The sequence below is a fragment of the Tamandua tetradactyla genome, chromosome 16, assembly GCF_023851605.1.
Source record: "Tamandua tetradactyla isolate mTamTet1 chromosome 16, mTamTet1.pri, whole genome shotgun sequence".
NCBI classification, from domain to species: domain Eukaryota; kingdom Metazoa; phylum Chordata; class Mammalia; order Pilosa; family Myrmecophagidae; genus Tamandua; species Tamandua tetradactyla.
In genome coordinates this window covers 24,380,713-24,452,801 of record NC_135342.1, presented here as the reverse complement: position 1 = coordinate 24,452,801, position 72,089 = coordinate 24,380,713, and the positions used below count along the sequence as shown (strand labels likewise).

At 40.7% G+C, this 72,089-nt stretch overlaps 1 protein-coding gene across 1 annotated transcript; it reads left to right on the top strand.

The window, feature by feature from the left end:
* Positions 1-43,773: 43,773 nt before the first annotated feature.
* SELENOV (selenoprotein V) lies at positions 43,774-71,154 on the top strand. Its single transcript, XM_077130472.1, has 6 exons — positions 43,774-44,759; positions 67,660-67,684; positions 67,792-67,845; positions 67,949-68,023; positions 68,132-68,230; positions 71,036-71,154. Exons 1-5 carry the CDS (start codon positions 43,774-43,776, stop codon positions 68,207-68,209), a joined length of 1,218 nt encoding a protein of 405 aa, XP_076986587.1. The 3' UTR covers positions 68,210-68,230; positions 71,036-71,154.
* The last annotated feature ends 935 nt before the right edge of the window (positions 71,155-72,089 follow it).

The window sequence follows — 72,089 nt, the reverse complement described above, 5'->3', positions numbered from 1 at the left end:
GCTGAGGTTAATAGCCCTCTTTGTTGGTAAATTGCCCCATGTACGTGGGCAGTAGCAAAGGCATAACGGCTATCTGTATAGATAGTCGCTCGTTTTTCTTTTGCTAATTCTAGAGCTTTTGTGAGGGCAATTAGTTCAGCTTTTTGGGCAGATGTTCCCTCCGGGAGGCTAGAAGACCAAATAACTTTTGTCCCACTGACTACCGCTGCTCCCGCTCGCCTCTTACCGTGTTGGAGAAAGCTGCTTCCATCCGAAAACCAGGTTACCTCCGAGTTAGGTAATGGTTGGTCTTTTAAGTCTCTGCGGATTCCGGTCTCTTCAGCTAATATCTCTTGGCAAGTGTGCAGCACAGGTCCCGCGGTCTCGTCCGGGAGCAGGGTAGCCGGGTTTAAAGCTGATGGGGCCCCAAAAGTCACCCTGTCTTTGTCTAGGAGGATGCTCTGATAGTGGGTAATTCTGGCATTTGACATCCATCTATCTGGAGGCTGGCGGATTATGCTCTCCAGGGCGTGAGGGGCTATTATGGTCAGCTTCTGTCCTAGAGTGAGTTTGTCTGCGTCTTTTGCCAGGAGGGCAGCTGCCGCGATGACCTTGAGACAGCGTGGCCATCCGCTGGCAACTGAGTCTAATCGCTTGGACAGATAGGCCACCGGTCTCCTCCAGGGGCCTAAAGCCTGTGTTAGGACCCCTCTAGCCACGCCTCTCCTTTCTTCTATGTAGAGCGTGAAAGGTTTATTCACGTCTGGGAGGGTTAAAGCTGGAGCTGACAGGAGCGCTTTCTTAATGCTGTCGAAGGCTTCCTGCTGTTCTATTCCCCACTGGAAATCAGCGCTCCCTTTGAGCAAGGGGAATAATGGGGCAGCAAGGGCTGCAAACCCTGGGATCCACAACCGGCAGAATCCCGCTGTCCCTAAGAACTCTCGTAGCTGCTTTCGGGTCGTGGGCGGGGGTATCTGTGTTACAGTTTTCTTTCTAGCCTCAGTGAGCCATCGCTTTCCATTCTTAAGAGTATATCCCAGGAAGATTACTTCCCTTTTACAGATTTGGGCCTTTTTGGCCGAGGCTCGGTACCCCAGTGTGGCTAGCTCACTTAACAGTTTTCGGGTTCCATACTCACAGTCCTCCTTAGTGTCTGCTGCCAACAGTAAGTCGTCCACATATTGTAGCAAGGTGACTCTGGGATGCTGAATTCTGAAGGAACTTAAGTCTTTATGAAGAGCTTCGTCAAAAATGGTGGGGGAGTTTTTGAACCCCTGGGGCAAGCGTGTCCAAGTCAGTTGGTTCGAGGATCCCGTCTCTGGATCGATCCACTCGAAAGCGAACAAGGGTTGACTGTCCTTATGCAAGGGCAGGCAGAAGAAAGCATCTTTTAGATCAAGCACAGTATACCAAGTCTTTTCAGGATGGAGAGTGCTGAGCAGGTTATAGGGATTTGGCACCGTAGGATGTATATCCTGCACTCTGCTATTTACTTCCCGTAAGTCTTGCACTGGTCTATAGTCTCTAGTCCCTGGCTTTTTGACCGGCAATAAGGGAGTGTTCCAGGCTGATTGACAGGGCTTAAGTACTCCCAAGCCAAGGAATTTCTCTATATGGGGCTTGATTCCTTCCCGGGCTTCCTTGCTTAAGTAGTATTGTTTTACCCGAATTGGAGAGGCGGTGGGCTTTAGGGTCACTACTACTGGGGGCTGATTGACTGCCAACCCTAACCCGGCAACTTCTGCCCAGGAATTAGGGAATTCTTCAAGCCAGGCCTGAGGAATTGAACTGTGGAGCTGTTCTGGTTTTATGTACAGCTGATATTCTTCTTCGACTGGCAAGGTGAGGGCAGTTATTACAGGTTGGCTTACTAGCGGGTTTAAAAATTCCACCTTTGGCCCCTTAGGATTGAAGGTGATTCTCGCCCTTAGTTTAGTTAACAAGTCTCTTCCCATAAGCGGGGCAGGGCACTCAGGGATAACTAGGAAGGAGTGTTGAACCTTCCCCTTCCCCAGGTCCATGGTTCTTTTGGTAGTCCAGGCGCGGTAGCGACTGCCATTTGCTCCCCGCACTAAGGACCTTTTTGTAGAGAGTGGGCCTATAGGTTCTTGGAGGGCCGACACTACTGCTCCTGTGTCGACTTCAAAATTAATTGGTACCCCCTCCACATTAAATTTTACCCTGAGCTCGGGGAGGGGTGCCGAGCCCTGACTCCCCTAGTCCTCACTTTCTAGAGCCAATGTGGCCGGTTGTTGCCAATTTGGGGGCCTAGTACCCCTCCGTTTTTTCGGACAGTTTTTGGCCCAGTGCCCAGTTTCTTTGCAGTAGGCGCACTGGTCTGGACTAAGAGGGGTACAATAACGCCGACCAGAGGGATTTTCTCCAGCTCGTCCTCTACCTTCAGTGTTTCTTTCAACTACTGTGGCCAGGATCTTTGTTAATTCTTTTGTTCTCCTTTTCTCTCTTACCAACTCTTTTTCCTCTCTCTCTCTCTCTCTCCTTTGTTCTTTTTCCTCCTCTGTTTCTCTCTTATAAAACACTTTTTCAGCTTCTTTGACTAAATCTCGCAAGGCTAGGTCCTGCAACCCCTCTAAGCGCTGCAGCTTGCGTCTAATATCTGGAGCTGATTGGCCGATAAAGGCCATGGCCACTGAGGCTCTTTGATCCTCCGATTGAGGATCAAAGGGAGTATACCTACGGTATGCTTCCATTAGTTTTTCTAAAAAGACTGAGGGCGATTCGTCCGCTCCCTGAATAATCTCTCTTACCTTGGCCAAATTGGTGGGCCGGCGTGCGGCTGCTCGGAGACCCGCTACTAGAGTCTGGCGATAGATGGACAGATGCTCCCTACCTTCAGAGGTGTTCGGGTCCCAATTAGGGCGGCACAGCGGGAACCGATCGTCGATGACATGCTGGAGTTGGGTGGGTCTCCCGTCTTGTCCAGGAACTTGCTTCCTGGCTTCCAGTAGGATCCGATCTCGCTCCTCCGTGGTGAAGAGAGTCCCCAGGAGTTGTTGACAATCATCCCAAGTGGGCTGGTGAGAGAACATAAGGGACTCCACCAATCCAGTCAGCCTAGTGGGAGCCTCGGAAAAAGGAGGGTTATTATTTTTCCAATTATATAAGTCAGAGGAGGAAAAGGGCCAGTATTGTAGAGCGGGCATTTCTCCCCCGTGTCCGTCATCCACTGGAGGCCCGTACGGTCTGAGGGGGAGAGTGACCGCCACATCAGATGGGCTTAGTGCTCGTCTGCTTCGTGTACTATGTGCCGGTCCTGGTTCATCTGGGATCGTCTGTTGGTGAACCTGCGGAGAGGGAATGGAAGAGGGCGGAGAGAGAGTACTAGAGGAGGGAGAAGGTGAGCTAAGAGAGGGGGGGTCCTGTACCGGAGCTGAAGGGTAGGGAGGAGGGGAAGAAGGACCTGCATCGAAGAGGATTAGATCCGATTGGGATTCCGGTAGGACTGCAGGAGACAAAGAAGGATAGAGTTTCGGAGCTTGAGAAGGACCCGGCACCTTGATTGGGAGTACAGAGGGAGAGTCATGTTGACCAAGAGGAGTAAGAAACGGCTTTACCCATGGAGGTGGGTTTTCACACAGGTCCTGCCAAACCATGATGTAGGGCTGCTGGTCCGGGTGGCCATACGGGTCAGGGCGGAAGATGACTGACTTGATGGCCCGAATCAAGGGTAGATGAAAAGTTCCTTCACGAGGCCATTCCACGTTAAAGGAGGGCCACTCGGCCGAGCAGAAGGTCTGCCATTTGCCTTTCTTTACAATAAGAGATAGATTCTGACCTCTTTCCCTGACCTCCGACCAGTGTCTTAAGGTCAGAGAAAGTGGAGTCGACATTCCCTGACCCATCTTTGGTAAAACAAAAACAATTCCTAACACACAAATACAGACAGACACACACAGAGCCGGCACACCACGTTTACACAGTTTCAGAGACACAGCTCAGACTGGCCCGATGACTGTGATCGAGTCTCCCCCCGTCAGAAGGGAAACAGAATCAGAGTCGGCCCTGTAGGAAGCCTCCAGGCGTCCCCGGAGGTCCCCCAATCCCGAGGCGTCCCTCGGGAGAGTGACCTGCAACCCCTGGACACGTCTGTCGGTTGCGGTCGGGGAGTGCTCACGCGACTCCCCGACAGTCACTGCCAGTCTGACAGACTAAGCGATCGCACCTCAGACAAAAAGGCCTTACTTACCCCGAGAGAAAGAGCTGTTGGAGCCTTCCCCTACGAAGAGCCGATCTCGGTGGGACCTCCAAATGTAAGAATTTGAGAGTTTTGCCGCGCAAAGGAGGACTCCAAGAGACGTTCTCTCATGCAACACGCAAGGGGTTTATTTACCACACATGCATGGGGCTCACTGAACACGCAGGAACAGAGAGCCCCGAACCTGGGTTTTGGGAAGCCTTTTGAGGGCCAGGATAAGGGTGTGGGGTTTGAGGGTTGAACATTAGTTACAGGTTCTGCTTTATGCAGGAAGTAGATAACGAACATTTTGCAAGAAGCAGATAACAAACATTTTTCGCGCATGAGTCATGGGAGCTGCTTCTTGCAAGAAGCAGCTGTCTCGTGCAAAACTCCCTTACTCAACCTTCTCAGTTGCATTCTTAGATAAACTTTCTCCGGCAGTTACAACCTTGCATAACCAAGGCAGCAGAAAACCTTGCATAACAAAGGCAGCAGATAACCGCCCCTGGGAAGTCCCGGGTTGTTTTAGCCTGATGGGGCCCATAACTCTTTTCTTTATAAAATCCTTCTTTACATAAGAAAAGTTAGCTACTGTTAAGTTTTATAAAATCCTTCTTTACAGTATATTCATCACAATGAGCATTTTAAAAAATATTTGTGTCACTCCAGAAAGAGAAATTAAAAAGAAAAATGAAAACTCCTACATACCATACCCCTTACCCCTCCCTTTCATTGACCAGTAGTATTTCCATCTACCCAATTTATCCCGCCTATTATTTATTTATTTATTTTAATGCTGTATGGCAGGATCACATTTCATTCTTTTTCCGTGTGAGTGGCCTGTTTTTGCAACACCATTTGTTTAATTTTGTTTGTTTTTGTTGGTTTCTTTGTTTGTTTGCTTGGGAAGTGCATGGGCCAGGAATTGAAACCAGGTCTCCTGCATGGCAGGCGAGAATTCTGCCACTGAACTATCCTCGCACTCCCCATATTATTTATTTTTTTATCCATATTTTTTACTCATCTGTCCATATATTCTACTTGTCTGTTGACAAGGTAGATAAAAGCAGCATCACACACAGGGTTTTCACAATCACAAAGTTCACATTGTAAAAGTTATATCATTATACAATCATATTTAAGAAACATGGCTACTGGAACACAGCTCTACAGTTTCAGGTACTTCCCTCTAGCCACTCCAATACACCTTAAACTAAACTTATCTAGATAAGGCATAGGAATAACCTCCAGGATAATCTCTAGACTTTGTTTGAAATCTCTCAGCCCCTGATACTTTACTTCTTCTCATTTCTCTCTTCCCACTTTTGGTCAAGAAGGTTTTCTCAACCCCTGCCAGCATTGTTTTTAATTTGGGATTTTCACCAAACGTCCCGTATGTTTTCTTGGATGTGACATGAGTGGTTGACATAAAAGCAGCCCTCCTCTTGTAATAAGAGCAAGTTCCCCCTTGTGCTGCAGTGAGTGCATCCACGGCTTGTCTTTTTGGAGCTCCACCATGCTCGGGATTCTACCTGGGTCCAGAGGAGACTTAGAGTTCACGCAGAAGATTCTATGCTGCATGTGAGCTCTAAGGAGGGGTCATGGGGAATTGGTGGCTGATACCACGTCCTCCTACACTGAGTCCAGTGGCCTTGAGTGTGGTGCCCAATGAAAGAGATTAGGAGAGGAAATGCACGTTTTGGTTGAGAGAGCACTAAAGGAGGGGAGAGGAACTGGGTTAGAGTCTGGTAAATAGGGTAGTTCTGCACTAGCATAGGCAAAAGAGCAAAAGCCAGTGCAATTGCTGGGTAAAGTTTGGGAGATATTATTTCTGCAGAGAAAGAATAATCCTTCCTCAGCTTTGAGGGTGATATCAAAGTATAAAGTAACTAGATTCCCACAGATGGAATACAGCCAGCTGGTTGCCCTAAACCAATTTGGGTTACTCCTCAGGTGTTTTGCCTTTATCTGCATCAGGGACATGAAGGTGTATTTTGGAAAGACTTATTCAAATGACAGTTATGGGTGAAAGAAGAGGTGATGGTACCTCTGAATGTTCATGAAAAAGAATGTTAGGGGGCTTTTTATTTTTCCAGGTCATATTCACGAAGGGGCCTGTCACTTTGGGCTGTATTTTATAGCACTGTTCCTGTTTAGTAGTTTTTAGGAAAAACTTTGGAGTTTGGCTTGTTTTTGGCAGAATTAGGTTTCATTCTGATAGTTAATTAAGGATTGGTTTAAGAAAATAGCTGCCACTTCATTTAACTTAGCAGTGAGAAAATAGTTGGGTTGTTGCAGGAAGTAGGGCTTCCTGTTTGGGGGTTTTGGGACTTACGACTGTTACAACCAGGTCCCAAGTTCATCCATTTGGGTTGATGTAATTTATGGATTTGCACAATTTAGGTGGTATTTCTCCTAAGTATGGCCCCTCGATGGAGTTTGACTTGATGTAAAAAAGGGATTAAGACCAAATCTTCTGCTTGCTGTAGGGGAGATGGTCCAAGATGGCAGCTTAGTGAGGTGTGGAATTTAGTTCATCTTCCAGAGCAGATAGTAAGTAGCCAGGAACAGTACAGAACAACTGCTGAGGCCACATCTGTGACCGGACACACAGTGTACACCAGTCTGGACAAGCTGGACCAGCTGTGATCCCCCCAAACCGGTGCTCTCCCCAACAGGCTGGCTCACAGAGGGGAAAGGAAAGAGATTTTATTAGCAGTAGGGCCTGAATGCAACCAAGCTCTAATTGTGGAATTAATTAACAAATTCTGACTACTAAAGATAGACCCCCAGCTCAGCTGAACCTCAAGTAAAAGCTGAGGTTGCTGGTTTTTGCCCCAGCACAGAGCTAATGGATAAAGAAAGAAAGAAAGAAAGAAAAAACCCAGAGGGTTTTTTGGATTGGGCAGCATAAAATACTTGAAAGGGTCTGGTCCTGAAGGAAAGGAGGGGGCACATAGGACCTGGAGATACGTAGAGCCACATATCAACTTCAGCTCTTGATTGACAAACCTGAGGAATGGGGGTCCTGCTCTGAAAAGGTTTTTTTTTTTTTTTTTTTTGTCCTGGCTGTGTTTCTACAACTTGACTGCTCTTTGGATACAGCTGCAGGGCTTCTCAGGCTCCGACTGCCCCAGGCAAAGGTGAAGTTAAGCTTGTCTGAGAGCTGATCTGGAGGCTGTGCCTTCCCCAGGAGAAGGGTGGGGCCCGGCTCAGATGGAATTCCTCCCTCAAGGAATTCAGACCCGAGGGTCTGGAAAACTGAAGAGATTAAAAGCCAGCCACAACCTCTCCTCTGTCTCCACCACGGCCCCAACAGGGAGAGTCTGCTGAAGTTACAGGCACCACATCACTTCATGCTGGTGGGACCCAAAGGGAGACAAGTGCCACATACTGGGCAGGATAAGAAAAACAGAGAGTATAGAAGCTTCATAGGAAAATTTTCCAACCTGCTGGGTATCACCCTCAGGGAAAACTGATACAGGTGGTTCTTCCCTCCTGAGATGAGGCTAGTCTGGTCTAGGAAAATCTGGTTGGGGTCTATAATACCTAAGTAGACTACTAAGAAGGAAAAAAAAGGGCACCATACAGGCAGGACAAGAAACAAGAAAAGAAGAACTGAAAAATTCTAATCTGTTAAACAAAATCAATGCTAGAGGTCTTAGAATAAACTGAGCTGAATGTCAAAGACCAGCTAGACAACAAAGTCATCCATCAAGCAAATCCTAGGTAAAAGAGTGAAAGCAATCTCCAGAATAAACTAATTAAGGAAATTAAATGTCTAGACTCCAGCAAAAAACCAAACAAATCATGCCATGAAAATTGAAGATATGGCCCAGTCAAAGGAACAAACCAACAATTCAAATGAGATACAGGAGTTGAAACAATTAATTCAGAATATTTGAACAGACATGGAAAATCTATAAAAAATCAAATCGGTGATTTGAGGGAGGATATAAAGAAGGCATGGGATGAATAAAAAGAAGAAATTGAAAGTCTGAAAAAATAAATCACAGAACTTTTGGGAATAAAAGGCACAGTAGAAGAGATAAAAAAAAAAACAATGGAAACCTACAATGTTAGATTTCAAGAGGCAGAAGACAAGATTAGAGAACTGGAGAATGGGACATCTGAAATCTGACAAGAAGAAGAAAATATGGGGAAAAGAATGAAAAAATATGAGCAGGAACTTAAGGAATTGAATGACAACATGAAGCACATAAATATACATGTTGTGGGTGTCCCAGAAGGAGAAGAGAAGGGAAAAGGAGGAGAAAAGCTAATGGAGGAAATTATCACTGAAAATTTCCCAACTCTTATGAAAGACTTAAAATTACAGACCCAAGAAGTGCAGCATACCCCAAAGAGAATAGATCCAAATAGACATACTCTGAGACACTTACTAGTCAGAATGTCAGATGTCAAAGAGAAAGAGAGAATTTTGAAAGCAGTGAGAGAAAAGCAATCCATCACATACAAGAGAAGCCCAATAAGACTATGCATAGATTTCTCAGCAGAAACCATGGAGGCGAAAAGACAGTTGCATGATATATTTAAGAAACTAAAAGAGAAAAACTGCCAACCAAGAATTCTGTATCCAGCAAAATTGTCCTTCAAAAGTGAGGGGGAAATTAAAATATTTTAAGACAAAAAATTACTGACAGAATTTGTGACCAAGAGACTGGCTCTGTAAGAAATACTAAAAGGAGCACTGGAAACAGACAAGACAAGATGAGAGAGAGATTTGAAGAGGAGTATAGAAATGAAGACTATCAGTAGAGGTAAAAAGAAGAAAAATTAGATATGACATATAAAATCCAAGTGGCAAAATGGTAGAAGAAAGTACTGCCCTTACAGTAATAACACTAAATATTAATGAATTAAGCTCCCCAATCAAAAGATATAGACTGGCAGAATGGATTTAAAAACTAGGCCCATCTATATGCTGTCTACAGGAAATGTATTTTAGACCCAGTGATAAATATAGGTTGAAAATGAAAGGTTGAGAAAAGATATTTCATGCAAGCAACAATCAGAAAAATGCAGTAGCTATACTAATATCCAACAAATTAAACTTCAAATGTAAAACAATTAAAAGAGACAAAGAAGGACACTATGTATTAATAAAAGGAGCAATTCAACAAGAAGACACAACAATCATAAATATTTATGCATGAAGTCAGAGTGCTCCAAAATACATGAGGCAAACACTGAAAAGAGAAATAGATACATCTACCATTATAGTTGGAGACTTAAATTCTGCACTCTCATCAATGGACATAACATCTAGACAGAGGATCAATAAAGAGACAGAGGGCAGGCCATAGTGGCTCAGCAGGCAGAGTTCTTGTCTGCGTGCTAGAGACTCGGGTTCAATTCCCGGTGCCTGCCCATGTAAATTAAAAAAATAAATAAAGACACAGAGAATTTGAATAATACCATAAATGAACTAGACTTAACAGACATTTATAGACCATTACACCCTACAACAGCAGGATACACCTTTTTCTCATGTGCTCATGGATCATTCTCAAGGATAGACCATATGCTGGGTAACAAAGCAAGTCTCAATAAATTTAAAACGATTGAAATCATACAGAACACTTTCTCAGATCATAAAGGAATGAAGTTGGAAATCAGTAATAGGGAGAGGCCTAGAAATTTCACAAATATATGGAGGCTCAAAAACACACTCTTAAACAACCAATGGGTCGAGGAAGAAATTACAAGAGAAATCAGCAAATATCTCAAAGTAAATGAAAATGAAAATGCAACATATCAAAATTTATGGGATGCCATAAGGGCAGTGCTAAGAGGGAAATTTATTGCCTATATCAAAAAGGAAGAAAGAGTAAAAATCGAGGAATTAGCTGTTCACTTAGAAGAACTAGAGAAAGAACAGCAAACTAACTCCAAAGCAAATAAAAGGAAAGAAATAACAAAGATTAGAACAGAAATAAATGAAATTGAGAACATGAAAACAGTCAAAATCAACAAAACCAGAAGTTGGTTCTATGAGATAAATAAAATTGATGGACACTTAGCAAGGTTGACAAAAAGAAGAAGAGATAGGATGCAAATAAATAAGATCAGAAATGGAAGAGGAGACATGACCCCTGATCCTGCAGGAATAAAGGAGGTAATGAGAGGATACTATGAACAACTTTATGTTAATAAACTAAACACATTAGATGAAATGGACAACTTTCTAGAAAAGCATGAACAACCAACATTGACTCAAGAAGAAATAGACTACCTAAACAAACCAATCACCAGTAAAGAAATTGAATCAGTCATTAAGAAGTTCCCCAAACAGGAAAAATCCAGGACCAGATGGCTTCACATGTGAATTCTGCCAAACATTCAAGAAAGAATCCTTATCAAACTCTTCAAAAGAATTGAAGAGGAGGGAAGGCTACCTAACTCATTCTATGAAGCCAACATCATCCTCATACCAAAGCCAGACAAAGATACTACAAGAAAAGAAAATTACAGACCAATCTCTCTAATGAATATAGATGCAAAAATCCTCAACATAGTTCTTGCAAATCGAATCCAGCACTACGTTAAAAGAATTATGCACCATGACCAAATAGATTCATTCCAGATATGCAAGGATGGTTTGACATAAGAAAATCAATTAATGTAATACACCATATCAACAAATCAAAGCAGAAAAATCACATAATCATCTCAATTGATGCAGAAAAGGCATTTGACAAAAATTCAACACCCTTTCTTGATGAAAAAACTTCAAGGGATAGGAATAGAAGGGAACTTCCTTAACATAATAAAGGGAATATATGAAAACCCCACAGCTAACATCATCCTCAATGGGGAAAAACTGAAAACTTTCCCCCTAAGAGGAGGAACAAGACAAGGATGTCCACTATTACCATTGTTATTCAACATTGTGTTGGAAGTTCTAGCCAGAGCAATTAGACAAGACAAAGAAATACAAGGTATCAAAATTGGAAAGGAAGAAGTAAAACTCTCACTATTTGCAGATGATATGATACTATATGTCGAAAACCCCCCAAAATCCACAACAAAACTATTAGAGATAATAAATGAGCACAGCAAAGTGGCAGGTTACAAGATCGACACTCAAAAATCTGCATTGTTCCTATACACTACTAGTGATCATTCTGAGAGGGAAATCAAGAAAAGAATTCAATTTAAAATTGCAACCAAAAGAATAAAATACTTAGGAATAAATTTAACTAAGGATACAAAAGTCCTGTGTAAAGAAAACCACAAGAAATTGCTGAAAGAAGTCACTGAAGACCTAAATAAATGGAAGGGCATACCACATTCATGGATTGAAAGACTAAATATAGTTAAAATGTCAATTCTACCTAAATTGATTTATAGATTCAATGCAATGCCAATTAAAATCCCCAAAATTTACTTTTCAGAAATAGAAAAACCAATAACCAAATTTATCTGGAAGGGCTGGTTGCCCCGAATAGCTAAAAAAAATCCTGAGAAAGGAAAATGAAGTCAGAGGTCTCACACTACCTGACTTTAAGGTGTATTACAAAGCTGCAGTGGTCAAAATAGCGTGGTACTGGCATAAAGATAAATATACTGACCAGTGGAATTGAATAGAGTGCTTGTCATGGTCAGGTTCACGTGTCAACTTGGCCAAGTGGTGGTACCTGTTTGTCTGGTCGGGCAAGTGCTGGCCTGTCTGTTGCGATGAGGACATTTCATAGAATTAACTCATGATCATGGTCAGCTGCATCCACAGCTGATTCCATTTGTAATCAGCCAAAGGGGAGTGTCTTCTGCAGTGAGTGATGCTTAATCTGATCACTGGAAGCCTTTTAAGGAGGATTCAGAGGAGACAGGTTCTTCCTGTTTTGGCTGGCAAGACTTTCCTGTGGAGTTCATCCAGACCCTCCACCAGAATCATTGGCTTCACAGCCTGCCCTGCGGATTTTGGACTCTGCATTCCTGTGGTCACATGAGACACTTTTATAAATTTTATATTTGCGAGTGTTCCCTGTTGATTCTGTTTCTCTGGAGAACCCTAACTAATACAGTGTTCAAATATAGACTCTCTCATCTATGGACAATTGATCTTTGCTAAGGCAGTCAAGCCAACGCATCTGGGACAGAGCAGTCTCTTCAATAAATTGTGCTCGGAGAACCAGATATCCACATGCAAAAGAATTAAAGAGGATCCATATTTCACACCATATACAAAAAATTAACTCAAAATGGATCAAAGATCTAAACATTAGATCTAAAGCCATAAAACTTTTAGAAGAAAACGTAGGGAAATAGCTTATAAATCTTATAATAGGAGGAGGTATCCTTTATGGAAATTGTATTAGTTAGGCTTCTCTAGAGAAACAGAATCAAAAGGAAACACTCGCAAATATAAAATTTATAAAAGTGTCTCATGTAACTGAGGGAACCGCAGAGTCTAAAATCCGCAGGGCAGGCTGTGAAGCCAATGATTCCTATGAGGGTCTGAATGAACTCAACAGGAGAGTCTTGCTGGCCAAACCAGGAAGAGAGCCCGTCTCTTCTGAATCCTCCTTAAAAGGCTTCCAGTGATTAGATTAAGCATCACTCATTGCAGAAGACACTCCCCTTGGCTGATTACAAATTGTTCTAGTTTGCTAGCTGCCAGAATGCAACACACCAGAGATGGATTGGCTTTTAATAAAAGGGGATTTATTTTGTTAGTTCTTCAGAGGAAAGGCAGCTAACTTTCCACTGAGGTTCTTTCTTATGTGGGAAGGCACAAGATGGTCTCTGCTGGCTTTCTCTCTAGGCCTCTGGGTTTCAACAGCTTAACCCAGGGTGTATCTCCAAGGGTCTAGGTTGAGCTGCAGGTGCTGAGAAGAGGTATGCTGAGCTGCTTGGGCTGTGCTATGTTGTGCTCTCTCATTTAAGAACCAGCCAATTAAATCAAACATCATTCATTGCAGCAGGCACGTCTCCTAGCCAACTGAAGATGTAATTAGCAACAGATGAGGTTCACATACCATTGGCTCATGTCCACAGCAACAAAACTAGGTGCCTTCACATGGCCAAGTTGACAACTGAATCTAACTGCCACACAAATGGAATCAGCTGTGGATGCAGCTGACATGATCATGATTTAATTCTATGAAATGTCCTCATCACAACAGACAGGCCAGCACTTGCCCAACCAGACAAACAAGTACCACCACTTGGCCAAGTTGACACGTGAACCTGACCATGACAGAAAGCATGAGCATTGAAGAAAGAAATAGATAAATGATAACTCCTCAAAATTAAAAACTTTTGTGCATGAAAGAACCTTGTTAAGAAAGTAAAAAGACGGCCTAAACAATGGAAGACAATATTTGGAAATGATATATCCAGATAAGGGTCTAGTATCCAGAATATATGAAGAGATTGTTCAACTCAACAGCAAAAAGACAAACAACCCAATGGCAAAAATGGGCAAATGACATGAACAGACACTTCTCAGAAGAGAAAATACAAATGGCTAAAAGGCACATGAAAAGATGCTCAACTCCCTGGCTATTAGGGAAATGTAAATCAAAACGACAATGAGATATCATCTCACACCCACTGGAATGGCTATTATCAATAAAACAGAAAACAAGAAGTTCTGGAGAGGATATGGAGAAAGAGGCAAACATCTATGTTGGTGGAAATGTAAAGTGGTACAATTGCAGTGAAAGGCAGTTTGGTGGTTCCTCAGGAAGCTAAGTATAGAATTGCCATATGATCTGGTAATACCATTGCTTGGTATCTCTTCAGAGGACATGAGGGCAAGGGCACAAAAGGACATTTGCATGCCAATGTTTATAGCAGCATTATTTACGATTGCCAAGAGATGGAAACAGTTCAAATGTTCATCAACAGAGGAGTGGCTAAACAAGTTGTAGTATATCCATATAATGGAACATTATGCAGCTATAAGACAGAATAAAGTCATGAAGAATGTAACAACATGGATAGACATTGAGGACATTATGCTGAGTGAGATTAGCCGGAAACAAAAGGACAAATACTGTGTGGTCTCACTAATATGAACTAACATTAATGAACAAAATTGGAGCATTTCAGTTAAAAGCAGAGGCCATCAGGAGATGGAAATTGGGTAAATATTGGGTAATTGGAGCTGAAGGGATACAGACTGTACTACAGGACTGATTGTAAAAATTCAGAAATGGATAGCACAATACCACCTAACTGTAATACAATAGTGTTAGAACACCGAATGAAGCTGAATGTAAGAATGATAGAGGGAGATGGCATGAGGGCACAAATGAAACCAGAAGGAAAGATAGATGATAAAGACTGAGATGGTATAATCTAGAAATGCCTAGAGTATATAATGATAGTGACTAAACGTACAAATTAAAAAATGCTTTTGCATGAGGAAAAACAAAATAATGTCAATACTGCAGGGTGTTGAAAATAGATGATAATTAATATTTTAAAACTTTAACTTATGTGTGAGGCTTAAGCAAAAAATGTTTATTCGTTACAAAATTTATATTTTCACTAGTGCATTTCCTGCATAACTTCTGTGGACAGCTTAATGGAACACCATAATACATGGGACCTTGAGTAGGATATGAGATTTTGTAGGTTTGTCCAGAGTGATGCCCCGATAAATCCCAGAGTGATTTGAACAGTGAATAAAAAAGTATTTGCAAAGAGTATAGCCAAGATAGTGGCTTAGCAATGTGTGCGTTTTAGATCGTCCTCCAGAACAACTACTAAATAACCAGAAACAGTACAGAACAGCTCCTGGGGCCACGTTAGTGACCAGACACACAGGATACTCCAGTCTGGACCTGCTGGACTGGCTGAGAGCACCCCAGAACCATGAGTTCCCCAAGCCACAGCAGCCAGTGCCCCTCCCCCACAGGCTGCTTCCCAGAGGGGAAAGTAAAGAGACTTTACCAGCAGCGGGGGTTGAGCGTAACCAAAAGCCAATTGTGGCATTAATTAACAAATTCTGACAATAAAAATAGACCTCAAACTCAGGTGAACCTGGTCAAAGCGGAGGTCACTGATTTCTGCCCCAGCACCAAGGGGGCAGGGCTGATGGAAAAAAAATAAAAGAAACAGAGGTTTTTGTCACTGTGTTTCTACAAAGGCTTGACTGCCTTTGGATACAGCAGCAGAACTCAGGCTGCAAATGCCCCAGGCATAGGCAGAAACAAGCTTATTTGAGAGCTTGTCTGGAGGCTCTGCCTTCCCCAGGGGAGGGGTGAAGCCCAACTCAGGTGGAATGCCTCTCTCAAGGAATTCAGACACCAGGGCTTGGTAATTTGAAGCTATTAAAACCAGCCTACAACCTCTCCTCTGTCTCCACCACGCCCCTGGCAGGGAGAGTCTGCCAAAGTTAAAAGTACCATATCATCTTATGCTGGTGGGACCTGCAGGCAGACAAGCACCAGATACTGTGCAGTACAAGAAAAACAGAACCCAGAGACTTCACAGAAAAGTCTTTCAACCTGCTGGGTCTCATCCTCAGGGGAAAACTGATGCAGGACTCCTTCTGACAGGAGGCCAGTTTGGTCTGGGAAAACCCGGCTGGGGTCTATAATACCTAAGTAGACTCTCCTAAGGGTGGGGGGAAAAAGGCACCATAAAGGCAGGGCAAGAAACAAGAAAACAAGAATGGAAAATTCTCCTCTGTTAAACAAAACCTAAGCTAGAGGTCCAGATAAAGCTGAACTGAATGTCAAAGAACAGACAGACAACATATTCATCCAGCAAGAAAACCTTAGGTAAAAGAAGTGAAAACAATCTCCAGAATAAACTAATTAAGGTAATTAAATGCCTAGACGCCAGCAAAAAATAATGAATCATATTAGTAAAACTGAAGATATAGCCCAGTCAAAGGAACAAACCAACAATTCATATGAGATACAGGAGTTGAAACAATTAATTCAGAATATATGAACACACATGGAAAACCTCATCAAAAATCAAATCAATGAACTGAGGGAGGATATACAGAAGGCAAGGAATGAACAAAAAGAAGAAATCAAAAGTCTTAAAAAAATCACAGAACTTATGGGAATGAAAGGCATAGTAGAAGAGATGAAAAAACAAAACAAAACAATGGAAACCTACAATGTTAGATTTTGGGAGGCAGAAGGTAGGATTAGTGAACTGGAGTACAGAACATCTGAAATCTGACAAGCAAAAGAAAATATAGGGGAAAAAATGGAAAAATATGATCAGGGACCCAGAGAATTGAATCACAATATGAAGCTCACGAATATATGTGTTGTGAGTGTCCCAGAAGGAGAAGAGAAGGGAAAAGGAGGAGAAAAACTAATGGAGGAAATTATCACTGAAAATTTCCCAACTCTTATGAAAGACTTAAAATTACAGATCCAAGAAGTGCAGCATATCCTAAAGAGAAAGCTCCAAATAGATGTACTCCAAGACACTTACTAATCAGAATGTCAGAGGTCAAAGAGAAAGAGAGAATCTTGAAAGCAGCAAGAGAAAAGCAATCCATCACATACAAGGGAAGCCCAATAAGACTATGTGTAGATTTCTCAGCAGAAACCATGGAGGCGAGAAGACAGTGGGATGATATATTTAAATTACTAAAAGAGAAAAACTGCCAGCAAAATTGTCCTTCAAAATGAGGGAGAAATAAAAACATTTTCAGACAAAAAATTACTGAGAGAATTTGTGACCAAGAGACCAGCTCTGCAAGAAATACTAAAGGAGCACTAGAGACAGATATGAAAAGACAGAAAAGAGAGGTGTGGAGAAGAGTGTAGAAATGAAGACTATGAGTAAAGGTAAAAAGAAGGAAAATTAGATATGACATACAAAATCTGAAAGGCAAAATGGTAGAAGAAAGTACTTCCCATACAGTAATAACACTAAATGTTAATGGATTAAACTCCCCAATCAAAAGACATAGACTGACAGAATGGATTAAAAAACAGTATCCATCTATATGCTGTGTACAGGAAACACGTCTTTGACCCAATGATAAACATAGGTGGAAAGTGAAAGGTTGGGAAAAGATATTCCATGCAAATAACAATCAGAAAAGAGCAAGAGTAGCAATATTAATATCCAACAAATTAGACTTCAAAATATAAAACAGTTAAAAGAGACAAAGAAGGAAACTATGTATTAATAAAAGGAACAATTCAACAAGAAGACATAACAATCATAAATATTTATGCACCAAGCCAGAATGCTCCAAAATACATGTGGCAGAAACTGAAAACACTGAAAAGAGAAATAGACACATCTTCCAAAATAGTTGGAGACTTCAATTCCCCACTCTCATCAATAGACAGACCATCTAGACAGAGGATCAATAAAGAAACAGAGAATTTGAATAATACAATAAATGAGCTAGCCTTAACAGACATTTATAGAACATCACACCCCACAACAGCAGGAGACACCTTTTTCTCAAATGCTCATGGATCATTCTCAAGGATAGACCATATGCTGGGTCACAAAGCAAGTCTCAATAAATTTAAAAAGATAGAAATCATACAAAACACTTTCTCAGATCATAAAGGAATGAAGTTGGAAATCAATAATAGACAGAGTGCTAGAAAATTCACAAATATGTGGAGGTTCAACAACACACTCTTAAACAACCAGTGGGTCAAGGAAGAAATTACAAGAGAAATAAGTAAATATCTCGAGGCAAATGAAAATGAAAACACAACATATCAAAACTTATGGGACTCAGCAAAGGCAGTGCTTAGAGGGAAATTTATTGCCCTAAATGCCTATATCAAAAAAGAAGAAAAGGCAAAGATCCAGGAATTAACTGTCCACTTGGAAGAAGTAGAGAAAGAACAGGAAACTAACCCCAAAGCAAACAAAAGGGAAGAAATAATGAAGATTAGAGCAGAAATAAATGAAATGAGAACATGAAAATAATTGAGAAAATCAACAAAACCAGAAGCTGGTTTTATGAGAAAATCAATTAGATTAATGGACCCTTAGCAAGATTGACAAAAAGAAGAAGAGAGATGATGCAAATAAATAAGATCAGAAATGGAAAAGGAGACATAACCACTGACCCCAAAGAAATAAAGGAAATAATGATAGGATACTATAAACAACTTTATGCTAATAAATACAACAATGTAGATGAAATGGACAACTTTCTAGAAAGGCATGAACAAAAAACATTGACTCAAGAAGAAATAGACAACCTCAACAAACCAACCACAAGTAAAGAAATTGAATTAGTCATTAAGAAGCACCCCAAAAAGAAAAGTCCAGGACCAGATGGCTTCACATGTGAATTCTACCAAACATTCAAGAAAGAATTAGTACCAATCTTGCTCAAACTCTTCAAAAAAATTGAAGAGGAAGGAAAGCTACCTTACTCATTGTACGAAGCCAACATCACCCTCATACCAAAGCCAGACAAAGATATCACGAAAAAAAGAAAACTACAGACCAATCTCTCTAATGAATATAGATACAAAAATTCTGAACAAAATTCTAGCAAATCGAATCCAGCAATATATTAAAAGAATTATACATCATGACCAAGTAGGATTCCTCTTAGGTATGCAAGGATGGTTAAACATAATAAAATCAATTAATGTAATACACCATATTAACAAATCAAAACAGAAAAACCACATGATCATCTCGATTGATGCAGAAAAGGCATTTGACAAAATTCAACATCCTTTCCTGTTGAAAACACTTCAAAGGATAAGAATAGAATGGAACTTCCTTAAAATGATAAAGGGCTGGGTTCCATTTCTGGACTATGAACCCCCCCCCAAAATAAATAGTTTAAAGAAGTAAAAACCTAAAATTGTGAAACTGTAACCCATACCAAACTTTGAAATCTGTTCTACACCTAATTGTTGTGCTGTGCTTTAAAATTTATTGCTTTTTTGTATATATGTTATTTTTCACAAATAAAGTCGATTGTGATGATAAAAAAAATGATAAAGGGAATATATGAAAAACCCACAGCTAATATCATCCTCAGTGGGGAAAAACTGAAAACTTTCTTCCTAAGATCAGGAACAAGACAAGGATGTCCACTATCACTACTGTTATTCAACATTGTGTTGGAAGTTCTAGCCAGAGCAATTAGACAGGAAAAAGAAATACAAGGCATGAAAATTGGAAATGAAGTAGTAAAACTCTCACTGTTTGCAGATGATATAATACTATATGTCGAAAACCCTGAAAAATCCTCAGCAAAACTACTAGAGCTAATAAATGAGTACAGCAAAGTGGCAGGTTACAAAATCAACACTCAAAAATCTGTAGTGTTTCTATACACTAGTATTGGCCATGTTTCTTGAAGATGATTGTATAATGATATAGCTTTCACAGTGTGATTGTTTGATTGTGAAAACCTTGTGTCTGATGCTCCTTTGATCTACTTCGTCAACAGACGAGTAGAACATATGGAATAAAAATAAATAATGGGGGAACAGATGTTAAAATAAATTTAGTTTGAAATACTAGTGATCAATGAAAGGGAGGAGTAAGGGGTTTGGTATGTATAAATTTTTTCTGTTTTCATTTTATTTCTTTTTCTGAATAGATGCAAATGTTCTAAGAAATTATCATGATGATGAATATGCAACTATGTGATGATATTGTGAATTACTGATTATATATGTAGAACGTAATGATCAAAATAAGAATGTTTGCATTTGATTGGTGGGTTTTTTTGGTATTTAAAAAAAAAATTTTTTTTTTTAAGTATTTGCAAAGTCCCCTTGGAGGAATGGCGAGAAAGTGGGAAAATTCAACTTCCCCAAGTGGAGAATTCTTGATATTCTCACAAGCAGTGGGGACAACCAAAGCAATAGGCTGAGCCCCCAATCTTGGGGTTTGTTCATATGAAACTTAGCCCCTCAAAGAATAGGCTATGCTTACTTAAAGTTAGGCCCAAAAGTCACCCACAAGAGAACCTCTTTTGTTGCTCAGATATGGCCTCTCTCTCTCTCTCTCAGCCAGTATGACAAGCAAACTCACTGTCCTCCCCCTCTCTACGTGGTTCATGAATGCCAGCGGTGTGGACCTTCCTGGCAACGTGGGACACAAATCCTAGAAACTTCTTGACCAAAAGGGGGAAGAGCAAAATGAGACAAAATAAGATGTCAATGGCTGAGAGATTCCAAACAGAGTTGAGAGATTATCCTGGAGTTTATTCTTATGCATTAAATAGATATCACCTTTTTAGTTAAGGCATAACAGAGAGGCTGGAGGGAACTGCCTGAAAATGTAGGGCTGTGTTCCAGTAGCCATGTTTCTTGAAGATGATTGTATGATGATATAGCTCTCGCAATGTGAGTGCATGTTCTAGTTTGCCAGCTGCCAGAATGCAACACACCAGAGACGGATTGGCTTTTAATGAAAGGGGATTTATTTTGTTAGTTCTTCAGAGGAAAGGCAGCTAACTTTCCACTGAGGTTCCTTCTTACGTGGAAGGATGGTCTCTGCTGGCCTTCTCTCCAGGCCCCTGGGTTCCAACAACTTTCCCTGGGATGACTTCTTTCTGCATCTCCAAAGGCCTGGGCTGAGCCACGAGTGCTGAGATGAGGAATGCCGAGCTGCTAGGCTGTGCTATGTTGCGCTCTCTCATTTAAGCACCAGCCAATTAAGTCAAAGGTCACTCATTGCAGCAGACACGCCTCCTAGCCGACTGCAGATGTAATTAGCAACAGATGAGGTTCACGTACAATTGGCTTATGTCCGCAGCAACAAGACTAGGTATGCTCACCTGGCCAAGTTGACAACTGAATCTAATGAACACACTGCATGATTGTGAAAACCTTGTGTCTGATGCTCCTTTTATCTGTTATCAACAGATGAGTAAAGCATATAGATTAAAAATAAATAAATAATTGAGGGAACAAATATTAAAATGAATTTAGTAGATTGAAATGCTAGTGATCAATGAGAGGGAGGGATAAGGGGTATGTTATGTATGAATTTTTTTCTGTTTTCTTTTTATTTCTGTTTCTGAATTGATGCAAATGTTCTAAGAAATGGTCATGATGATGAATATACAAGTATGTGATGATATTGTTAGTTATTGATTATATAACAAGAATGGAATGATCATGTGGTAAGAATGTTTGTGTTTGCATGTGGTTATGTTTCATAAATTAAAAAAAAATTTTAAAAATTCAGAAATGGATAGCACAATACTACCTAATAGTAGCACTATAATATTAGTACACTGAATGAAGCTGAATGTGAGAATGATAGAGGGAGGAAGGCTGGGGGCACAAATGAAACCAGAAGGAAAGATAAATAATAAAGACTGAGATGGTATAATTTAAGAATGCCTAGAGTGCACAATGATAGTGACTAAGTGTACATATTAAAAAATGTTTTTGCATGAGGAAAACCAAAGGAATGTCAATATTGCAGGGTGTTGAAAATAGATGGTAATTAATATTTTAAAACTTTAACTTACATGTGAGACTAAAGCAAAAAATATTTATTTGGTACAAAATTTATATTTTGACTAGTGCGTTTCCTAATATCACTTATATGGAACACAATAAGTACATGGATCCTTGAATAGGGCATGAGATTTTGTATGTTTGTGCCAGAATAATGCCCCAATAAATCCCAGAGTGATTTGAACAGTGAATAAAAAAGTATTTGCAAAGTTCCCTTGGAGGAACGACGAGAAAGGGAGAAAATTCAACTTCCTTATTTGGAGAATTCCTGATATTTTTGTAAGCAGTGGGGACAACCAAGTCAATAGACTGAGCCCTCAACCTTGGGATTTGTTCATATGAAACTTATCCCTGCAAAAGATAGACTAAGCCTACTTAAAATTAAGCCTAAGAATTACCCCCAGAGAACCTCTTTTGTTGCTCAGATGTGGCCTATCACTCTCGCAGTTAACATGGCAAGCAAACTCACCACCCTCCCCCTCTCTACATGGGACATGATTCACAGGGGTATAAACCTTCCTGGCAACGTGGGACAGAAATCCTAGAATGAGCTGGGACTCAGCATCACAGGACTGAGAAAACCTTCTCGACTAAAAGGGGGAAGAGAGAAATGAGACAAAATAAACTGTCAGTGGCTGAGAGATTTCAAACAGAGTTAAAAAGATATCCTGGAGGTTATTCTTATACATTATATAGATACCCCCTTTTTAGTTTAAGGTGTATTAGAGAGGCTAGAGGGAAATGCCTGAAACTGTAGAGCTGTGTTCCAGTAGCCATGTTTCTTGATGATGATTGTATAATGATATAACTTTCATAATGTGACTGTGTGATTGTGAAAACCTTGTGTCTGACGCCCCTTTTATCAATGGTATGGACAGATGAGTAAAACATATGGTTTAAAAATAAATAAATAATAAGAGGAACAAATGTTAAAATTAAAAAATATATATATTAGATAGATGGAAGAACTAGTGGTCGATGAGAGGGAAGGGTAAGGGATATGGTATCTATGAGTTGTTTTTTTTTTCCTCTTTTTATTTCTTTTTTTCTGGAGTGACATGAATGTTCTAAAAAATGATCATGGTGATGAATATACAACTATGTGATGACATTGTGAGCCATAATTGTACAGCATGTACAGAATGTATGTTAAAAATGTATGTGAGAATTTTATTCTGTTGTCTTTTTATTTCTTTTTCTGAATTAATGCAAATGTTCTAAGAAATGATCATGATGATGAATATGCAACTGCGTGATGATATTGTGAATTACTGATTATATATGTAGAACAGAATGATCATATGTTAAGAATGTTTTTGTTTGTTTGTTATATTTAAAAAAATTTTAAATTAATAAAAAATAAAAAAAATTAAAGCAAGCAAGGAAGAAAAGTCTATAAACAAAGATATCAGAGTTACTTGATTCTAAATATCAAACAGTATCTTAATACTATTTGATTAACTATCAAAAAATCACAATATGATACCATTTCACACCCACTAGAATGGCTACTACAAAAAAAATGGAATATAACAGGTGTTTGTGAAGCTGTGGAAAAATTTGTACACTTGTTTAATATTGGTGGGAATGTAAAATGGTGAAGGTGTTGTAGAAAACAGTTTGGTAATTCCTCAGAAAGTTGAGCATAGAATTAGCACATGATCTGATGTGCTGGTTTGAAAGGATGTATGTCCCCTAGAAAAGCCATGTTTTAATCTAAATCCCATTTTATAAAGGCAGAATAATCCCTATTCAATACTGTATGTTAGAAACTGTAATCAGATGATCTCCCTGGAGATGTAACCCAATCAAGAGTGGTTGTTAAACTGGATTGAGGGAAATGTGTCTCCACCCATTTGGGTGGGTGTTGATTAGTATCTGGAGTCCTATAAAAGAGGGAACATTTTGGAGAATGAAAGAGATTCAGAGAGAGTAGAGAATGCTGCAACACCATGAAGCAGAGAGTCCATGAGCCAGCGACCTTTGGAGATGAAGAAGGAAAACACCTCCCAAGGAGCTTCATGAAACCAGAAGCCAGGAGAAAAAGCTAGCAGATGACGCTGTGTTTGCCATGTGCCCTTCCAGCTGAGAGAGAAGCTCTGACTGTGTTCGCCATGTGCCTTCTCACTTGAGAGAGAAACCCTGAACTTCATCGGCCTTCTTGAACCAAGGTATCTTTCCCTAGATGCCTTTGATTGGACATTTCTATAGACTTGTTTTAATTGGGACATTTTCTCGGCCTTAGAACTGTAAACTAGCAACTTATTAAATTCTCGTTTTAAAAAGCCATTCTGTTTCTGGTATATTGCATTCCAGCAGCTAGCAAATTAGAACACCTGGCAATGCCACTTCTTGGAATATACCCAATAGAATTTAAAGCAGGAACTTGAACAGATATTTGCACATCGATGTTCATCGTGGTATTATTCACAATTGTCAAAAGATGGAAGCAACCCAAGTATTCATCAACAGGTGAATAGATAAATAAAATGTGCTATATATAGACACTGTGATATTATTTGGCTGTAAAAAGGAATGAAGTTCTGATACATGCGAACTCATGAATGAACCTTGAAGACATCATGTTGAGTGAAATAAGCCAAAAACAAAAGGACAAATATTGTATATAACTGATATGAAATAGTTGGAATAAGCAAATTCATAGGGTCAAAAACTGGAATACAGTTTACCAGGGACCAGAGTGGGGGTAAGGAATGGGAAGTTAATTCCTAATTAGTACAGAGTTTCTGTTTGGAGTGATGAAAAAGTATATGTAATGGATGGTGGTGATGGTAGGATAATATTGTGGAAATAATTAACACCACTGGATTATATATTTGAATGCAGTTAAAAGAGGGAATTTTTCATTGTATATGTTATTAGAAAAAAATTTTTTAAATAGGACGGTATAAAACAAACAGTGCACCCTAATGTAAAATATTGACTATTGTTAATAGTAGGATTATAATAATACTGCTTCATCAAGTGTAAAAAATACACCACATAATGCAAAGTGTTACTAATAAGGAAAACTGCATGTGAGGGGAGTACATGGGAATTCTGTATTTTCTGCATGAATTTTCTGTAAACCTATAACTTCTCCTATTAAAAAATTAAAAAAAAATAGAATGTACGTGCTTGTACGTTGTTTTATCAATAAAATTTTTTTTAAAAAGACCAAATCTCCTGTTTTTCTTTAGGAGAGGATAAATCTGTTCTGGGACAGGAGATGTTGGTCCCCTAAGTCCTGTATAAGTTTTTGTGTGGCTCCTAGGAAAGTGAGGTGCTTGGTTAGATTATGGATTTCTGGATCCAATACTAAATCCCGGGTTAAAAGTGGTTTCCTCTACATCATTTCAAAGGGGCTTAGCTGAAGGTTCTCCAGGTCTAAACTGTCTTGAGGAATGCCAGAGGAGATTTGGTACCATGGTGTGTGGGTCTCTCTTTCTCTCTCTCCCCCTTTTTTTTTTAAATAAAGAACTAATTAGTATATTTGTAATAAAAAAAAAGGTACATGTCAAGGGCTCTGCTCAGGCATCTGGGAAGGCGGCCCCCAGCCTGCACGTGGTCTCTTAGCAGAATAATCATCCTGTGCAGAGCCATTCTTACATTATATGCCAAAAATGATGCACAATTACTGACAAAATACACCAACCATTTTTCAACACTTGATTCGGTATTGGGGTCTCTTGACATAACTTTGCGTAGGGTTGTTTCAGGGTTTGGTTGGCTCTTATACCTTCCCAGAAGATTGTGATCTCCAGGCACAATGGAGATAAAATTTTATGCTACGAGTCATTGCCGCCCTTGAGTTATGTGGCTAATAAAGGCTGGCTCATTGTCACTTTGTATGGAAACAGACAATCCAAATCTAGGAATAAATTTTTTAAGAAGTATCTTAGAGACAACGTTAGCTGTTTCTGTCTGAGTAGGAAAGACTTCTCTCCACCCTGTGAAGGTTTCTGCAAAGACTAGTAGGTATTTGAAACCTTGGCAAGGTGACATATGGGTGAAGTCAACTTGCTAGTCTTCTCCTAGGTATGCTCCTTGCCTGTGACCTGGGGGTGACAGGGCTGGCAGCTGGGCAAGGTTACTAGAATGTGGGTTGTTAATGGCACACAAAGCACAACTTTGAGTAACTTTCTTAAGGTTTTGGCTAAATTTTTCTCTTGAAGTTATCTTTTTTGTGCTAACGTGGTGAGAGCATTTCTGCCTAGATGGGTAGCTTGGTGGAGACTTGGAGAACTTTCCATGGAACTTCACTAGGTAGGAAAACTTTTCCTTCTTTAGTAAACCACCCATTTGCTTCACATGTATCTCCTGATTCCTTTGCTAGTCTGTCTTTCTCCTGGGTGTAAATAGGAGTAATAGAGGGAGAGAGAGATCAGAGACTAATGCCAGCACAGAGATTGGGTTCTCAGCAATTGCTTTAGCAGCTCTATCTGCCTCGTCATTTCCTTTGGCCATCAGAGAGTCAGATTTTTGGTGCCCTGGACAGTGAATTAGTCTCTTTGGGGAGCAATACAGCTTCTAATAGGTTGAGAATCTCCTGTCTGGGTCGATAGGGGATTTACCATCAGTGAGCAGCCCTCTCCCCCTCCAGATAGGTGAGTGAGTATGTAACAAGAAAGGCATTCTTAGAGTCAGTATAAAGATTAACTCTCTTTCCAGCTGCTAATGTTAAATTCCTAGTGAGGCTATGAGCTCAGCCTTTTGGGCCAATGTCCCAGGGAGTAGAGACTTTGCCTCTGTGACTTGTTGCAGGGAAACAATAGCATATCCTGCTTTTCTGACTCCTTTTACAAAATTGCTTACTTCTGTAAATCATTCTAACTCTGGGTTATCTAGGGGCTGGTGTTGCAGGTCTGGCCTGCTAGGATAATTCTGAGATAGTGTCTCTTTGCACCAGTGCTTGAGGGGTGCACTCTCCTGGTCTGAGCTTAAAGGCAACAGAGCAGCCAGGTTCAGGCTGGTGCAGACTTGGATCTGAGCCTCTGGTGTGTCTATAGGAGCTGGGCCTGATATTTCAGGAGTCTGTTGTTTGACAGCCACTGATGTCCTCTTGCCTCTAAGATGTCTCTGACTGGGCGGGGTGTATATACTGTTCAAATATGTCCCACGTTAGCTTGGTGACTTGCACAATAAGTAAGACAAGCCACCCCTACCGCTCCGAGGCAGGACAGCTATCCTGAGCTGTGGTATCTATTGGCCTTGAAAAGTATGCCACAGGTCTGGGAATGTTTCCAAGCTTTTGAACTAAGATTCCTAATGCTACTCTTTTCTTTTCAGTCACATACAGGTAAAAGGGCTTCTCTAAGCTCAGCAGGCCCAGGGCAGGCAGGATGGGAGAAGAACCCTTGAGGGCGGTGAAAGCTGTAGCCTCCTCTGCTACCCACTCTAAGGGGCTACTATCTAGTCCCCCAGTGGCTTCATGCAGAGACCATGCAATTTCTCCACCTCAGGGTGTCCAAATCCTGCAATATCCTGCCATTCCCAGGAATGCTCTTAATTGCTTCTTTGTCTCAGGGGGTGGCACTGAAAGTATAGCTCGACTCTGTCAGGTGTCTGTCCCTCAGGGTGAGGATGAACCCAAGGTAAAAAAAACTTTTGAAAGACAATTAAAGCCTTGGAAGGAGAAACTCGGTACCCTCATTTGACTAGGAAATTAAGAGTAGCAATGGCATCCCTGATGAAGCCTTCTCTTGTAAGACTGCATATTAATAAATCATCTCCATACTGAAAGAGGGAACTAGATTCTAAATGCTAGGGCCTGCACTAACACATTTCCTAAAAGGTGAGGACTGTCCCTGAGCCCTTGGGGTAGGACTGTCTGGTGAGCTGGGTTGGGACTGCATCGTCTGGTTCTAGTTACTCAAAGGCAAATAAAAACTGAGGATCTGGGTGTAAAGGTATGCAGAAGAAAGCATCTTTTAAATTAAGGACTGAAAACCATAGGGTGGAGCTTGGGATTTTATTGAGGAGGGTGTAAGGTTTAGGTACCATACAAGGGAAATGACAAATGGGTTTATGGCCCTAAGATATTGCACTAACTGGTAGGAACCATTTGGCTTTTTTTTTTTTTTTTAACTTTTTTTTATTGTATAGTATAACATATATACAAAACAAAGAAATAAAAAAAACAATGGTTTTCAAAGCACTCACCAAAAAGTGGTTACAAGATAGATCCCAAAGTATAATTATTCCAGAGTTTGTCATGGGCTAATATACGATCCTCTCATATTTTTCCTTCTAGCTGCTCCAGAATACAGGAGGCTAGAGGGCTTAAATACTTTTTTTATCATCAGAATTGAGTTTTTTTTTCCCATCTATTTTTGTGAACAAAATATATATACAAAAAAGCTGTAAATTTCCAAGCACAGCACCACAATTAGTTGTAGGACATATTTCAGACTTTGACCATTTGGCTTTTTAAGGGACAGAATGGGAGTGTTACAGGAGAACCTGCAGGGGAGGAGACGTCCTGCTTTCACGAACTTTGGAATGACAGGTTGGATACCTTTGATGTCCTCCTGCTTCAGGGGACATTTTGTTTTTTCTGGGGAAAGGCATGTCCCTTCTGTCCTGGATTACAATAGGAGGGACTTGAATTGCTTTCCCAGGCAGGTCTGTCTCCCAGGCTTTAGGGTTCACCTGGCTTTTTAACTGAGGGGAGGGACTCCAGTGTACTTTCAATTCCGTTAACACCATACTTAATGCTACAATATTTTCAACCGGGCTTTCAGGTTCCTGCTTTGGCCTATTATTTGGATTTGGCATAGAAGGTCTTTAATATATCTCTTCCCAGAAGTGGGGTGGGGCCCTTTTATTAAAAACTGATGGCTCAGAAGAATGCTACCAATTTGACAGGGGAGGGGGCAAGGCTTGAGCCTGTGATGTCCCAGCTACTCCTATGGTGGGACAGGTTTTGTGTGAGAGGTTAAGACAGACTATGTGGCCCCCCGTTATCAATTTTAAAAATCAAGGGTCTGTCTTACCCACCACATCTAGAGACATGCAGGACTCTATTTTTAAAAAAATTTGTTTTGTATTATCAAGCCAAAACAACATACAAACATGAACATTCTTAACATACAAACTTTCCGTGTATGGTGTACAATCAATGGCTCCCAATATCATCACATAGTGGTATAGTCATCACCATGATCATTGTTTTAGAACATTTGCATCACTCCAAAAAAAGAAATAAAAAGAAAAAAGAAAAAATCCACACATACCATACCCCTTACCTCTCCCTCTCATTGACCTCTAGGGTTTCCGTCTACTCAATAGATTTTAACCCTTGTTCCCCCTATTTTTTTTCTGTACCCCTTACCACTCCCTTTCATTGTTCACTAGTATTTCAATCTACTCAATTTATTTTAACCTTTGTTCCTCCTATTGTTTATTTATTTTTAATCTGTATGTTTTACTCATCTGTCCATACTTCTTTCCTCAGAGACACCAGACCTTTTGGATTAGAGCCCACCCCCTCCCCACTCCCCAATTCAGTCTGGCCTCATCTTAACTAATAACATCTGCAAATATCTTATTTACAAATACTCCACATTGATAGGCTCTTGGGTTAGCACTTGAACATGAGGTGGTGGGGGACACAATCCAACCCATAGCAAACCGTTTTCTGCCTTTGTGTTATATTTAACAGTAAGAAGTGTGACCAGTTGCAGACAAAAAAGGACAAATATTGTATGATCTCACTGACATGAAATAATTAGAAGAAGCAAACCTGTGGAGTTAGAATCTAGAATATACACGACCAGGGGCCAGGCTGGGGTTAGGGTGGGGAATGGGGCCTGTGATAGTTTCTGGTGTCATCTTGGCCAGGTGATGATGGCTGATTGTCTAGTCAGGCACGCATCAGCCTAACTTTTGCTGCAAAGACATTTCCTGACTGGTTGGTAACCTGGAACACTGGTTTGTTAAATCATCAGACGTTGAATGCAGCTGTGGCTGATCATATCTATGATCCACTAAGGGCATGTCTCCCGCAAATTAGATAATCCAATCAGTTGGATTTGATCCAATCAGTTGAAGACTTAAGACTTCCTTAAGGAAGAAGAGAGAATTTTCACTGCTTCTTTAGCCAGCGAGTCTCTCTTGTGGAGTTCATCAAGACCCTTCATCGGAGTTGCCAGCTTCACAGCCTACTTGACGGATTTTAGACTCTTGCATTCCCACGGTTGCATGAGACACCTTTATAAATCTCATATTTACAGATATCTCCTTTAGTTCTGTTTCTCTAGAGAACCACACCTAATTCAGGGAGTTAATGCTTAAATTGTACAGAGTTTCTATTTAGGCTGATTGTAGTTTTTTTTAATTGATGGTGATGATGGTAGCACAACATTGTGAATATAATTAACAACACTGAATTATATACGTTTATGTGGTTAAAAGGAGAGATTTTAGTTTGTATATGTTAGTAAAATTAAAATAAAAATACTCTTGAAAAAAGTGGCCAGTTGTATCAGTAATCTGCTCCTATGGTAAAACCCCATAATCTCAGAGGCATAAAACAATAAGCATTAATTTCTGTCTATGAGTCTTTGGGTTGACTAGGGCTCCTCGATCTTGGCTAGGCTGATCTAGGCTGGACTCAGGAATATGTCTGTTGTAAGAGCAAGGGTTTCCTTGGGGCTGGCTGCTCTGCTGTTCCATCTGGCTCCTCATTCTCCAGCACAGAATATTCTTGTTCTCATGGCTAAGGTCTGAGAGAGAAGGTGGAACTACTGATTTCACACACGGTCACTTCCCCAGAAACCTACTGACCAAAGCAAGTCGCAAGGCCAGCCTGGATTCTAGGAGTAGAGAGCTAGATTCTATCTCTTGATGGAAGAAGGTAGACGGTCACATTTCCAAGGTGATGAATCCCAAAAAGGGTGGCGAATTGGGGTCAGCTTTGCATTCTATCACACTAGAATATTCTCCTCCCCCCTTTTTACTCAGCTACACCTGAAGTTTATTGGTGTACTTTAGTCCCTGTTTTCCCAATCCCAGTCATGTCACATTACTTTGGAGGAAAATAATTTCAGATGAACATTTTATGAAAACATTATTAAAATGCTTTATTTTTACTGCATCCGCTACTTGATTTCTAACCCAGTGCAAGTCAACCTCATGTCGATATGAATATGCACCAACCAGGAATTGGCTTTCTAAAGTCATTGCTTTTTCAGTTCCAAAGTAATACAATCTTGGGGCAACGTATAGAGAAGCCAAGGAGAAGCTGTGTGTGCTGCCAGTATGTTTCCCTTTTGTGAATAGCATCAAATCTTTGATGAACAATTGTAAGTGACCCAAATGGAGAAAGAAAACACCCAAGACCACAAGGAAAGGGAGTAGAAAGCTATGAAAAATGCAATGTCTGGCTGAGTCACGAGGGTCTTCCTAGACTGGATGCAATGACCCCCAACAACCATTCTATTATGGTCTGGAGGTTGACATGGACACCAGCCCAGGAGAACCTTGAAGGCAGATGAGAAATGGACATGACCTGTCTGTATCACAGGCACTTAGAAACCTCTCAAGGACACCCGGGTGGTTTTGGTGGCGTTCATGGAAAACTGGATCTGAATCTGTCTCTTACCAAGCTGTTCTAGTTTGTTAGCTGCCGGAATGCAACACGCCAGAAACAGAATGGCTTTTAAAAAGGGGAATTTAATAAGTTGCTAGTTTGCAGTTCTAAGCCTGAGAAAATGTCCCAATTAAAACAAGTCTATAGAAATGTCCAATCTAAGGCATCCAGATAAAGATACCTTGGTTCAAGAAGGCCGATAAAGTTCAGGGTTTCTCTCTCAAGTGGAAGGGCACATGGCAAACACAGTCAGAGTTTCTCTCTCATCTGGAAGGGCACATGGTGAACACGACATCATCTGCTATCTTCTTCTCCTGGCTTCCGGTTTCATGAAGTTCCCTGGGAGGCATTTTTCCTTCTTCATCTCTAAAGTTCGCTGGCTGGTGGACTCTGCTTCTCGTGGCTATGTCGTTCTGCTCTGCTCTCTCTGAATAGCTTATTCTCCAAAACGTTTCCTCTTTTATAGGATTTAAGAAACTAATCAAGACCTACCCAAATGGGTGGAGACATGTCGTCACCTAATCCAGTTTAATAACCGCTCTCGATTTTATATCCCATCTCCAGGGAGATGATCTAATTACAGTTTCAAACATACAATGCTGAATAGGGATTAGAAGACAAGGCTGCTTTTACAAAATGGGATTAGGATTAAAACATGGCTTTTCTAGGGGACATACATCCTCTCAAACGAGCACATAAGCTAAGAAAACAACAGCAGGGAATTTTTTTGCTTCTTGATTTCCCTTACCTCTGCGTTTCAGAGTTGGAGGACAGCCAACTTTAACATTTTATTATTAGAGCAATTGTAGGTTTACAGAAAAATCATGCATAAAATACAGAGTTCCCATATACTACCCTATTATTAATACCTTGCGTTAGTGTGATACATTTGCTACAATTCATGAGATAGCCAACTTTTTTTTAAAGAAATATAGAACTATTTATTGAGCACTGTTCACCAGTATTTACAATAAAGTAAACAATATACAGCAGCATGAATTTCTGATGACTATGATGGTAGTGTTTTCTTTCTGACTTTTGCTGAACCAGTAACCCAGATACTGAAAAGATTGAGCCTTCAGGTAAGGAATGTGTTGGGGGGAAAAGAAAAAACATGCAGGTCGACAGTTTAGATTACAAAAGTCTGTTTAACCATTTACGCCAATAGGTTTTTAAACTGCAGCATCTTTAACCATCTGATAAGGTTTCTACAAATCATGAGCTTTTTAGTCAATACAGCACAGGGATTTTAGCTTTCCGTAAAGGAATGGCTCTCTAGAAGGAACCTTAAAATACCCATTTAACTAAGCCCTGCTTGACTAATGAAAATACAATGTAATTACCTCCTTTTCTCATCTGGGTGGGGAGATTGTTGGCTGTGGTAGAGTTTCTTCTCAAGAGTTTTAGAAATATTTTGCATTTATATGACTAAAGATATATACATGGATTTTGCTCTGGCTGTTTTAAATTATATAATTTAAATTTAAATTGTCCAGTTAATTACTGAATTGTCTATTTGATTTGAAAGTTTATGACTTTAGGAGAATTTTCAGTTTAACTTGAAGTGATTTCTTGCTCAGAGTGATGGCATCCGAGAAGCACCATTATCCATGGTGGTGAAATGCCATTTTTGTTTCGAATGGTTTTGCTTTTGATGAATGTAAAAAATAACAATAAAAAATAAAAATTACAAATCTATTTATACACACACACACAAATAAACAAAAAAACCGAGAATGTTTTCCTTGGGCATATATGCAGTTAAACACAAGTTCTGATTCAGTAATGATATGGAAAATTTCCCTTACGTTTAGAAAAGCTGTTCTCTAATGCAAAGGAAATAATATAAAATGGTATCAAATGTTCTTTTCTGATAAATGAAGCAACTACAGAAAGCTTTTATTTGTTCAAGGTAACCAGTGATATTAACAAAACAAAAACCAGTACCCCCCCAAAAAACCTAACAACTCCCCAATTATAATACTTTGAAATAAACATACTAAACTTGATTTCCATCAGAATGCAGTTATTCTTCACACCAAAAAATAAAACAAGAACCAGATTTTGCATATTACATAAAAAGCAATGCAAACAATTATTGAGCTTTACCTTTTGAACAAGGATGTCAAGAATTGTTGTAAAAAAGCAATTACAATGTGAGGACACTTGATGTTTGCCTCTTGCCAGCACCAGGTCTGCCTCACCTGAATCTTCCCATTTCATGAGAAACATTAATTAATTCTCCGCTGCTGTCGGTGGCACCAATATGCGTTCAGGATCAAAACGTCTAACAAAGCCTCTTGGTTTGTCAGCAGCATCTATTTTCTTCTTTGATTTGCTGTGATCAGATTCACTGTCAGACACAGATTTTCTTTTTTGTACCATCTTTTTCCTTTACCACCTTTTTGAGATTAAGAAATGATTCAGTTAATGCTGGGCAATCTAAATTTTGGGGGGGGCTCCCAAATATTGTCAGCATCTGTAAATCCCTTCCACTTCGGAAATTACTCCACCTTCCCATTCACTACACATCAATCCAGGAGTTCTTCCACCACAAATTCTTTGGGCTCGGCCTCTTCAACTTTTTTACTCTTCCCATTTGGCTTCTTTCTCATGTTTTGCAATGTAGTTTTATTGAAGGCCATTTTTTAAAGTTCTTATTAAAAAAATTTTTTTTTAATACCAAAAAACACCAAACAAATGCAAACATTCGTAACTTTTGATCATTCTGTTCTACATATATAATCAGTAATTCACAATATCATCACATAGTTGCATATTCATCATCATCATAATTTCTTGGAATAGTTGCATCTATTCAGAAAAAGAAATAAAAAGAAAACAGAAAAAAATTCATACATACCATACCCCCAACCCCTCCTCCTCACCAATCACTAGCATTTCACTCTAAATTTATTTTATTTGTTCCACCATCATTCATCTTTATTCCATATATTTTACTCGTCTGTTGACAAGGTAGATAAAAGGAGCATCAGACACAAGGTTTTCACAATCACACAGTCACATTATGACAGCTATATCATTATACAATCATCTTCAAGAAACATGGCTACTGGAACACAGCTCTACATTTTCAGGCAGTTCCCTCCAACCTCTCCATTACATCTTAGCTAACAAGGTGATATCTACTTAATGTGTAAGAATAACCTCCAGGATAACCTCTTGACTCTGTTTGGAATCTCTCAGCCATTGACACTTCTTTTTGTCTCATTTCACTCTTTCCCCTTTTGGTCGAGAAAGTTTTCTCAATCCCTTGATGCTGAGTCTCAGCCCATTCTAGGGGTTTTCTCAATCCCTTGATGAGATCCCACGTTGCCAGGAAGGTTCACACCCCTGGGAGTCATGTCCCACATAGACAGAGGGAGGGTGGTGAGTTTGCTTGTTGTGTTGGCTGGAGAGAGAGGTTAAAGGCCATTTTTAAATTGCAGACCTGAGGAGTTACTATTCACTGCCTCCGAATAGCTCGGGGTCCTGGGTCTGGCGCCCCCAGTTCCAACCACATGTGAGGGGGCTGGGGCTGGGGAGCTGCATGGGAGGCCATCGGGGTGGCCGTGAGGGGCCGGGGACAAGCAACTCTTAAGTAAATATGGTAAATTTTGTGATGGTGGTTGTGCCAGTTTGAAAGGATGTATGTACCCTAGAAAAGCTATGTTTTAATCCTAATCCCATTTTGTAAAGGCAGCCATTTCTTCTAATCCCTATTCAGTACTGTATGTTTGAAACTGTAATTAGATCACCTACCTGGAGATGTGATTTAATCAAGAGTGGTTGTTAAGGTGGATTAGGTGGAGGCGTGTCTCCACCCATTTGGGTGGGTCTTGATTAGTTTACTGGAATCCTATAAAAGAGAATGACAAGAAAGAAAGCTAGGAGATTCAGAGAGAGCAGAACAGAACGACATAGCCATGAGAAACAGAGTCCACTAGTCAGCGACCTTTGGAGATGAAGAAGGAAAATTCCTCCCGGGGAGCTTCATGAAACAGGAAGCCAGGAGAGAAAGCTAGCAGACGAAGCCGTGTTCACCATATGACTTTCCAGCCGAGAGAGAAACCCTGATCGTGTTCACCATGTGCCTTCTCACTTGAGAGACAAACCCTGAACTTCATCGGCCTTCTTGAACCAAGGTATCTCTCCCTGGATGTCTTAGATTGGACATTTCTATAGACTTGCTTTAATTGGGACATTTTTTTGGCCTTAGAACTATAAACTAGCAACTTACTAAATTCCCCTTTTTAAAAGCCATTCTGTTCCTGGTATATTGCATTCTGGCAGCTAACAAACTAGAACAGTGGTCTTTAAAAGAGTGAAAGATAAACGTGCCTGAGACATTTCTGACCAAGAACACTTTGAAGTGACTTGTGAATAATTTACCCAGGGAATCCGCTTTTTCATCTTTTCTGTTTCATACGCTGGCTTGTGACTTTAGCTCAACTCACCGCTTTTACACCAGACTGTATTCCAGGAGTTGCAAAGAGGCGAACTGAACTGCACATTGCAGCTTAGTATCATAGGTGAGTACTGTGCTAGTACATTTCTGTGGTGGACAGGAGGCTGAGATGGTCCCCACTGCACAGGCAGATGAAACCCAGGCACTCAGGGGCTTTTCCATTGATCAAGAGGCCCCCACTTCTTCAAGATTCCTTGGTGGGATCCAGTACTGTGAAGGCAACCAAATAAGTTCTTCGGCCCTTCTATTCCAACCCTCTGCTAGTTTGACCCAATTCTTTGTGCTCCTTTGACTTGCATCCGTTTGTGGGATGCTGTCTGTGACATAGTGCTGCCTTCCTTGGGAGACAGGTGCTTAGCCTCTGTAGTCTTAGGGGTGCCTGTGGGAAAGCCGTTCTCTTTTGGGTCAGGGAACCTGAGCTGAGGCTCTGAGGATCAGCACTGGGGCCCTCAGCTTAGCTTCCTCTCTGGATTGGATGTTCTGCCTCAGGCTAGGAATTGGGGAACACCACTGTAGGACAGCCCATCTTCCAGAACCTTCTTAAGGTGTCTGGACTTTGTCGTACATGGAGGAAGCTCAGAAGGGTGAGGAGGGGCCGCCTGTAGGGCACAAGACTGGAGCCAGGAGTCCAGCTAGGAGACCTTGCCTCGGCAGCTTGGCCTTTCTAGCTTTTCCCTTAGCCGACTCAATGCATTTTGAGATGATTATTGGAAATTGGAAAACACTTTCAGAAGACCGTAACTGGAAATTACCCCACATCAGAAAGATGACTTTTGCCAAACAAACCAAAAAGCAACAAGAACAACACGCCTGCGTCCAACCCTCCTCAGGGCTGCTGTCCAGTGCGTTGGATGGAGGTGAGCCAGGTGGGCTCGGCCTCTCAGGTCCAGCTCTCGTAGCAGCGGGGCTGGAAGGCAGCCCTGGTGGGCAAGGAGGTGGCAGCAGGGAGTCTCTGAGCCCACCCACTCTTCCCAGTAATCCTTCAAGTTACTGAAAAAGCGAGGTTGGACCATGCATCTTGGGACCCCTCAGTTGAAGAATCCAGCTCCTGGCAAATGGCAGAAAGCAGGCCTGGCAACAAATGGGCTTTGCTTAGGATTGTTTTGGGATGTTAGTTAAAGGAAAAGTGCAAACACATTGACTTGTCTCTGACTGTCCATGTCCTGAACTTTTCTTCCTAACTGAGGAAGAGATGGAAACAAACTTAGTCAGAGCTGGCAGAAAATCCACTCTAATTTTGGGAATGTCCTGAGACAGTGATTATACATGAAGAAGGAGGAGGAGGAGGAGAAAGAAGAAGCCTACAGTTACATAGAATTCAGGCCATCACCCAAGTTCAAATCCTGGCTCACCTGTAAGCCTCACTTCTCTGCCTTAATTTCCTCACCTGTAAAATAGGGATAATAATAATAGAACCTGCATCATTAAATTACCTGTACTAAGCAAATTAAGTGCAAAGCATTTTACAACAGAGCTTGACTTACAGTAGGTGCCACTATTAAGCTATATTATGCTATAATGTGGGGACCCATTTTCACAGATTGGGGAACCAAAGCCCAGAAAGGAATAGAGCCTTGCCAAGCATCTCACAGAAAATTAAGTCTCTTTCCTGATCTTCCTCGGTTTTGAGATCGAGGCCCCAGGTTTAACACTGGGAGGAATCTCAGGAATTGGGAAACTCAGAGTGCCAGGCCCCTTTTCTGCTCAGAACCCTCTGGAACTTCCAATAAGGTCTGTATGAGGGCTAAAGGTATTGTACCGGTGGCAATGTTTGACCATGCCTTATGGTATGTAAGATATTATCACTGGGGAAAGCCAGGCAGAAGGGACTCAGGAATCCTTTGTACTATTTTTCCATCTTCTTGTGAGTGTTATATTATTTCAAAGTTTTACCTTTCTACTATAAGGCCATTATTTTATATCAATTAAATATCTTTATATATATGACTATACCTATTATATCTGTATCTATTTATTATACATATCTGTTATTTTATGCATATATCTTTATATGTAATATACATATCTACATACTTAAATTAAAAGAGTATATGTGTGTGTTAGTGTTCTAGTTTGCTAGCTGCCAGAATGCAATATACCAAAAACAGAATGGCTCTTTTTTTTTTTAAGAGAACATGTAATGGATTTATTCATTTAAATTTTTTTTAATTAAAAAAAATTACAGAAAGAAACACAAACATTCCCAATATGTGATCATTCCATTCTACATATATAATCAGCAATTCACAATATCATCACATAGCTGCAGATTCATCATCCTGATCTTTTCTTAGAACATTTGCATCAATTCTGAAAAAGAAACAAAAAGACAACAGAAAAAATAAAACGAAAACAGAAAAAAAAAAAACCGTACACACCATACCCCTTACTCCTCCCTTTCATTGATCACTAGCATTTCAAACTAAATTTATTTTAACATGTGTTCCCCTATTATTTATTTTTATTCCATATGTTCTACTCGTCTGTTGTCAAGGTAGATAAAAGGAGCATCAGACAGAAGGTTTTCACAATCACAGTCACGCTGTGAAAGCTACACCATTATACAATCATCATCAAGAATCATGGCTACTGGAACACAGCTCTACATTTTCAGGCAGTTCCCACCAGCCTCTCCATTTCCTCTTAGATAACAAGGTGATATCTATTTCATGCATAAGAATAACCTCCAGGATAACCTCTCAGCTCTGGTTGGAATCTCTCAACCATTGACACTTTGTCTCATTTCACTCTTCCCCCTTTTGGTCAAGAGGATTTTCTCAATCCCTTGATGCTGGGTCTCAGCTCATTCTAGGGTTTTCCTCAATTCCTTGATGCTGAGTCCGAGTTGATTCTTGGATTTCTGTCCAACGTTGCTAGGAAGGTCCACACCCCTGGGAGTCATGTCCCACATAGACAGGGGGAGGGTAATGAGTTTGCTTGTGTTGGCTGGAGAGAGAGGCCACATCTGAGCAACAAAAGAGCTTCTCTTGGGGGTGACTCTTAGGCCTGATTTTAAGTAGACTTGATCTATGCTTTGTGGGGTTAAATTTCATATGAACAACCCCCAAGACTGGGGGCTCAGTTTATAGCTTTGGTTGTCTACACTGCTTGTGAGAATATCAAGAATTCAACTTGGGGAAGTTGAATTTTCTCCCATTCTCACCATTCCCCAAAGGGGACTTTGCAAATGCTTTTCCACTCACTGATCACATCACTCTAAGATTCATTGGGGCATCACTCTGTACAAACCAACACAATCTCATGTCCTACCCAAGGTTCCGTGTACTTATGGTGTTCAACCAAGCTATCTGCATAAATTATATTAGGAAATGGACTAGTCAAAATATAAATTTTGTACCAAATAAACATTTTCTTCTTTAGTCTCACACATAAGTTGAAATTTTAAAATATTAATTACCATCTATTTTCAGCAACCTGCACTAATGACATTCCTTTGTTCTTCCTCATGCATTTTTAAAATCTGTACATTTAGTCACTGTCATTTTACACTCTAGGCAATCCTAGATTATACCATCTCAATCTTTGTTGTCTTTCTTTCTGATTTCATTTGTGTCCCCAGCCCTCCTCCCTCTATCATTCTCACATTCAGCTTCATTCAGTGTTTTAACATAATTGTATTACAGTTAGGTAGTATTGTGCTGTCCATTTCTGAGTTTTTACATTCAGTTCTGTTGCACAATCTGTATACCTTCAGCTCCAATTACCCAATATCTTACCCTATTTCTATCTCCTGATAGTCTCTGTTACCAACGAAATTCTCCAAGTTTATTCACTAATGTTAGTTCATATTAGTGAGACCATACAGTATTTGTCCTTTTGTTTCTGGCTAATATCACTCAGCATAATGTCCTTAAGGTCCGTTCATGTTGTTACATACTTCATAACTTTATTCTGTCTTACAGCTGCATAATATTCCATCTTATGTAAATGCCACAGTTTGTTTAGCCACCTGTCTGTTGATGGCTGTTTCCATCTCTTGGTAATTGTAAATAATGCTACTATAAATATTGGTGTGCAAATGTCTGTTTGTGTCCTTGCCCTCATGTCCTCTGAGTAGAGACAGCATATAAATGGGTCCTGTTCCCTAATCCATTCTGCCAGTCCATGTCCCCCAATTGGGAAGCTTAATCCATCAACATCAGTGTTCTTACTGCCCGGGCTTTTTGCCTTTTGGCTTTTATATGTCTTTTTAGTTTTCCTTCTTTTTACCTTTATTCATGGTCTTCCTTTCTACACTCTTCTCCACACCTCTCTCTTCTGTCTTTTCATATCTGACTCTAGTGCTCCCTTTAGTATTTCTTGCAGTGCTGGTCTCTTGGTCACGAATTCTCTCAGTGATTTTTTGTCTGAAAATGTTTTAATTTCTCCCTCATTTTTGAAGGACAATTTTGCTGGATATAGAATTCTTGGTTGGCAGTTTTTCTCTTTTAATAATTTAAATATATCATCCCACTGTCTTCTTGCCTCCATGGTTTCTGTTGAGAGATCTGCACATAGTCTTATTGGGTTTCCCTTGTATGTGATGGATTGCTTTTCTCTTGCTGCTTTCAAGATTCTCTCTTTCTCTTTGACCTCTGACATTCTGATTAGTAAATGTCTTGGAGTACATCTATTTAGATCTATTCTCTTTGGGGTACGCTGCACTTCTTGGATCTGAAGTTTTAAGTCCTTCATAAGAGTTGGGAAATTTTCAGTGATAATTTCCTCCATTAGTTTTTCTCCTCCTTTTCCTTTCTCTCCTCCTTCTGGGACACCCACAGCACGTATATTTGTGCACTTCATATTGTCCTTTAATTCCCTGAGTCCCTGCTCATATTTTTCCATTTTTTTCCTATATTTTCTTTTTCTTGCTGGATTTCAGATATTCCGTGCTCCAGTTCAGAAATCCTATGTTCTGTCTCTTGAAATCTACCATTGTATGTTTCCATTGTTTTTCATCTCTTCTACCATGCCTTTCATTCCCATAAGTACTGTGATTTGTTTTTTCAGACTTTTGATTTCTTCTTTTGTTCATTCCTTGCCTTCTTTATATCCTCCCTCAATTCATTGATTTGTTTTTTTGATGAGGTTTTCCATGTCTGTTCATATATTCTGAATTAAATGTTTCAGCTCCTGTATCTCATTTGAATTGCTGGTTTGTTCCTTTGACTGGGCCATATCTTCAATTTTCCCAGTGTGATTTGTTATTTTTTGCTGGTGTCTAGGCATTTAATTACCTTAATTAGTTTAGTCTGGAGATTGCTTTCACTTCTTTTACCTAAGGTTTTTTGCTAGATGAATTTGTTGTCTATTTGTTCTTTGACATTCAGTTCAGCTTTTTCTGGACCTCTAGCTTCGGTTTTGTTTAATATAGGAGCATTTTTCAGTTCTTGTTTTCTTGTTTCTTGCCCTGATTCTATGGTGCCTTTTTCCCCCCACCCTGAGGAGGGTCTACATAGGTATTATAGACCCCAGCTGGATTTTCCCAGACCAAACTGTCCTCCTACGAGGAGGAAAGATCCACCTGCGTCTCTTTTCCCTGAGGGTGAGACCCAGCAGGTTGATAGACTTTCCTGTGAAGTCTCTGGGCTCTGTTTTTCTTATCCTGTCCAGTATGTGGTGCTTGTCTGTCTGCAGGTCCCACCAGCATAAGATGATGTGGTACCTTTAACTTTGGCTGGGTGCGTGGTGGAGACAGAGGAGAGGTTGTAGGCTGGTTTTAATGGCTTCAAATTACCAAGCCCTGGTGTCTGAATTCCTTTAGGGAGGGATTCCGCCTGTGTTGCGCTTCACCCCTCCCCTGGGGAAGGCACAGATTCCAGACAAGCCCTCAAAAAGAGTTTGTTTCTGCCTATGCCCAGGGCAGTTGCAGCCTGAGGAGCCCTGCTGCTGTATCCAAAGGAAGTCAAGCCTTTGTAGAAACACAGCCACAAAAACCTCTGTTTCCTTCTCTTTTTTTCCTGTTTCCGTCAGCCCTGCCCCCTTGGCGCTGGGGCAAAAATGAGCGACCTCCGCTTTGACCAGGTTCACCTGAGCTGGGGGCCTATTTTTAGTAGTCAGAATTTGTTAATTAATTCCACAATTGGCATTTGATTGGGCTCAGCCCCTGCTGCTGGTAAAGTCTGTTTCCTTTCCCCTCTGGGAAGCAGCCTGTGGGGGAGGGGCTATGGCCGCTGCGGCTTGGGGAACTCACGGCTCTGGGGGGGCTCGCAGCCAGTCTAGCTGGTCCAGACTGGGGTACGCTGTGTGTCCGGTCACTGACGTGGCCCCAGGAGCTGTTCTGTATTGTTTCTGGTTATTTACTAGTTGTTCTGGAGGACAAACTAAAATGCGCACAAGCTAAGCCGCCATCTTGGCCGGGAAGTATTCACTTAAATTTTTAATATTTTTACAAATATGCTCCCTTCCCCATCCTGCCAAGAATGGCTTTTAAAAGGGGAATTTAATAAATTGCTAGTTTATAGTTCTAAGGCTGAGAAAATGTCCCAGTTAAAGCAGGTCTACAGAAACGTCCAGTCAAAGGCATCCAGGGAAAGATACCTTGGTTCAAGAAGGCCGATGAAGTTCAGGGTTTCTCTCTCAAGTGGAAGGGCACATGACAAACACAGTCAGAGTTTCTCTCTCATCTGGAAAGGCACACGGTGAACCCAGCATCAGCTGCTAGCTTCTCCTCCTGGCTTCCTGTTTCACGAAGCTCCCGGGGAAGCGTTTTCCTTCTTCATCTCCAAAGGTCACTGGCTCTTGGACTCTCTGCTTCTCGTGGCTATGTCATTCTTTTCTGGCTCTCTCTGAATCTCCTTCCTTCTCCAAAATGTTTCCTCTTTTATAGGACTCCAGAAACTAATCAAGACCCACCCAAATGGGTGGAGACATGTCATCACCTAATCCAGTTTAACAACCATTCTTGATTAAATCACATCTCCAGGGAGAGGATCTGATTACAGTTTCAAACATACAGTATTGAATAGGGATTATTCTGTCTTTACGAAATGGGATTTTGATTAAAACATGGCTTTTCTAGGGGACAACACACCCTTTCAAACCAGCACAGTTAGTTAAAAAGCCCTTCCACGGTTCCTTATGGTCTCAGGATGGAGTCTGTGAGCCCTGAATGGTTAAGGTGGCCCTTGGTGACCAGCCACTGTGCCCGGCTCCAGCTGACAGTCCGCCCTGTTCACTGTCTGTGCTCCAGCTCTGCCCAAGCTCTTTCAGCTCCAGGAACCAGCCAGGCTTTTCCCTCTGCCTCCAGCTAGCGTCCTCTTTACCTAGCTCATCCATTCACTCCACAAATACCTACTGAGCACCTACTACGTGGCTGGCCTTATTCTAAAAACTGGAGATACAGCACTGAACAAGATACAAGAGTCATCGCCCTTGACCAGTTTGCAGTTCCAGAGAATCCTTCTCAGAGGAGTTAACACTGGGGATCCTGCAGCCTGTCACCTTGAGTTTGAATCCCAGCTTGATCATTTCCTAGCTGTGGACAAAGATAAGGTACTTAGCACCATATAAAGGTTAATTCTCTGCTGTTGTTATTTTTATTATTTTCCAGATCTCTCTATTGTCCCCTCCTCTTGGAAGCCCTCTCTGATTGCCGCACACTGAGTCTAGTACCTCCTCTGAGCACCCACAGCCCCATGGGCTTCTCTTTTCCTTTGCCCCATTGCCCGGGTCCCTCCCCCGTCCAACCCTGAGCCTGCTGCATTTTCCCCATCCTGACACCTGATCACTCCGGGTTGTTACGGTTTGTTGGGTGTGTCTCCCCCACCGGACAGGGAGCCTGCTGAGGACAGAGACAAGGGATTTCCTGATCACAGAGAGAACACACAGCAGGCACTCAATAAACATACTGAATACAGGAATGTTAACGACAGCTGAAGAAATACTGGGACAAGTACAGTATTTCTTACTCTAGTGATGGTGGTTAAAGGGTGGGAATTCTTCCTCCAGATCAAGGGCTCTGGCCACATCCCAGGCCTGGGGCAATAGAACTTGGGCGCCGAGTGGAACGCGGTGTAACAGTGCCCCCTTGTGGTCGCCTGTCATTGTGGAACCCCGGTTCGGGTGCTGCCCAGGAGAGGGTTACCCAGGTCCCACATGGCCGCCCATGAACAACCAGGCGCGCGCTCCAGCCCCCTCCCAGGTCCGGACCCCAGCTCCGGTCCGGACCCCGACGCCAGGCCAGGCCCCGACCTCTGCCCGCCCTCCGCCGCGGGTCCGGACTCCGACCCCAGTTCCACCCCCAACCCCGATCCGACCCCCGACCCCGATCCGGACCCCGACCCCGACCCCAACCCGGACCCCGATCCGACCCCCGACCCCAACCCGGACCCCGACCCCGACCCCAACCCGGACCCCGACCCCGATCCGACCCCCGACCCCGATCCGGACCCCGACCCCGATCCGACCCCCGACCCCGATCCGACCCCCGACCCCGATCCGACCCCCGACCCCGATCCGACCCCCGACCCCGATCCGACCCCCGACCCCGATCCGGACCCCGACCCCGATCCGGACCCCGACCCCGATCCGGACCCAGACCCCGACCCGGACCCAGACCCCAACCCGGACCCAGATCCCCGCCCCGACTCCGATCCTGGCCCGGACCCCGTCCCCGACCCCGACCACGGCCGGGACCCCGACTCCGGTCCGGGCCCCCAACCCAGCCCCATCCGGGCGCGCGGCCCCGGCCCCGGAAGCGATCTCCGCCCAGGAATCCTTCCCGACCCGCGTCCTGCCTTTGGATCCGTCCCCAGAACAGACTCCCGAACCACCTGCGTCGCCTGATGAGGCCCCTGTACAGGCGCCGGATCCCAAGCGGGTCCCATCGATTACTGGGTCTTCTAGGACCCCCCAAGGGCCCCTTGCGGCGCTCACTCCAGCGCCCTCTACGGTCCTGGGGCCCACCTATGCGACCTCCCCGAGGGCGGACTCATTGCCCGAGCTGATCGACTCCACTCCCGGGCCTATCCCGGCGCCCGTCCTGGGGGCCAGCCCGTCGCCCATCTCCTTGCCGGTTTCTGCCAACACGCACGCCTCGACCAGCGAGAACTTCCAAACGGACAAGAGAATCATGATTCGAGTGGTCTACTGGTGAGGGGCTGCCCCCACCCCCACCTGCCTTCCTCCCCATTGGGAAAGGGCTGGATAGGGTAGGTGCTGGAGCTCTGGGTATCTGGAGGTCAGGGTGTGGGGGAGGAAGTCCCACAGAACCCCAAAGTCCCAATTCTCAGCTTGGAGACTTGGCACCTTCCATCATTCTCTTTGAGGCTGGAGAGACCTGGGTTCAAATCCCTACCCTACGGCAACAATGCCATTTCTGGCTCTAAGCTTCATTCACTTTCATTCATTCATGTTTTCAAAATTTTAAACTTTTAATTTTGAAGTACTTTCAAACTTACAGGACAGTTACATAAATAATACCACCCCTCCCTCCCCACAGAGGATTCAAACATACCTCTATCCCCCCAGATACCCAGATCCACCAATTTTGACATTTTGACACATTTGCCAGATCACTCGACTAGTATACCTGTCTTTGCGACTATTTATCAATCAATTTCAGAGCATTAGCGTCTTGGTAGTATATATCATTGATGTGAAGCTTATAGTCAACGTTCACATTTTTTCATATGTCCCAATAATGTCCTTTTGCATCTTCTCTCTTCCCTTGTTAGATCCTGTCCAGAAACATGTTTTGCCTTTAGTTGTCATTATCTCTCTATTTTTTTTTAAATTGTGGGAACATATATGAAGCATAAATTTCCCTTCAAGCATACCATTCAGTAAGGTCATCCCGTTCTGTGGGATTAATCACATTCGCCATGTTACAGTCCCCTCATCACCTTCCATCACCATCTTCCCAAAGAGACCCATTTTGCATCAACTCCCCATCCCCCCCCCCCCCCCCCCCCCGCAATCTGAACTCTAATTTCTGTCTCTATAAGTTTGCATGTTCTCTGATATTTTCTTTGTAGTTACCAGGGGCTTAAATTTAACATCCTAGACTAGTGACAATATCGTTTGCTTTGATACCAACTTAACTCCACTAGCACACAGAAACTACATTCCTATACCTCTCTATCCCCCTACCTTTATGCGGTTCCTGTCATAAATTACATGTTTATACATTATGAATCCAAAACTACTGATTTACCATTACATTTTATGCATTTGTCTTTTAGACCCTTTGGGAAGTAACAGAAATGGAGTTACAAATAAAAACACAATAATGCTGGCATTTATATTTACCCATGTCATTACCCTCACTGAGGATCTTTGTTTCTTCATGCATTTTTAATTTATTCTCTATTGTCCTTTCCTCTCAACCTGTACGGCTCTTTTTTAGTAATTCTTATAGGGCTGATCTAGTGGTGACAAACTCCTTAGCTTTTATCTGGGAGTGTCTTAATATATTTCTCATTTGTGAAAGGCAGTTTTGCCAGATATAGAATTCTTGGTTGGCAATTTTTTGCTTTCAGCACTTTAAATGTGTTCTCCTAATGCCTTCTTGCTTCTATGTTTTCTAATGAGAAATCTGAACCTAATCTTATCGAGGCCCCCTTGTACGTGACGTGTCACTTTTCTCTAGAAGCTTTCAGAATTCTCTATCTTTGGCATTTGTTAACTTAATTATAATGTGCTGCAATGTGGGTCTATTTGAGTTCATTCTGTTTGGAGTTCATTGAGCATCTTGGATATGCCTATTCACGTCTTTTGTTAAACTTGGGAAATTTTCAGCCATAATTTCCTTGAATATTCTCTGTGCCCCCTTCTCTCTTTCTTCTCCTTCTGGGGATCCCACAACATGTATAGTGGTAGACTTGATGGTGTCTCACATGTTCAATGGGCTCTGGTCACTTTTATTCCTTCTGCTCCTCAGACTGGATGATTTCACTTGTTTTCTCTTCAAGTTCACAGATTCTGTCTTCTGCCAGCTACAGTCTGCTGTTGAGTCCTTCCAGGTAATTTTTTAATTTTTGTAATTGTGGTCTTTAGCTCTTTTGTTTCTTTTTTTTGTTTTTTTTTATTAATTAAAAAAAGAATTAACAAAGCAATTAGAAATCATTCCATTCTACATGTACAATCAGTAATTCTTAATAACATCACATAGTTGCATATTCATCACTTCTTAGTACATTTGCATCGATTTAGAAAAAGAAATAAAAAGACAACAGAATAAGAATTAAAACAATAATAGAAAGAAAAAAAAAAACCTATACCTCACATGCAGCTTCATTCAGTGTTTTAACATAATTGCATTACAATTGGGTAGTATTGTGCTGTCCATTTCTGAGTTTTTATATCCAGTCCCGTTGTACAGTCTGTATCCCTTCAGCTCCAATTACCCCTTCTCTTTTTTTTTTTTAATTAACGGAAAAAAAGAAATTAACCCAACATTTAGAGATCATACCATTCTACATATGCAATCAGTAATTCTTAACATCATCACATAGATGCATGATCATCATTTCTTAGTACATTTGCATCGGTTTAGAAGAACTAGCAACATAACCGAAAAAGATATAGAATGTTGATATAGAGAAAAAAATAAAAGTAATAATAGTAAAATCAAAACAAAACAAAACAAAACAAAAACCTATAGCTCAGATGCAGCTTCATTCAGTGTTTTAACATGATTACTTTACAATTAGGTATTATTGTGCTGTCCATTTTTGAGTTTTTGTATCTAGTCCTGTTACACCGTCTGTATCCCTTCAACTCCAATTGGCCATTATCTTACCCTGTTTCTACCTCCTGCTGGACTCTGTTACCAATGACACATTTCAAATTTATTCTCGAATGTCTGTTCACATCAGTGGGACCATACAGTATTTGTCCTTTAGTTTTTGGCTAGACTCACTCAGCATAATGTTCTCTAGGTCCATCCACGTTATTACATGCTTCATAAGTTTATCCTGTCTTAAAGCTGCATAGTATTCCATCGTATGTATATACCACAGTTTGTTTAGCCACTCTTCTGTTGATGGAGATTTCGGCTGTTTCCATCTCTTTGCAATTGTAAATAATGCTGCTATAAACATTGGTGTGCAAATGTCCGTTTGTGTCTTTGCCCTTAAGTCCTTTGAGTAGATTCCCAGCAATGGTATTGCTGGGTCGTATGGCAATTCTATATTCAGCTTTTTGAGGAACCGCCAAACTGCCTTCCACAGTGGTTGCACCATTTGACATTCCCACCAACAGTGGATAAGTGTGCCTCTTTCTCCGCATCCTCTCCAGCACTTGTCATTTTCTGTTTTGTTAATAATGGCCATTCTGGTGGGTGTGAGATGATATCTCATTGTGGTTTTGATTTGCATTTCTCTAATGGCCAGGGACATTGAGCATCTCTTCATGTGCCTTTTGGCCATTTGTATTTCCTCTTCTGATAGGTGTCTGTTCAAGTCTTTTTCCCATTTTGTAATTGGGTTGGCTGTCTTTTTGTTGTTGAGATGAACAATCTCTTTATAAATTCTGGATACTAGACCTTTATCTGATATATCATTTCCAAATATTGTCTCCCATTGTGTAGGCTGTCTTTCTACTTTCTTGATGAAGTTCTTTGATGCACAAAAGTGTTTAATTTTGAGGAGTTCCCATTTATTTATTTCCTTCTTCAGTGTTCTTGCTTTAGGTTTAAGGTCCATAAAACCGCCTCCAGTTGTAAGATCCATAAGATATCTCCCAACATTTTCCTCTAACTGATTTATGGTCTTAGACCTAATGTTTAGATCTTTGATCCATTTTGAGTTAACTTTTGTATAGGGTGTGAGAGATGGGTCTTCTTTCATTCTTTTGCATATGGATATCCAGTTCTCTAGGCACCATTTATTGAAGAGACTGTTCTGTCCCAGGTGAGTTGGCTTGACTGCCTTATCAAAGATCAAATGTCCATAGATGAGAGGGTCTATATCTGAGCACTCTATTCGATTCCGTTGGTCAATATATCTATCTTTATGCCAATACCATGCTGTTTTGACCACTGTGGCTTCATAATATGCCTTAAAGTCAGGCAGCGCGAGACCTCCAGCTTCGTTTTTTTTCCTCAAGATGTTTTTAGCAATTCGGGGCACCCTGCCCTTCCAGATAAATTTGCTTATTGGTTTTTCTATTTCTGAAAAATAAGTTGTTGGGATTTTGATTGGTATTGCATTGAATCTGTAAATCAATTTAGGTAGGATTGACATCTTAACTATATTTAGTCTTCCAATCCATGAACACGGTATGCCCTTCCATCTATTTAGGTCTTCTGTGATTTCTTTTAACAGTTTTTTGTAGTTTTCTTTATATAGGTTTTTTGTCTCTTTAGTTAAATTTATTCCTAGGTATTTTATTCTTTTAGTTGCAATTGTAAATGGGATTCGTTTCTTGATTTCCCCCTCAGCTTGTTCATTACTATTGTATAGAAATGCACCAGATTTTGGAATGTTGATCTTGTAACCTGCTACTTTGCTGTACTCATTTATTAGCTCTAGTAGTTTTGTTGTGGATTTTTCCGGGTTTTCGACGTATAGTATCATATCGTCTGCAAACAGTGATAGTTTTACTTCTTCCTTTCCAATTTTGATGCCTTGTATTTTTTTTTCTTGTCTAATTGCTCTGGCTAGAACCTCCAACACAATGTTGAATAATAGTGGTGATAGTGGACATCCTTGTCTTGTTCTTGATCTTAGGGGGAAAGTTTTCAATTTTTCCCCATTGAGGATGATATTAGCTGTGGGTTTTTCATATATTCCCTCTATCATTTTAAGGAAGTTCCCTTGTATTCCTATCTTTTGAAGTGTTTTCAACAGGAAAGGATGTTGAATCTTGTCAAATGCCTTCTCTGCATCAATTGAGATGATCATGTGATTTTTCTGCTTTGATTTGTTGATATGATGTATTACATTAATTGATTTTCTTATGTTGAACCATCCTTGCATACCTGGGATGAATCCTACTTGGTCATGATGTATAATTCTTTTAATGTGTTGTTGGATACGATTTGCTAGAATTTTATTGAGGATTTTTGCATCTATATTCATTAGAGAGATTGGTCTGTAGTTTTCTTTTTTTGTAATATCTTTGCCTGGTTTTGGTATGAGGGTGATGTTGGCTTCATAGAATGAATTAGGTAGTTTTCCCTCCACTTCAATTTTTTTTTTTTTTTTTTTTTGTGGTATGTTTTGGGTTTTATTCATTTCTCTTTTTTTTTTTTTAATTTTTAATTTTTTTTTTATTAATTAAAAAAAGAATTAACAAAACAATTAGAAATCATTCCAATCTACATGTACAATCAGTAATTCTTAATAACATCACATAGTTGCATATTCATCACTTCTTAGTACATTTGCATCGATTTAGAAAAAGAAATAAAAAGACAACAGAATAAGAATTAAAACAATAATAGAAAGAAAAAAAACAAAAAAAACAAAAACAAAAAACCTATACCTCACATGCAGCTTCATTCAGTGTTTTAACATAATTGCATTACAATTGGGTAGTATTGTGCTGTCCATTTCTGAGTTTTTATATCCAGTCCCGTTGTACAGTCTGTATCCCTTCATCTCCAATTATCCCTTCTCTTTTTTTTTTTTTTTTTAATTAACGGAAAAAAAGAAATTAACCCAACATTTAGAGATCATACCATTCTACACATGCAATCATTAATTCACTTCAATTTTTTTGAAGAGTTTGAGGAGAATTGGTACTAATTCTTTCTGGAACGTTTGGTAGAATTCACATGTGAAGCCATCTGGTCCTGGACTTTTCTTTTTAGGAAGCTTTTGAATGACTAATTCAATTTCTTTACTTGTGATTGGTTTGTTGAGGTCATCTATGTCTTCTTGAGTCAAAGTTGGTTGTTCATGTCTTTCCAGGAACCCGTCCATTTCATCTAAATTGTTGTATTTATTAGCGTAAAGTTGTTCATAGTATCCTGTTATTACCTCCTTTATTTCTGTGAGGTCAGTAGTTATGTCTCCTCTTCCATTTCTGATCTTATTTATTTGCATCCTCTCTCTTCTTCTTTTTGTCAATCTTGCTAAGGGCCCATCAATCTTATTGATTTTCTCATAGAACCAACTTCTGGTCTTATTGATTTTCTCTATTGTTTTCATGTTTTCAATTTCATTTATTTCTGCTCTGATCTTTGTTATTTCTTTCCTTTTGCTTGCTTTGGGATTAGTTTGCTGTTCTTTTTCCAGTTCTTCCAAGTGAACAGTTAATTCCTGCATTTTTGCCTTTTCTTCTTTTCTGATATAGGCATTTAGGGCAATAAATTTCCCTCTTAGCACTGCCTTTGCTGCATCCCATAAGTTTTGATATGTTGTGTTTTCATTTTCATTTGCCTCGAGGTATTTACTAATTTCTTTTGCAATTTCTTCTTTGACCCACTCGTTGTTTAAGAGTGTGTTGTTGAGCCTCCACGTATTTGTGAATTTTCTGGCATTCCGCCTATTATTGATTTCCAACTTCATTCCTTTATGATCCGAGAAAGTGTTGTGTATGATTTCAATCTTTTTAAATTTGTTAAGACTTGCTTTGTGACCCAGCATATGGTCTATCTTTGAGAATGATCCATGAGCACTTGAGAAAAAGGTGTATCCTGCTGTTGTGGGATGTAATGTCCTATAAATGTCTGTTAAGTCTAGCTCCTTTATAGTAATATTCAGATTCTCTATTTCTTTATTGATCCTCTGTCTAGATGTTCTGTCCATTGATGAGAGTGGGGAATTGAAGTCTCCAACTATTATGGTATTTGTGTCTATTTCCCTTTTCAGTGTTTGCAGTGTATTCCTCATGTATTTTGGGGCATTCTGGTTCGGTGCGTAAATATTGATGATTGTTATGTCTTCTTGTTTAATTGTTCCTTTTATTAGTATATAGTGTCCTTCTTTGTCTCTTTTAACTGTTTTACATTTGAAGTCTAACTTGTTGGATATTAGTATAGCCACTCCTGCTCTTTTCTGGTTGTTATTTGCATGAAATATCTTTTCCCAACCTTTCACTTTCAACCTATGTTTATCTTTGGGTCTAAGATGTGTTTCCTGTAGACAGCATATAGAAGGATCCTGTTTTTTAATCCATTCTGCCATTCTTGTCTTTTGATTGGGGAATTCAGTCCATTAACATTTTTTTTTATTAATTAAAAAAAATTAACTAACACAACATTAGAAATCAATCCATTCTACATATGCAATCAGTAATTCTTAATATCATCACATAGGTGTATGCTCATCATTTCTCAGTACATATGCATCGATTTAGAGAAAGAAATAGCACGACAACAGAAAAAGAAATAAAGTGATAACACAGAGAAAACACAAATAAAAATAAAAAGTACAAAAATATATAAGAGAAAGAAAAAAAACAAAAAAGAAACTATAGATCAGATGCAGCTTCATTCAGCGTTCCAACATAATTACATTACAATTAGGCAGTATTGTGCTGACCATTTTTTTTTTTTTTTTTTAGACATCATACCATTCTACATATGCAATCAGTAATTCTAAACATCATCACATTGATGCATGATCATTGTTTCTTAGTACATTTGCATCGGTTTAGAAGAACTAGCAGTATAACAGAAAAAAATATAGAATGTTAATATAGAGAAAAAAAATAAAAGTAATAATAATAAGAACAAAACAAACAAAACAAAACAAAACAAGAACCTATCGCTCGGATGCAGCTTCGTTCAGTATTTTAACATGATTACTTTACAATTAGGTATTATTGTGCTGTCCATTTTTGAGTTTTTGTATCTAGTCCTATTGCACAGTCTGTATTCCATCAGCTCCAATTACCCATTATCTTACCCTGTTTCTAACTCCTGCCGAACTCTGTTACCAATGACATATTCCGAGTTTATTCTCGAATGTCCGTTCACATCAGTGGGACCATACAGTATTTGTCTTTTAGTTTTTGGCTAGACTCACTCAGCATAATGTTCTCTAGGTCCATCCATGTTATTACATGCTTCATAAGTTTATCCTGCCTTAAAGCTGCATAATATTCCATCGTATGTATATACCACAGTTTGTTTAGCCACTCGTCTGTTGATGGACATTTTGGCTGTTTCCATCTCTTTGCAATTGTAAATAACGCTGCTATAAACATTGGTGTGCAAATGTCTGTTTGAGTTTTTGCCCTTAATTCCTTTGAGTAGATTCCCAGCAATGGTATTGCTGGGTCGTATGGCAATTCTATATTCAGCTTTTTGAGGAACCGCCAAACTGTTTTCCACAGTGGTTGCACCATTTGGCATTCCCACCAACAGTGGATAAGTGTGCCTCTTTCACCGCATCCTCACCAGCACTTGTCATTTTCTGTTTTGTTGATAATGGCCATTCTGGTGGGTGTGAGATGATATCTCATTGTGGTTTTGATTTGCATTTCTCTAATGGCCAGGGACATTGAGCATCTCTTCATGTGTCTTTTGGCCATTTGTATTTCCTCCTCTGAGAGGTGTCTATTCAAGTCTTTTTCCCATTTTGTAATTGGGTTGGCTATCTTTTTGTTGTTGAGTTGAACAATCTCATTATAAATTCTGGATACTAGACCTTTATCTGATATGTCGTTTCCAAATATTGATTCCCATTGTGTAGGCTGTCTTTCTACTTTCTTGATGAAGTTCTTTGATGCACAAAAGTGTTTAATTTTGAGGAGTTCCCATTTATTTATTTCCTTCTTCAGTGCTCTTGCTTTAGGTGTAAGGTCCATAAAACCGCCTCCAATTGTAAGATTCATAAGATATCTCCCGACATTTTCCTCTAACTGTTCTATGGTCTTAGACCTAATGTTTAGATCTTTGATCCATTTTGAGTTAACTTTTGTGTAGGGTGTGAGATATGGGTCTTCTTTCATTCTTTTGCATATGGATATCCAGTTCTCTAGGCACCATTTATTGAAGAGACTGTTCTGTCCCAGGTGAGTTGGCTTGACTGCCTTATCAAAGATCAAATGTCCATAGATGAGAGGGTCTATATCTGAGCACTCTATTCGATTCCATTGGTCGATATATCTATCTTTATGCCAATACCATGCTGTTTTGACCACTGTGGCTTCATAATATGCCTTAGTCAGGCAGTGCAAGACCTCCAGCTTCGTTTTTTTTCCTCAAGATGTTTTTAGCAATTCGGGGCACCCTGCCCTTCCAGATAAATTTGCTTATTGGTTTTTCTATTTCTGAAAAATAAGTTGTTGGGATTTTGATTGGTATTGCATTGAATCTGTAAATCAATTTAGGTAGGATTGACATCTTAACTATATTTAGTCTTCCAATCCATGAACACGGTATGCCCTTCCATCTGTTTAGGTCTTCTGTGATTTCTTTTAGCAGTTTTTTGTAGTTTTCTTTATATAGGTTTTTTGTTTCTTTAGTTAAATTTATTCCTAGGTATTTTATTCTTTTAGTTGCAATTGTAAATGGGATTCGTTTCTTTCTTTTTTTTTTATTTTATTTTATTTTATTTTTTTATTAATTAAAAAAAGAATTAACAAAACAATTAGAAATCATTCCAATCTACATGTACAATCAGTAATTCTTAATAACATCACATAGTTGCATATTCATCATTTCTTAGTACATTTGCATTGATTTAGAAAAAGAAATAAAAAGACAACAGAATAAGAATTAAAACAATAATAGAAAGAAAAAAAAACAAAAAAAACAAAAACAAAAAACCTATACCTCACATGCAGCTTCATTCAGTGTTTTAACATAATTGCATTACAATTGGGTAGTATTGTGCTGTCCATTTCTGAGTTTTTATATCCAGTCCCGTTGTACAGTCTGTATCCCTTCATCTCCAATTATCCCTTCTCTTTTTTTTTTTTTTTTAATTAACGGAAAAAAAGAAATTAACCCAACATTTAGAGATCATACCATTCTACACATGCAATCATTAATTCTTAACATCATCACATAGATGCATGATCATCATTTCTTAGTACATTTGCATTGGTTTAGAAGAACTAGCAACATAACCGAAAAAGATATAGAATGTTAATATAGAGAAAAAAATAAAAGTAATAATAGTAAAATCAAAACAAAACAAAACAGAACAAAACAAAAACCTATAGCTCAGATGCAGCTTCATTCAGTGTTTTAACATGATTACTTTACAATTAGGTATTATTGTGCTGTCCATTTTTGAGTTTTTGTATCTAGTCCTGTTGCACAGTCTGTATCCCTTCAGCTTCAATTACCCATTGTCTTACCCTGTTTCTAACTCCTGCTGAACTCTGTTACCAATGACATATTTCAAGTTTATTCTCGAATGTCCGTTCACATCAGTGGGACCATACAGTATTTGTCCTTTAGTTTTTGGCTGGATTCACTCAGCATAATATTCTCTAGGTCCATCCATGTTATTACATGGTTCATAAGTTTATCTTGTCTTAAAGCTGCATAATATTCCATCATATGTATATACCACAGTTTGTTTAGCCACTCTTCTGTTGATGGAGATTTTGGCTGTTTCCATCTCTTTGCAATTGTGAATAATGCTGCTATAAACATTGGTGTGCAAATGTCCGTTTGTGTCTTTGCCCTTAAGTCCTTTGAGTAGATACCTAGCAATGGTATTGCTGGGTCGTATGGCAATTCTATATTCAGCTTTTTGAGGAACCGCCAAACTGCCTTCCACAGTGGTTGCACCCTTTGACATTCCCACCAACAGTGGATAAGTGTGCCTCTTTCTCCGCATCCTCTCCAGCACTTGTCATTTTCTGTTTTGTTGATAATGGCCATTCTGGTGGATGTGAGATGATATCTCATTGTGGTTTTGATTTGCATTTCTCTAATGGCCAGGGACATTGAGCATCTCTTCATGTGCCTCTTGGCCATCCGTATTTCCTCTTCTGAGAGGTGTCTGTTCAAGTCTTTTTCCCATTTTGTAATTGGGTTGGCTGTCTTTTTGTTGTTGAGATGAACAATCTCTTTATAAATTCTGGATACTAGACCTTTATCTGATATATCATTTCCAAATATTGTCTCCCATTGTGAAGGCTGTCTTTCTACTTTCTTGATGAAGTTCTTTGATGCACAAAAGTGTTTAATTTTGAGGAGTTCCCATTTATTTATTTCCTTCTTCAGTGCTCTTGCTTTAGGTTTAAGGTCCATAAAACCGCCTCCAGTTGTAAGATCCATAAGATATCTCCCAACATTTTCCTCTAACTGTTTTATGGTCTTAGACCTAATGTTTAGATCTTTGATCCATTTTGAGTTAACTTTTGTATAGGGTGTGAGAGATGGGTCTTCTTTCATTCTTTTGCATATGGATATCCAGTTCTCTAGGCACCATTTATTGAAGAGACTGCTCTGTCCCAGGTGAGTTGGCTTGACTGCCTTATCAAAGATCAAATGTCCATAGATGAGAGGGTCTATATCTGAGCACTCTATTCGATTCCATTGGTCGATATATCTATCTTTATGCCAATACCATGCTGTTTTGACCACTGTGGCTTCATAATATGCCTTAAAGTCAGGCAGCGCGAGACCTCCAGCTTCGTTTTTTTTCCTCAAGATGTTTTTAGCAATTCGGGGCACCCTGCCCTTCCAGATAAATTTGCTTATTGGTTTTTCTATTTCTGAAAAATAAGTTGTTGGGATTTTGATTGGTATTGCATTGAATCTGTAAATCAATTTAGGTAGGATTGACATCTTAACTATATTTAGTCTTCCAATCCATGAACACGGTATGCCCTTCCATCTATTTAGGTCTTCTGTGATTTCTTTTAACAGTTTTTTGTAGTTTTCTTTATATAGGTTTTTTGTCTCTTTAGTTAAATTTATTCCTAGGTATTTTATTCTTTTAGTTGCAATTGTAAATGGGATTCGTTTCTTGATTTCCCCCTCAGCTTGTTCATTACTAGTGTATAGAAATGCTACAGATTTTTGAATGTTGATCTTGTAACCTGCTACTTTGCTGTACTCATTTATTAGCTCTAGTAGTTTTGTTGTGGATTTTTCCGGGTTTTCGACGTATAGTATCATATCGTCTGCAAACAGTGATAGTTTTACTTCTTCCTTTCCGATTTTGATGCCTTGTATTTCTTTTTCTTGTCTAATTGCTCTGGCTAGAACCTCCAACACAATGTTGAATAATAGTGGTGATAGTGGACATCCTTGTCTTGTTCCTGATCTTAGTGGGAACGTTTTCAATTTTTCCCCATTGAGGATGATATTAGCTGTGGGTTTTTCATATATTCCCTCTATCATTTTAAGGAAGTTCCCTTGTATTCCTATCCTTTGAAGTGTTTTCAACAGGAAAGGATGTTGAATCTTGTCAAATGCCTTCTCTGCATCAATTGAGATGATCATGTGATTTTTCTGCTTTGATTTGTTGATATGGTGTATTACATTAATTGATTTTCTTATGTTGAACCATCCTTGCATACCTGGGATGAATCCTACTTGGTCATGATGAATAATTCTTTTAATGTGTTGTTGGATACGATTTGCTAGAATTTTATTGAGGATTTTTGCATCTATATTCATTAGAGAGATCGGCCTGTAGTTTTCTTTTTTTGTAATATCTTTGCCTGGTTTTGGTATGAGGGTAATGTTGGCATCATAGAATGAATTAGGTAGTTTTCCCTCCACTTCGATTTTTTTGAAGAGTTTGAGGAGAGTTGGTACTAATTCTTTCTGAAATGTTTGATAGAATTCACATGTGAAGCTGTCTGGTCCTGGACTTTTCTTTTTAGGAAGCTTTTGAATGACTGCTTCAATTTCTTTACCTGTGATTGGTTTGTTGAGGTCATCTATGTCTTCTTGAGTCAAAGTTGGTTGTTCATGTCTTTCCAGGAACCCGTCCATTTCCTCTAAATTGTTGTATTTATTAGCATAAAGTTGTTCATAGTATCCTGTTATTACCTCCTTTATTTCTGTGAGGTCAGTAGTTATGTCTCCTCTTCCATTTCTGATCTTATTTATTTGCATCCTCTCTCTTCTTCTTTTTGTCAATCTTGCTAAGGGCCCATCAATCTTATTGATTTTCTCATAGAACCAACTTCTGGTCTTATTGATTTTCTCTATTGTTTTCATGTTTTCAATTTCATTTATTTCTGCTCTAATCTTTGTTATTTCTTTCCTTTTGCTTGCTTTGGGGTTAGCTTGCTGTTCTTTCTCCAGTTCTTCCAAATGGATAGTTAATTCCTGAATTTTTGCCTTTTCTTCTTTTCTGATATAGGCATTTAGAGCAATAAATTTCCCTCTTAGCACTTTCTTTGCTGCGTCCCATAAGTTTTGATATGTTGTGTTTTCATTTTCATTCGCCTCGAGGTATTTGCTAATTTCTCTTGCAATTTCTTCTTTGACCCAGTCGTTGTTTAGGAGTGTGTTGTTGAGCCTCCACGTATTTGTGAATTTTCTGGCACTCTGCCTATTATTGATTTCCAACATCATTCCTTTATGGTCCGAGAAAGTGTTGTGTAAGATTTCAATCTTTTTAAATTTGTTAAGACTTGCTTTGTGACCCAGCATATGGTCTATCTTTGAGAATGATCCATGAGCACTTGAGAAAAAGGTGTATCCTGCTGTTGTGGGATGTAATGTCCTATAAATGTCTATTAAGTCTAGTTCATTTATAGTAATATTCAGATTCTCTATTTCTTTGTTGATCCTCTGTCTAGATGTTCTGTCCATTGATGAGAGTGGTGAGTTGAAGTCTCCAACTATTATGGTATATGAGTCTATTTCCCTTTTCAGTGTTTGCAGTATATTCCTCACGTATTTTGGGGCATTCTGATTCGGTGCGTAAATATTTATGATTGTTATGTCTTCTTGTTTAATTGTTCCTTTTATTAATATATAGTGTCCTTCTTTGTCTCTTTTAACTGTTTTACATTTGAAGTCTAATTTGTTGGATATTAGTATAGCCACTCCTGCTCTTTTCTGGTTGTTATTTGCATGAAATATCTTTTCCCAACCTTTCACTTTCAACCTATGTTTATCTTTGGGTAGTCCATTAACATTTAGTGTTATTACTGTTTGGATAATATTTTCCTCTACCATTTTGCCTTTTGTATTATATATATCATATCTGACTTTCCTTCTTTCTACACTCTTCTCCATACCTCTCTCTTCTGTCTTTTCGGTTCTGACTCTAGTGCTCCCTTTAGTATTTCTTGCAGAGCTGGTCTCTTGGTCACAAATTCTCTCAGTGACTTTTTGTCTGAGAATATTTTAATTTCTCCCTCATTTTTTGAAGGACAATTTTGCTGGATATAGGAGTCTTGGTTAGCAGTTTTTCTCTTTTAGTAATTTAAATATATCATCCCACTGTCTTCTAGCCTCCATGGTTTCTGCTGAGAAATCTACACACAGTCTTATTGGGTTTCCCTTGTATGTGATGGATTGTTTTTCTCTTGCTGCTTTCAAGATCCTCTCTTTCTCTTTGACCTCTGACATTCTAACTAGTAAGTGTCTTGGAGAACGCCTATTTGGGTCTAATCTCTTTGAGGTGCACTGCACTTCTTGAATCTGTAATTTTAGGTCTTTCATAAGAGTTGGGAAATTTTCAGTGAAAATTTCTTCCATTAGTTTTTCTCCTCCTTTTCCCTTCTCTTCTCCTTCTGGGACACCCACCACACGTATATTTGTGCGCTTCATATTGTCCTTGAGTTTCCTGATACCCTGTTTAAATTTTTCCGTTCTTTTCCCGATAGTTTCTGTTTGTTTTTGGAATTCAGATGTTCCATCCTCCAAATCACTAATTCTATCTTCTGTCTCTTTGAATCTATCATTGTAGGTATCCATTGTTTTTTCTATCTTTTCTACTTTGTCCTTCACTTCCATAAGTTCTGTGATTTGTTTTTTCAGTTTTTCTATTTCTTCTTTATGTTCAGCCCATGTCTTCTTCATGTCCTCCCTCAATTTATCAATTTCGTTTTTGAAGAGGTTTTCCATTTCTGTTCGTATATTCAGCATTAGTTGTCTCAGCTCCTGTATCTCATTTGAACTATTGGTTTGTTCCTTTGACTGGGCCATATTTTCAATTATTTGAGCGTGATCCGTTATCTTCTGTTGGCGTCTGCGCATTTAGACAGATTTCCCTGGGTATTGGATCCAAAAGTTTGGAAGATTTTTCTGTGAAATCTCTGGGTTCTGTTTTTCTTATCCTTCCCAGTAGGTGGCGCTCGTGGCACACGTTTGTCTGCGGGTCCCACCAGTAAAAGGTGCTGTGGGACCTTTAACTTTGGAAAACTCTCGCTGTCCGGGAGGTTCGCTAGCCGAAGCGGCTTGAGCCGGCCCGGGGTCCGAACGCAGGGAGGGTTGCTGGCTGCTGCAGCCCGGGAAAGCGCCCGTCCGAATTTCCTAGTCGGCCCGGGGCGACAAGCGTGGCGGGCGGGCGCCAGCGGCAGCGGCCCGCCCGGGAGAGTGCACGTTCCCGGGGAGTCACAGTTTGGAAGGGCCCCCCCGTCACCATTCTCCGTGGCCTGGGGATTTCCGATCCAATTCTCTCAGTTGGTCCGGGGGGCCACGCGTGGTGTGGGCGCCAGCCACCGCGGTTTCAGGGGACCGCCTCTCCAATTCTCCCAGCCGGCCCGGGAAGGGGGAAGGGAGTGACTCCGGCCGCTTGCCGCCCCGCCCGGTGAAGCCCGCGGGCCTCGGCGATCTCACCCGAGTGGCTTCTCTCAGCCAGCCAGCCGTTCCAGGATGGGGTATGCTGTCTTTTTTATCTCTGTTGTGGCTTTGGGAGCTGTTCTGTGTCGTTTCTACTCCCCTAGTAGCTCTCCTGGAGAAGAAACTAAGATCCGCACGTCTTACTAAGCCGCCATCTTCTCCGGACGTCCTTGGTTCCTTTTTATAATTTCCATCTCTCTATTGATATTCTCTTTGTGTTCATCTATTGTTTTCCTTTAGCTCTTTGAGCATTTTAAATATGCTTATAATCCTTGTCTAGAATGTTCTGGATGTGGTCTTCTTCATTCGTGGTTTCTAATGCTTTGATCTTCTTTACCTGGGCTATTGCTTTCAGTTCTTTGTATGTTTTGCAATCTCCTGTTGAGATTTGGGCATTTTGATATTTTAATGTGTTATCTCTGGAAATTATACCCTGGCATATCTGCATATCTGTACCTTAAACTGGTGTGTGGATAGTGTTACAACAGAACTTTCTTTGAATGCCAGGAGCTAACCAAAAAAAAAAAGGAGGGGAAAAAGTAAATGCCTTTCCTGGTCTTTGCAGATTGACCTGTACAAGGGCTCTCCTTTAGGGATTATCCACAAAATGAGTTTAGAGACTAGCTTGAAGACAAAGCATAGGGGCCACCCTGATCTGTCTGAGCCTGCTTCTTGTCTTGGAGATATGCATGTCGTCCTCGGAATTCCCCTGTTTACATAGATTTGAATGTCCCCTCTTCCCTTAAGAAACACTCTTCTCCCCATCCTGGGCACTGCACTGTACATCTTATAGCCAGCAATCCCTTGCCCCAGGCAGCCACTTGATTGTTCTCCCACAAGGTTCTGTAGGAGGCTCTGTGAACTGCCATCTACATGCAGGGCAAATTCTGGGACTTGAGGCCAACATCACGCAGATTGGGCCAGACATGCATGCTCCCAGGCTGTGCATGAGGGTCTCTCTGCTCCCTTTGGAACTGGGAATCCATACCGGTAGCGTGGGCTGGCTCTGCACAGAGCTGGTGAGTGGTGGGGGAGGAGATCCTACTGCTTAATTTTAAGTGGGCTTTTTCTTGATTCATGCTCACCCTGGTATGGCAGTCCTTTAACTATTTTTTGGTGCTTTAAGAAAGGTGTTTCTGTCTGTTTTACTGTTTGCTCAAAGCTTCTGTGAAGGGATGGAAGCATCTTACCCTGCCATTCTGATTAGGGTGGGATGGAGAGTCCCATTCATTCATTTTTTCTGTCTTTTTTAATTTATTGAAACTGGCTTTGTGACCCAGCATATGATCTTTCCTTGAGAATGATCCATGAGCACTTGAGAAAAAATGTGTGTTCTGCTCTTGTGGGGGTATAATGTTCCGTGAATGTCTCTTAAGTCTAGTTCATTTATTGTATTATTCAAATTCTCTATTTCTTTATTGATCCTCTCTCTAGATGTTCTATCCTTTGATGAGAGTGGGGAATTGAAGTCTCCAACTATTATGTAGAGGTGTCTATTTCTCCCTTCAGTGTTGTCAGTGTGTGCCGCATGTATTTGGGAGCACTCTGGCTTGGTGCATAAATATTTATGATTGTTATTTCTTCTTGTTGAATTGTTCCTTTTATTAAAGCATAGTGTCCTTCTTTGTCTTTTTTAATTGTTTTACATTTGAAGTCTAAATTGTTGGATATTAGTATAGCTACTCCTGCTCTTTTTTGATTGTTGTTTGCATGAAATGGCTTTTCCCAACCTTTCACTTTCAGCCTATTTTTGTCCTTGGGTCTAAAATGAGTCTCCTGAAGATAGCCTATAGATGGGTCCTGTTTTTTAATCCATTCTGTCAGTCTATGTCTTTTAATTGGGGAGTTTAATCCATTAGCATTTATTGTTATTACTGTAAAGACAGTATTTTCTTCTACCGTTTTGCCTTTTGGATTTTATATGTCCTACCTCATTTTACCCCCTTTTCACCTTTTACTAATAGTCTTCATTTCTATACTCTTCTCCAGACCTCTCTCTCCTGCCTTTTCCTATATGCCTGTAGTGCTCCTTTTAGTATTTCTTGTGGAGGCAGTCTCTTGGTCACACATTGTTTCAGTGATTGTTTGTCTGAAATTGTTTTAATCTCCCTATCATTTTTTTTTTCATGAACAGGCACCAGGAACCGAACCTGGGTCTCTGGCATGGCAGGCAAGAACTCTGCCTGCTGAGACACCATGGCCCACCCTTCCTGTCATTTTTGTTATTTAGTTTAGTTCAGTTTTCTTTTCTTGTTCCCTTCATTTCTGAAGTACAATTTTGCTGGATATAGAGTTCTTGGTTGGCAGTTTTTCTCTTTTAGAATCTTAAATATATCATTCCAGTGCCTTCTAGCCTCCATGATTTCTGCTGAGAAATACACACATCATCTTATTGGGATTCCCTTGTATGTGATGGATTGCTTTTCCCTTGCTGCTTTCAAAATTCTCTCTTTATCTTTGACATCTGACAGTCTGATGAATAACTGTTTTGAAGTATGTCTATTTGGATCTATTCTGTGTGGGACATGCCGCACTTTTGGAGCTATAATTTTTTGTCTTCTATAAGAGATGGGAAAATTTCAGTGATTTTTCCTCCATTAGTTTTTCTCCTCTTTTTCCTTTCTCTTCTCCTTTTGTGGCACCCACAACATGTATATTTGTGCACTTCATGTTGTCATTCAGTTCCCTGAGACCCTGCTGGTATTTTTTCCAATCTTTTCCCTATATTTTCTTTTGTGTGTCACATTTCAGATGTCCAGTCCTCTAGTTCAATAATCCTTTCTTCTGCCTCTTCAAATCTGCTGTTGTAGGTTTCCACTGTTTTTTAAAAATCTCTTTTGTTGTACCTTTCATTCCCAAAAGTTCTGTGATTAGTTTTTTTCAAACCTTCTATTTCTTCTTTTTGTTCACCCAATACCTTCTTTATGTCCTCCCTCAACTTGTTGATTTGATTTTTGATGAGATTTTCCATGTCTGTTTGAACATCCTGAATTAGTTATTTCAACTCCTGTATCTCATTTGAATTGTTGGTTTGTCCTTTCATTGGGCCATGTCTTCTATTTTCTTAGTATGACTTGTTATTTTTTTTTATTTTTTTTATTTTCTTATTTTTTATTTTTTTTATTAACGGAAAGAAAAAAAAAAGAAATTAACACAACATTTAGAAATCATACCGTTCTACATATGCACTCAGTAATTCTTAACATCATCACATAGATGCATGATCATTGTTTCTTAGTACATTTGCATCGGTTTAGAGGAACTAGCAACACAACAGAAAAAGATATAAAATGTTAATATAAAGAAAAGAAATAAAAGTAGTAATAATAGTAAAAAACAACAACAACAAACAAACCAACAAGCAAACAAAAACAAAAAAAACCCTATAGCTCAGATGCAGCTTCATTCAGTGTTTTAACATGATTACTTTATAATTAGGTATTATTGTGCTGTCCATTTTTGAGTTTTTGTATCTAGTCCTGTTGCACAGTCTGTATCCCTTCAACTCCAATTGGCCATTATCTTACCCTGTTTCTAACTCCTGCTGAACGCTGTTACCAATGACATATTTCAAGTTTATTCTCGAATGTCCGTTCACATCAGTGGGACCATACAGTATTTGTCCTTTAGTTTTTGGCTGGATTCACTCAGCATAATATTCTCTAGGTCCATCCATGTTATTACATGGTTCATAAGTTTATCTTGTCTTAAAGCTGCATAATATTCCATCGTATGTATATACCACAGTTTGTTTAGCCACTCTTCTGTTGATGGAGATTTTGGCTGTTTCCATCTCTTTGCAATTGTAAATAATGCTGCTATAAACATTGGTGTGCAAATGTCCGTTTGTGTCTTTGCCCTTAAGTCCTTTGAGTAGATACCTAGCAATGGTATTGCTGGGTCGTATGGCAATTCTATATTCAGCTTTTTGAGGAACCGCCAAACTGCCTTCCACAGTGGTTGCACCCTTTGACATTCCCACCAACAGTGGATAAGTGTGCCTCTTTCTCCGCATCCTCTCCAGCACTTGTCATTTTCTGTTTTGTTGATAATGGCCATTCTGGTGGGTGTGAGGTGATATCTCATTGTGGTTTTGATTTGCATTTCTCTAATGGCGAGGGACATTGAGCAATTCTTCATGTGCCTTTTGGCCATTTGTATTTCCTCTTCTGATAGGTGTCTGTTCAAGTCTTTTTCCCATTTTGTAATTGGGTTGGCTGTCTTTTTGTTGTTGAGATGAACAATCTCTTTATAAATTCTGGATACTAGACCTTTATCTGATATGTCGTTTCCAAATATTGTCTCCCATTGTGTAGGCTGTCTTTCTACTTTCTTGATGAAGTTCTTTGATGCACAAAAGTGTTTAATTTTGAGGAGCTCCCATTTATTTATTTCTTTCTTCAGTGCTCTTGCTTTAGGTTTAAGGTCCATAAAACCGCCTCCAGTTGTAAGATTCATAAGATATCTCCCTACATTTTCCTCTAACTATTTTATGGTCTTAGACCTAATGTTTAGATCTTTGATCCATTTTGAGTTAATTTTTGTATAAGGTGTGAGATACGGGTCTTCTTTCATTCTTTTACTTATGGATATCCATTTCTCTAGGCACTGACTTGTTATTTTTGCTGGCATCTAGGCATTTGATTGCCTTAATTAGTTTATTCTAGAGGTTGTGTTCATTCTTTTACCTAGGATTTTCTTGCTGGATGGCTTTGTTCTCTGTCTGTTCTTTGGCGTTCAGTTCAACTTATTCTAGATCTCTAACATAAGTTCTGTTTAATGGATCAAAATTTCTCAGTTCTTGTTTTTCTGTTTTGCCCTGCCTATGTGGAGCTTTTTTTTTTTTCAGGAGGGTTTCTTCAGATATTATAGACCCAAGTAAGATTTTCCCAGGCTGGACTGGCCCACGTCTCAGAAGGAGGGAGTAGCCTGCATCAGTTTTCCCTGAGGGTGAGACCCAGCAGGTTGACAGACTTCTCTCCGAAGCCTCTAGACTCTGTGCTTTTCCTATTCTGCCCTGCATGTGGCACTTGTCTGCCGGTGGCTTCGCACCAGGGTAAAGTGATGTGGTGCCTTTAACTTCAGTAGACTCTCCCTGCCGGGGGCATGGTTGAGACAGAGGTGAGGTCCTGGGTAGGCATTAATTGCTTCAGTTTTCCAGTCCCTGGGGCATGAATTCCTTGAGGGAGGGATTCCACTTGAGCTGGGCCCCACCTTTCTATTGGGGAAGGTACACCCCTTAGGGAATTAAGGGAATTAACTCCTTTCTCCTGATTAGTTGCTTTGTCTTTCAGACAAGCTTAATTCTGCCCTTGCCTGGAGCAGTGTTGGAGCCTGAGAAAGCTTCCACTTCTGTCTAATGAACTGCTTAGTAGTAGAAACAAAGCAAAAAAAAAAAAAAAGCCTTTCAGAGTGGGGACTCCTGTTCTTTGGGTTTGTCAATCAAGTGCTTAAGTTGGTACATGGCTGTACGTATCTCCAGGCTCTATGTGCCCCCTTCTCTTGGGGGCAGCCCTTTTCCAGTATTTTGTCTTGTTTGAAACAAAAAACCTTGTTTTTTTCCATAACCCCTGCCCCCTCTCTACTGGGACAAAAACTCCTAGTACCTTTAGTGCTTATTCCAGATTTCTCCGTGCTGGGGCCTACTTTCAGTAGTCAGAATTTGATAATTAATTCTGCAGTTGGAGCTTGGTTGAGCTAAGCCCCTGCTGCTAGTAAAGTCTGATTTCTTTCCTCTTGGGGAACCTGCCTGCTGTGTCCAACGAGGAGGGGCACCAGCCTCATAGTTTTGGGGACTACCATTCAGTGTGGGGTCTTAGCCAGTCTAGTTTGTCCAGACAAGTGGATGCTGTGTGTGTGTTTACTGATGTAGCCCCAGCAATTGTTCTGTATTGTTCCTGGCTATTTACTAGCTGCTCTGGAAGACAGACTAAATTCCACACCTCACTAAGCCACCACCTTGCCCAGCTTCCCCATTCATTCCTTTTTGAGTGCCCTGCCCGCCATGTGCCAGGTCTGCACTGGGGATGGAGCACTGGGCAGGGCCACCTGCTCCCCTCCTGAGGCATGGCACTACTGACACAAAGGCAGCATATGTTATCAGAAAGGGAGGTGAAAGCTCTGAGGGAGGACGAGAGGGCAGAGGACGCTTAAGACTGGGTGTCAGGGGTGGCCTTTCCGAGGAGGTGGCACTGGTGCTGTACTCTCAGATGAGAGCAGCCTGCTAAGGCAGAGCCGGGGGAAGGGGAAGAGGATGTCACGGTCATGGGAGCAGCAAGTACAAAGGCCCTGGGGGCACTGGATTCTGTTCTCATTCGCTGTTCCAGATCTGACCCTCTGTTTGCAAACAACAGCAACATCAATAACAATAACCTTCCTTGACTCCCCTAGGTGCGGGGTTGAATGCGCCTGCGGGAAGGAGGTTTGGTTTTCACCTCCAGTCCCTGACCACTGACCTCTTCTAGAAGGCCGCTATTCTAGAAGGCTCTCCGTGTCCTTGTCATGCTTTCTGCCTCCCTTTTCCTCTCGTCTATCTCTGCCCAGCCGGTCCCTCCCGCCCCCTGCCTCTCTCCCCAATCCACTCTTTCTCTTTTCCTTTCCTTGTGTTTTATGTGTCTCTCTTTCTCTGTGTCCCTATCTCTGGCTCCTTGTCTCACCTATTATCTCTCTCTCCTTCCTTTCCCTTCTTTCCTCTGTCTCTGTAAATTCATTAATTTGTTCATTCAACACCAATTTATTAAGTAACTACCATGTGCCGGGCCCTGTTCTCGGCACTGGGGATAGGGCAGTGAGCAAGACAGAGAGCCTTGCCTTCACCTCACTGACATTGTGGTGTGGCAGGGCAGGGAGTGAACAATTTGACAGTAAATTATCTAGTATATTAGAAAGTGATCAGCACTGTGGACAAAAGGTGCCTGGGGGTTAGGGGACGGTTTGCCATTTTAGTTAGAACAGTCATGCTATGAAGGAGTTCACTGAGAAGGTGATAGATAAACAAATACCTGAAGAAAGGAAGAGAGGTGGTTGCATAGACCCTGGAGGAAAGCATTCTGCAGAGTGAACAAGCAGTACAAAGGTCCTGAGGCAGGGGCTTGTCTGGAACGTTGGAAGAACGTTGGATGGGGCTGTAGCTGGAGAAGGCTGAGCAAGGAGGCAGAGAGGAGTGGGAAATGAGGTCTGAGAGGTGATGGGGGCAGACTGTGAGTGGGATGCCTGGTTTTTAGCCTGAGAGAGATGAACCCATGGGAGGGCTCTGAGCAGGAGAAGGATGTGATTAGATTCAGGTGTTCACAGGCTCCCTCGGTGGTTGGGGATCTACTGATGCTGAGTCTTCCCTCCTTCTCTCTCTCTTTGTCTCTGCCTCTTGCTGTCTACCGCCAGTGGCCTCTGAAGCTATGGCCTTCGGGTGAGTAGTTTCGGCTTCGGAGCTGGGGGTAGATTAGGGAGGAGTTCCTGTTTCCCCTCCTCTGTGTCCTGGTGACCTGTGACCCATGACCCCCTTCCTCCCTGCAGTATATTCTCCTGAAAAAGAGTCTGGAGCTTCAGTTTCCAAATCATCTGCTCTTCGTGAGTGTCCTGGTAGTTTGGGGAACTGGGGGTGGCCGGGGAGGTGGTCAGGGCCCTGAGATCCCTGACGGGCTCCCACGAACTCTCAACCTTCCCTCCTCAGGAGGAGGAGAGATCTTCCCAGGCTACAGGGGAGTTTGAAGTGTTCGTGGACGGACAACTGGTCCATTCGAAGAAGGTGATTCTGAGCAAGGGTCCTGGACAGAACTGGGGGGCAGGAGGGTGGTGCTGGAGTTCAGGGCGGGCAGTGGGGAGACATGTCTGTGCTTTTTCCCTCTGTGCCCAGAAAGGTGACGGGTTTGTGGATGACAGCAGGATGCAGACTATTGTGAGCAGTATTCAAGAGGTGATCAAGAAAAGGTAGCAGGCAATGGGGGAGCCGGAGGTGAGGCGAGGGCCTGCGGAGATGGCAGTAGGAGGGCAGAGGCTGGGCTGGGCTGGGGGTGGGGGACAGGCCCAGGCCTAGCTCAGCCAGTCCTCACTGTTAAAACTAGAGACAAGTCACCTCCACCCTATTCTGAGCCTCAGTTTCCTCCTCTGTAAAATGGGGGTTGTTGAAACGATTCAGTGTGATGGCTCATGTAAGGTAACTAATAGTATGTGGAACTTTTGTTTGGTGGGTATAGTGTTTATAAATAAATTTTTTAAAAAGCAAAAAATTGGCACAGAGTAGGGCACACTGTGGACTATCATTTTTTTTTTCCAAAAGAGTATTTTAATTTTATTTTAGGTTTTAGTTGTAAAACTGGGCTAGCCAATAACAGCATGTGGCCATTTAAATTTAAAGTGGAACTTAGATACAATTACAAAAACAATTCATCAGTCACACTAGCCACATTTCAAGTCTTCAGTAGCCACAGATGGCTACTGCCTGAGGTAACGGATGGCATAGAGAACATGGAATCTATCATCCCAGAAAATTGTTACTAGCATTGTTCGAAGGTATTAAGTATGTGCACAGTAATTTACTTGCCACTGATAGTGGATTTTTTTTAAGGCACTTACCATATACACATCTGCAAGTGCTACAGGCTTAGGCCCCCGTCTGTTGCATATATAAGCTTTTACATTTATTTTCAACTTTATCTCATACAATTGATGTATGAAAAGCAGTACATGTTGAGAGTGTATGGGTTGGTGAGTTTTAACCTTTGTGTGCCCCTGTGAAACCACCACCACCATCAAGATGTGAACACATCCATTGCCCCCAAAATTTCCTCATGAGCTTTTGTAATCTCTTCCTCCTGCTCCCTGCTCCCTGGCTTTCTGTCTCCCTAGATTAGTTTTACATTTTCTAGAATTTTGTAGAAGTAGACACTATGAGTTTTAAAACCTTTTTTTTTTGTTGTGGAAATTTCTAGACATAATGACTAGTTGAGAGAAAAGAATAACGGACGCCATGTGCCCATGACCCAGTCAACTTTTATCAACTTTCCCTTGTCTTGTTTCATTTATTCTCCTCTTACTTTTTTTTTGGTGGTAGTGGTATGTGTGTGGGGGCCGCATTGTAGTATTTTAAAGTAGATTCCAGACCTCAGGTCATTTCACTGGTAACTAAATACTTCAGTATCCATCTCAAATAGACACGTTTTTGAATAAATGCAAGACCATTAGCACACTCAACAAAATTTAAAAAATGTTTTAGTACCATCTAAAACCTGTCCATGTGTCTCAGGAATGTTTTACAGTTGGTTTGTGGAGTTAGGATCCAGACAAAGTCCATATGTTTTATTACTATTTTAAATGAGTTATAAGACCAGCTTGTTTGAATTCCTACTAAGTGCCAGGCTCTTAGGTCTAGTTTTCGCAGCCGAGCTAGGTGTGGGTTCAGGGAAGGCAGAGTAGGGGTTTGAATCTCAAACCTATCATTATGCAGAACAGGGTGGTGGTTATGCATGCAGCTTTCAGGGTCACGAAGACCTGGGTTCAAATCCTGAGCCCGCCAGCCACGCCAGGCTGGAGGAGGTAAGGGTAGATGTGCTAAAGGGTTGCCAAAGTCCCTCGTCAGCATGTGACAGCGGTTGTTATTGTTGCCATCAGTAAGGAGCCGTCTGTGTGCACAGATAATGCAGCCCAAACTGGCTTAAGGGAAAAAAAAAAAGGCTTACAAGAAATAAGTCTAAAAACAACAACAACAGCAACAAGAAATAAGTCTAGGTTTTCTTTTGTCACAAGGGTGGCTGGATGCAGGATCCGTGAAGGCTGACACTGGGTCTCTAATTCTCCTTTCTTCGGGGTTCTGCTTTCTGTTTTCCTGGGTGGGCTTTATTCTCCCTTCCTGGGGTTGAGGAGAGTACAAATCCTGCAGAAGGTTCTCATTGGTCTAGGTAAGGTCACATGTCCTCCCCCAAACCAATTACTAAGGCCGAAGGGGGTGTGTACTCTCATTGGCCAGTTCTGAGTCATGTGTCCATTTCTGGAGCTGGAGTTGGCCCTGGGTGCTCCACCTGCCAGGAGAATAGGGGCTGGGTGCTATGGGTATAATATCACATTTCGTTACAGGTGAGAGGGTGAGTGATGATGGACTAGAATCCCAGCTTTGCCATTTACTGGCTGTGTGATCTGGGGCAGATGCCTCAACCTCTCTGTGCCTCAGTTTCCTTCTCTGTAAAGCAGAAATGATGATACCTCATTGAAATTTTTTTAAATTATTCAACAAATATTAGCTGAACACCTACTATGTGCTGGGTAATGTTCTAGGCCCTGGGGATACAGCAGTGAACAAAACCCCTGTCCTTCTGGAGCTCACATTCTAGAGGTGGGAGACAGACAAGGAACAAGAAGCATAGGTAAATTATAAGGCCTTTTAGGAGGTGATCAGTGATAAGGAGCAAAATAAAGCAGGAAAGGGAATGAGGAGTGCTGGAAATTTCACAACTTTCAGTTTGGTGAGGGTGATATATGAAAACTTGAAGGGTGTGAGGGACTGAGTCATGAGGGCGTCTGGGGAAGAAAGCATTCCAGGCAGAGGGAGCAGCAAGTACAAAGGCCCTGGGGTAGGAGTTTGCCTAGCATGCTTGAGAAATAGCAAGGACACCTGGGTGGGTGTTTGAATCCATGTAAATCTCTAAAACAGTGCCAGGCACCTAGTAAGCCCTGTAAAATGCTATTATTTTTATAGGGTTGTTGTACTATTGTTATTGCTATTTAAAAAATTATTATTATTTTCTCTCTTCTTTCCTCCTCTCAGGAACCTCAGCAAGATGATGAGAAGGGCTGAAATGTTGCAGTCAGGTCCTTTTCTGATGGTGGCTGGGACGAGGTTGGGGCTGAGGAGGGGTGAAAAGAGAAATACATACAGCGACTGCCTTCCTGTGTCCTGGTCTGGCTGTGTCTGCTGTGTCTGTAACAGTGCTCCTGACATCTCCCAGATTCTGGGCTGGGAGGGAGGTTCGTCGAATATAAGACTAGTTCTGTTGCTTCTTAAGTTTGCTTCTGGGAGTCTAACCTCAGCTCTTCATGCTGTCAAGGTCAATTTGTTTCTTTTGTAGCTTCTTTGTTTCCCATGCCCTGGTAAGGGGTAAGTTTTGAAACTTTCCATCTTGTTGGCATTTTTAGGATTAAGAAGGAGACAGGGATAATAGCAAGTCCCAAACCCTTGACATCTAAAACTCCAGTATACTCCAGAGCCTACTTTCTAAACCCATGGGTCTTCGAAGGCCAGTGTTGGGAGGGGTCTCTGTGACATGGGGGAGGAGCATTTGGGCATTCAATAGACATCTGTGGGTCTCCTATTCTGCACCTGCCACTGTGGGGAACACTGGGTACATGCCAGGAGGTCAGCTGCACTGGTGTGGGAGTCAGACCTTGGCGTTACTACTTAATTACTGTGTGACCTCCAAGAAGGGATGCCACTTTTCTGTGCCTCAATTTCCTCATCTGTAAAATGGGAGTCATAACACTTAACTCATGGAATGTTTGTGATAATTATATTTTATAAATTGTGCCTGGGTAGAAATGAGCACATAGACTGGCACAGAATAAGTGCTTGATGTGTAGGCTTCAGTCATGAGTGCTTTTACCTGCAAGTAACAGTAAGCTTGACTGCCCATAGCTCACACAATAGCAAAACCAAATTGTTCTCATGAAACAAGTTTCCATTTGGGCATGCCACTGGGCACCCAGATTTTTTTTCCATAGTTCTTTTCTGCTCTGGTTAATGTGTTGGCTTTGGGGCTCATGCAGATCATTTCATGATTGCACTCCTACACATCCGTCTGTATTCCAGCGGGAAGAAGGGTAAA